Source organism: Bos javanicus, chromosome 15 (assembly GCF_032452875.1).
Source record: "Bos javanicus breed banteng chromosome 15, ARS-OSU_banteng_1.0, whole genome shotgun sequence".
NCBI lineage: Eukaryota > Metazoa > Chordata > Mammalia > Artiodactyla > Bovidae > Bos > Bos javanicus.
The window spans coordinates 60,174,510-60,246,598 of record NC_083882.1 but is presented as its reverse complement, the minus strand read 5'-3'; positions in this window follow the sequence as shown (position 1 = coordinate 60,246,598).

The window sequence follows — 72,089 nt, the reverse complement described above, 5'->3', positions numbered from 1 at the left end:
GTCATATTATGTCCGACTCTTTGTGACCCCACGGAGTCAAAGGAAAGTGGCTGCAAAATCACTTCTGTTGTTTGCCACCTGCCTTTGACTCACTGCTGATGGAGAATCACCTTGCAATGTGACTCAGATGTCACAAAATAAAGTTTGGAAAGTCATTTGTTCAAGACACCAGTGACTGGACAGTAGGCTGAGTGCCATGAACACAGATACCTGCAGAACAAATATGCTTTTTGAATCAGAAGCCAGCCCGCTGAAGCATCTCTAATGTTTACACAGTAATCTAATTCAGAAGCCTCCTTACTTTTCTCTTTTCCACTGATTTAGTCACCTTTTGGCAACTTCACAAGCTCCAGCAGGGGTCAGGAACCCCCCAAAGCAATTTGTGCGGAAGTCACAGAAAATCAAGATGGAAAGATTTCATTGGTACAGCCCATGCACGCCCAGGGAATTGGAAGTACAGACTATTCACCATGATGTACTTTCTGCTCCTCTCTTCAACCTGGGTTCATATGCCTCCTGGGAGGGTGGCTGAATCACCTTCTTGGAAAGAGTCATGATTTTGATAGACTTTCCTGCCAGGAAGTTTTATTTTCAACCAACATTTTGTTTTCTTCATATCTGGTTAAATCTCCTTGGATTATTTTTTGGGACCTGGGGAAAGAGGCTGATCATCATCATGGTTATCCCTCTTAAATATATAGATCTGAAATCAGATTTCACGTGATTTTGGCCCTTCTTCTGCTTCTACTTGCATGCATTTTCTATGTAGAATATTTTTTTTTTAGTTTGTGACTTTAGTGTTGTTCTCTTGGTTATCAATTTCATTAGTCTTTTAAATGAAATACATGCTTTCTTGAGCCTGGCGTCGTCAAAGCTATCTCGGGTTTATTATGGCTATTTCTTTGGTGAGGGTGCCTTTGTAACAACAGACCCTGAGGCTGTTTGCCTTGTCCACGTTGCATGCTTCTTCTCACCTCCTGGACAACTCCATTCTCATTTGTGCTCCAGAAGTGCCCTTCATTTAGACTCTTCTGTTTCTTAGATAGACCAGGGTAATAAATTGATTAGTATTTTCACTACTCACATATACCCAAGATGATGAATCTGAATAAAACTGGAAGAAGACCCATTACTTTTGGACAAAAAAAGAAGTTTAGAGAGAGCAGAGAGAAACAACTAATTTATAGAGAGCTCCTACTATGTGCCAAACCCAGGGAATTGGGGAGGGGGCAATTCCTTGAAAATACCAAGAAATTGGGGATACAATGGTGAATAAGGCAGACAGGGTCCCATGTCATTTAATCCTCATCATAATTCAAGATAGTTATTATGACCACCTTGTCCCCCATTCTTTCCATTTCATAGTTGAGGAAATTGAGCCAAGTGTGCAAAACCATTTAGTCACTGGGGTTAGGCTGGATTCCAGATCTGCCTTGTTTCAAAGACAGTTGATTTCCACTATAGCATATGGGGCTCTGTCTCTTTACTTCTGGGCCAGCAAAGGTGGACGGGGTGTGTCTTCAGCCCTCCATGGATGCCATGTATTTGTCCACACTGAAATCTCCTTCGTTTCCCACTTACTGCCCTATGTTTGCGGAAGCCCCCGGGCAGTCATTCCACCCAGTCACTTCTAGGTTTCTGCCTACTTTGCCCTCTTCTACCTTTCAGACTTAACTACAAAAGTAACACAGAAATTTTTCAGGAGTGACCACACCAGGATTTGTGCATTATATATTAAGGATAAATTGTGGTTTAATCCTCTTTTCTAGGGTTAGTCAGAGCACCCACTTCCACTGGCACAGACATGTGGGGAGATCATGTGGCAGAACCCAATGAGCACCGGTCAGTAAATCAGGATTTCTGGTTTCTACATCCAGAGTGCATGGCCAAGGGAAGTCCCATCAGCTCCCTGGTTCTCAGATGAGGTGTTCTGATTACATTACCAATAACCATAGACCTTCTGAGTAACTATGGTCCTGAACCTGTATTCACAATATAGGAAGTGCAGTCTGGAAGTTTTATTGAGGACAATAGACCCGCCAAGAAACAGGGAAGACTAAAAAGTAAAATAGAAATGGGCATGGAGGGATAGTCTTTAACATTTTGGCACAAAAGGGGAAAGGGTATCTCTTTTCTATTCTCTTGGACTTTTAGAGGTACAGCTCCTTCCACAGCTTCCTCCCCCCACCCCCCCCTCCCCGCACCCCCACCTCAAGGCTCCAGCCACTCTGGGACTGATAACTAATGAGGAAATAGAAGAAAAAAGGTTTTGTTATTCCTCTTTTGTCCAGGGTAAGAATAGCTTTTGAGATAAGAACACATTTTTTTTTCTTTTGCTACTTTTGTCAATTCCATCATTTTGCTATTCAGCTATTGTGTGCTATTTATCACAAAAGACTTTGGGGAGAGTCTTGTGGATTTTGTTATATCATGCAACTAGTTTCCATTTAAATTCAGTCAAATAAAATTTCTCAAAATTGAGATGTGTTTCTGTTAACATGTCTTTCTAACTTAGGCTATTTGAGCTCGTCAGAATAAAAGGAAGATTAGACGAATTTGATAAAATAGTCATGATCACAGGTAAACATTTGAGAGGGATACATTTTATTTTCTCACTTGAAAGCTCAAGTTCTCTTTGACACAAACTGTGAGAGAAAAGACTACACAGACCGAGGGATGGTAAGCAGGAATTTGCAAGTGGGAACACATGCCTTCTTTAAAACTGTTCTGTGTTTGGTTATCCCACATTATGGAAAGCTACGGGAAGGTTTTGTTACAAGTAAATGGAAATATATACAACTACAATTGTATACACATATCTGTCTCCATACAGAGATCTACATTTATTAGTCAAACAGTAAAAGAAAAGATATATTCCTGCAGTGAAGAGTTCAAGGCCAATTTGTCACAAACTCGAGGACTTGTTTTGTTCTTTGAATCATCCCTGAATGACCTGTGTACAAATTACAAAACCCTAAAGAGTTAAAAGTGTTTGTTTCACAGGAAATTGGAAGAAATTTATGTGCGCAAGTGAAGCTGAAAGGTCGAATGTGTGACTCACATCTATTGACAGATGGAATGAGCATCACATAAGCAGACAGTGACTAGAAAACAAGCCGGTTGTGTGAAAGTATTTTTAGAGACTAATTTCTACCCAGCTGTGTCATCTATGAATGAGAGAAGTTTGAGAAAGTTACCTAGGGATGTCTGAGCTCAATCAAGTGAAAGTTAATGATACTGATTTGGCTTAAATATTCCCTTTGAACTTGGATGTGCAAATGGAGTTAGTATTAGAACTAATTTCCAGGGAAGTTAGATTGTTCTTTTATCAAAACGACATACATTCCGTATTAGGACCTCGTTTTAGGATGGAAATCTGAGGTCAAGTGTCCATAAGTCACTGATAATTTCAGAATGCTAACAAATGGTGGCTTTAACGTAAAAACAAGTTTTTTCTGCCAACTGGTATAATGACTAAGTGTGTGATCTCTTGAGACAGACTTCGTGATGTGACTTCCAGCTCAGCTACTTAATAGAGAGATGATTTTGGACACTTTTACATTTCTGTGCTTATTTTCCTTTCCTTATCCATATGAGGTAAATAAAAACATGTTTCTCACGGGGATATTCATTAATAAGCCCATTTTAAATGTCACACTCTTGTCTAGGTCAGAGGATAAAAATCCCTGCTCTCATGCAGCTTACATTCTAGCTGAGCAGGAATAGAGAGTAAACAAATAAATATGTAAAAATAAGCACATCAAGTAGTGGTAGGTACTATGGAAAAAACTAAAGCATAAAAGTGCTTTATTTATGGAGAGGGGGTTATGGCCATTTTAAGCCAGTTTGAGAAACTGACACATTCTAGATAAGTAACAGTCAACTCCATGGGAATTAATATTTGCTTCTTTAGTCGGCCTGGTCAGTTACGGTACTTCATTCCCCAAGTGAGAATGGTTGATTAAAAGGATGACAGCGTAAAGCCAAAATGCTCTAATCTAAGTGAATTCGGGGAACTGTATTGGAGGTACTGGAAAGATTCTGGGGAATCTGGATATGGCATGACTCATGCCTGAAGATTTTGGCAGCCATGTTAACACCTCCTAGAACCTGAAAATAAATGCAAGTAGAGTCAAAAGTCGAGACTATATCCTTAGGACACCTTTTGAGTTTCCACCTCAAGTCTTATCTACCTTTGGCATTTTTGTTTGTATAAGCCAGTAGGTTCCCTTTATTTATTACTTTGGTTTGCCTTGGGCTTTCTGTCATTTGCCTGACAAAAGGCCAGAATCTTGACAAGCAAAAGTGTAATGAGGGATGGGGAGAACTTCCTGACAGATAAAGCATGCATCTCAATCATGCCATGGAGATAAGGACATGGATTGGTTTTTTTTTCCCTCAAATAGGTGAATCTATACAGCTGTGTGCTAAGTCGCTTCAGTCCTGTCCGACTCTGTGCGACCCTGTGGACTGTAGCCTGCCAGGCTCCTGTGTCCAAAGGATCCTCCAAGCAAGAATACTGAAGTGGGTTGCCATGCCCTTCTCCAGGGGACCTTGCCAACACAGGGATCGACCTGGATCTCTTATGTCTCCTGCATTGGCAGGCGGGTTCTTTACCACTAGCGCCACCTGGGAAGCCTGGTCAGTTATGGTACTTCATTCCCCAAGTGAGAACGGTTGATTAAAAGCATGACAGTATAAAGCCAAAATGCTCTAATCTAAGTGAATTCAGGGAATCTAAGTGAATCTATAGTATGGGTAAAACTTCTTAGCTTTTTCCTTCGAGATCTCCCAATGTTCATATCAACTTAAAGGGACGCTAAAATGGGAAAATATTTGTGCTAAAAGGGAATTAAAACTTATTAAGTCCAACATTCTCTGGGTTTGGATAATGGAATTAAGACTTAGATAAATGGAGAGAAATTTTTCCCAAAGTATAAGGCTACTTTGTGGCAAAATGTATCTCTGTCTTCAATGCATTGTTTTTTTTCCCACTTCAGCATTAATTCTGCCTCTGTTTTCTCCTAACAAAGGAGTTTGATAGCATGTCCTTTGCTGAATTCTATTTCCATAGAAGCAGAAATTTTGTGTAACAAACACAATAAGAAACCTCTGCCACTACTGTTCCTTGTTACTTTATCTTTTGTTAAAATTGTCTTAATACTGACTCCCCTGGCAATGTGCTTCTCCATATGACCTCTTTATCTACCAAATTAATAATCAATTACACCTTCTTCCTTATGTTACATTTTCTGCAAGAGAAAATTTTAGAAGTCCCACAAATTTTTTTCTTTGTCACAAATTTTTTGGTTTAGGAAACTCATCCTGTTTCTAAACAAGAAGATATTTAAGTCTACATCTTTAAGGTCTATAAATAATATAATCACATTCATTTTTTGAATCATTTTGAATATGAAATGTGCTGTGTTTGACAGAGAAGCAATATGAACTATATTGATCTCTTAAAAGTTGTCTTTGCACATGTTTCTTACTATCTTTGAGACTCAGTTTCCTTGTTGGTAAAGCAGAAATAACCATGTTTTCCCTGTCAACCATCATGGGTGCTCTGGGCTGCAACAAAGGGATTGCATACTATAAGAAGCAGCTTGCAGTGCTAGATACATGCAATGCCTCATTATTGCTAATCACTGCAGAGTTGTTAATTTCTCACCACTGTTTTGAAAGGATGAGTAGCAATTGAGGTCGCAGTGCTGAAGGAGTCTTTGGGCCTAGAAAAGAAAACAACAGTCTCAAAGGCCCTTGCTGAATCATCTGACTTCAGAGAAAACAAAACAGAATTTTAGGTCCTGCCCTGATGCTCCAGGCCGGTTGCATCTGTCTGGGACTTATCACCCCCTGTCCAGAAACCTTCCACCCCCTACACCTGCCCAGAAGACTTATCACCCTTTGCCCAACTACAAATGCCATCTCAACTAAAGAATACCCCAAACATCCCACCTGATTAACGTTTCCCTTATCACTTCCACAAACCTCCCTATAAATATGGAGCCTCCCTGATCCCTCCCGGCGCGCACCCTGGTCCTTAGGCTGACTGTCGCCCCTCCTTGCCTGAATAAAGGTAACCTACTTCTGTTGACGTCATCTTTCCTTTTTTGCCTCAGCCTGAACTATACCTTACAAGTGCCACCTGAATAACACAGGAAAACACCTTAAAGGTGCCAGCATGGAATGAAATCTCCATGCTTATGAATTTTTGATGAAGAAAACACTGTAGTCATGATCTTTTCTAGTACTTTTTAAAAATACGTGTTCCCAGAGTTTTTACAAGTTACTACAGGAGGTAAGTGGAAGTCCAGTTGCCAGAGCTCCAGGGCCCTCTGCTTCCCTTTCAACCTAAGTAGTTCACTTGCATGGACTTTTTTTTTTAATACTATTTTTTCCCCCTGAGATACAATTAGAGGGGGAAAAAAAAAACAAAAACCTTCTGGATGTTCTAACTGACATCTCTCCCCACCGCCCCTTCCACCATACACAAACTCGTAAACAAAAGAGTTTGAAAACTCCAGATAGAATCCAACGTCGTCAGGTACTGATGGTGAAATTGAAGGCCAAAGGGATGAGTGATTTTCCAGTGTTACCCTCCCCTGCTTCTGGTCATCAGTGATGTAAGGACTAAATCCCAGGCCGTGACTCCTCAACCATCACCATCTCATCATTTTGCCTCATAATGTGATTGTGAAGACTTTCCGATTCAACAGTGTAACTTTTGATTTTGTTTTATTTTGTCTGGGGAGAGGCATGGTATATAAGCTGTGTTATCAGATTGATCCCTGTAGCACTAATAATCCCCACAGTATGCCCTCACATGATTCTCTTCTCAAAGTGACAGGCTTTCACCAAAATAAATGCAGCCCCTTGTTGTATAGATTGGAGTTTCAATCTAAGATTTCTACTTAGGAAATATCTGTCAAGATTAAGATTCAGGTAACTACGATTATTTTGTGACTCATCAGCAATTTCTTCTATTTTCTACAAAAGCTATCAAATACAATTAAAAATTTTTTGCAGCCCCTCTCAAGTAAGGCGACCACTTATTACAAATTCTAGTAAGAATTTATTGCCCAATTGAGGAGAATTTGAGAGCTAAAAGAAATACAATTAATAATTACTCTGGGAATATTAATGTGTAAATTGGAGTTCTTCTAGGCAAACTGAGAAGTGAGATCACTCTGTTCATTAACCATCCTATAGATGTGTTTGATGGAGAAGGCAATGGCAACCCACTCCAGTGTTCTTGCCTGGAGAATCCCAGGGGCAGCAGAGCCTGGTGGGCTGCCATCTATGGGGTCACACACGACTGCAGCGACTTAGCAGCAGCAGCAGCAGCAGCAAATGTGTTTGAGATTAGTGAGGGTGAACTATTGGTTAATTGAACATGACTTTCAGTCATAAGTATTTAAGGATTGGTACTAATTGTCTTGCATCCTCAGAAATAATGGCAATATTAGCAATATCAGCTTCAAAATTAAAACACAAGAAGAATAAGTGAATTCCTCTCTCTCCTCCCCCCTCCTCAGCCCCTCTTCGAGAACGCATGTACACACACACACGCACATGCATATTTTGGATATAAACTCTAAAAGCAATTAATTCTTAATAAGGAACAACAGGACTCCTTTCTCTTTAACAAAATTCTGTCAAAGATTACCCTTGAGACAAATTATATAATCAGTTTAAACATGACTAAGAGACATCTGATCATTTCCCGACACTTCCTTTTTCAAAGAGAAAACAAAACAAAACCAACAATTTGAAAGGTAATAAAAGATACCTGACCTTAGGGAAGAAAGTAAGACTCAGAGACGTCTTAATGTTTGTGTTTTACAATGGTGACTTGTAGTCAAAATTATAGAAACCTGCTTTGATTAAGATTTCTGGTCCATGGGGTTAATAATTATTTTGCTGATAATGGATTGATTTTACATAAAACATGTCATATTTTTAACATGAAAACAAAAGTCTGTTACAATATATCTGCAGTATTTACCCTGGTAACTTTTGGTGACACTTTGATAGAAAATACATGGGGATAGGTACTCATTATTCAGTTCAGTTCAGTTCAGCCGCTCAGTTGTGTCCGAGTCTTTACAACCCCATGGACTGCAGCACGCCAGGCCTCTCTGTCCATCACCAGCTCCGAGTTTACTCAAACTCATGTCCATAGAGTTGGTGATGCCATCTAACGATCTCATCCTCTGTCTTCCCCTTCTCCTCCCACCTTCAATCTTTCCCAGCATCAGGGTCTTTTCCAATGAGTCAGTTCTTCACATCAGGTGGCCAAAGAACTGGCATTTCAGCTTCAGCATTTGTCCTTCCAATGAATATTCAGGACTGATTTCCTTTAGGATGGACTGGTTGGCTCTCCTTGCAGTCCAAGGGACTCTCAAGAGTCTTTTCCAACACCACAGCTCAAAAGCATCAATTCTTCGGTGCTCAGCTTTCTTTATAGTCCAATTCTCACATCCATACATGACTACTGGAAAAACCATAGCTTTGACTGATGGACCTTTGTTGGCAAGGTAATGTCTCTGCTTTTTCAATATGCTGTCTAGGTTGATCATAACTTTTCTTCCAAGGAGCAAGCATCTTTTAACTTCATGGCTGCAGTCACCATCTGCAGTGATTTTGGAGTCCCTGTAAAAAGTCTGCTACTGTTTCCCCATCTATCTGCCATGCAGTGATGGGACCAGATGCCATGATCTTCGTTTTCTGAATGTTGAGTTTTAAGCCAATTTTTTCACTCTCCTCTTTCACTTTCATCAAGAGGCTCTGTAATTCTTCCTTGCTTTCTACCATAATGGTGGTATCATCTTCATATCTGAGGTTGTTTATATTACTCCTGGCAATCTTGATTCCAGCTTGTACTTCATCCAGCCCAGTGTTTCTTATGATGTACTCTGTATATAAGTAAAATAAGCAGGGTGACAATATACAGCCTTGACATACTCCTTTCCCTATTTGGAACCAGTCGGTTGTTCCAGGTCCAGTTTTAACTGTCTCTTCCTGACCTGCATATAGATTTCTCAAGAGGGAGGTCAGGTGGTCTGTTATTCCAATCTCTTGAAGAATTTTCCACAGTTTGTTGTAATCCACACAATGAAAGGCTTTGGCATAGTCAATAAAGCAGAAATAGATGTCTTTCTGGAACTCGTTTGCTTTTTGGATGATCCAACAGATGCTGGCAATTTGATCTGTGGTTCCTCTGCCTTTTCTAAATTCAGCTTGAACATCTGGAAGTTCACAGTTTACACATAGCTGAAGCCTGGCTTAGAGAATTTTGAGCATCACTTTATTAGCATGTGAGATGAGTGCAATTGTGTGACAGTTTGAGCATTCTTTGGCATTGCCTTTCTTTGGGATTGCAATAAAAATCGACCTTTTCCAGTCCTGTGGCCACTGCTGAGTTTTCCAAATTTGCTGGCATATTGAGTGCAGCACTTTCACAGCATCATCTTCCAGGATTTGAAATAGCTCAACTGGAATTCCATTACCTCCACTAGCTTTGTTCATAGTGATGTTTCTTAAGGCCCACTTGACTTTGCATTCCAGAATGTCTGACTCTAGGTGAGTGATCACACCATCATTATCATCTGGGTCGTGAAGATCTTTCTTGTATAATTCTTCTGTGTATTCTTGCCACCTCTTCTTAATATCTTCTGGTTCTGTTAGGTCCATACCATTTCTGTCCTTTATTGTGCCCATCTTTATTGTGCCCATTTTTCCCTTGATATCTCTAATTTTCTTGAAGGGATCTCTAGTCTTTGACATCCTATTGTTTTCCTCTGTTTCTTTGCATTGATCACTGAGGAAGGCTTTCTTATCTCTCCTTTCTATTCTTTGGAACTCTGCATTCAAATGGGTATATCTTTCCTTTTCTCCTTTGCCTTTCACTTCTCTTCTTTTCACAGCTATTTGTAAGGCCTCCTCAGACAACCGTTTTGCCTTTTTGCATTCCTTTTTGTTGGGGATGGTCTTGATCCCTGCCTCCTGTACAATGTCACAAACCTCTGTCCATAGTTCTTTAGGCACTCTAGTTCCCTTGAATCTAATTCTCACTTCCACTGTATAATCATAAGGGATTTGATTTAGGTCATACCTTAATGGTCTAGTGGTTTTCCATAATTTGTTCAATTTAAGTCTGAATTTGGCAATAAGAATTTCATGATCTGAGCCACAGTCAGCTCCTGCCTTGTTTTTGCTGCTCAATAGTTGTGAAAAGAAGAGAAGTGAAAAGCAAAGGAGAAAAGGAAAGATATAAGCATCTGAATACAGAGTTCCAAAGAATAGCAAGGAGAGATAAGAAAGCCTTCTCAGCAATCAATGCAAGAAATAGAGAAAACAATAGAATGGGAAAAACTAGAGATCTCTTCAAGAAAATTAGAGATACAAAGGGAACATTTCATGCAAAGATGGGTTCGATGAAGGACAGAAATGGTATGGACCTAAGAGAAGCAGAAGATATTAAGAAGAGATGGCAAGAATACACAGAAGAACTGTACAAAAAAGATCTTCATGACCAAGATAATCACAATGGTGTGGTCACTGACCTAGAGTCAGACATCCTGGAATGTGAAGTCAAGTGGGCCTTAGAAAACATCACTATGAACAAAGCTAGTGGAGGTGATGGAATTCCAGTTGAGCTATTTCACATCCTGGAAGATGATGGTGTGAAAGTGCTGCACTCAATATGCCAGCAAATTTGAAAAACTCAGCAGTGGCCACAGGACTGGAAAAGATCAGTTTTCATTCCAATCCCAAAGAAAGGCAATGCCAAAGAATACTCAAACTACCACACAATTGCACTCATCTTACATGCTAGCAAAGGAATGCTCAAAATTCTCCAATCCAGGCTTCAGCAATATGTGAACTTCCAGATGTTCAAGCTGGTTTTAGAAAAGGCAAAGGAACCAGAGATCAAATTGCCAACATCTGCTGGATCATGGAAAAAGCAAGAGAGTTCCAGAAAGACATCTATTTCTGCTTTATTGACTATGCCAAAGCCTTTGACTGTGTGGATTACAATAAACTGTGGAAAATTCTTCAAGAAATGGGAATACCAGACCACCTGACCTGCCTCTTGAGAAACCTATATGCATGTCAGAAAGGAACAGTTAGAACTGGACATGAAACAACAGACTGGTTCTAAATAGGAAAAGGAGTACGTCAAGGCTGTATATTCTCACCCTGCTTATTTAACTTCTATGCAAAGTACATCATGAGAAATGCCGGGCTGGAAGAAGCACAAGCTGGAATCAAGATTGCAGGAGAAATATCAATAACCTCAGATATGCAGATGACACCACCCTTATGGCAGAAAGTGAAGAGGAACTAAAAAGTCTCCTATTGAAAGTGAAAGAGGAGAGTGAAAAAGTTGGCTTAAAGCTCAACATTTAGAAAACTAAGATCATGGCATCTGGTCCCATCACTTCATGGGAAATAGATGGGGAAACAGTGGAAACAGTGTCAGATTTTATTTTTCTGGGCTCCAAAATCACTGCAGATGGTGACTGCAGCCATGAAATTAAAAGACGCTTACTCCTTGGAAGGAAAGTTATGACCAACCTAGATAGCATATTAAAAAGCAGAGATATTACTTTGCCAACAAAGGTCCATCTAGTCAAGGCTATGGTTTTTCCAGTGGTCATGTATGGATGTGAGAGTTGGACTGTGAAGAATGCTGAGCGCCGAAGAATTATGCTTTTGAACTGTGGTGTTGGATAGGACTCTTGAGAGTCCATTGGGCTGCAAGGAGATCCAACCAGTCCATTCTGAAGAGATCAGTCCTGGGTGTTCTTTGGAAGGACTGACGCTAAAGCTGAAATTTCAATACTTTGGCTAGCTGATGGGAGGAGTTGACTCATTGGAAAAGACTCTGATGCTGGGAGGGATCGAGGGCAGGAGGAGAAGGGGACGACAGAGGATGAGATGGCTGGATGGCATCACCGACTCGATGGACATGAGTTTGGGTGAACTCCGGGAGTTGGTGATGGACAGGGAGGCCTGGCGTCCTGCAATTCATGGGGTCGCAAAGAGTCTGACACTACTGAGCAACTGAACTGAACTGGACTGATTAGAGAAATGAAAATCAAAACTACAATAAGGTATCTCCTCACACTGGTTAAAATGGCCATCATCAAAAAATCTACAAACAATAAATGCTGGAAGGGGTATGGAGAAAAGGGCCCCTCTTGCATTGTTGGTGAGAATTTAAATTGATATTGCCACTATGGATAACAGTATAGGGATTTCTTAAAAAACTATGAATAAAACTACCATATGCTCCAACAATCCCACCACTGGGCCTATACGCTGAAGATACCATAATTGAAAAACGTATTTGTACCCCCAAGTTCATAGCAGCATTGTTTACAATAACTAGGACATGGAAGCAACTTAGATGTCCATCACAGATGAATGGATAAAGAAACTGTGGTACATATATATAATGGAATGTTCCTCAGGCATAAAAAGGAATGCACGTCTGTCAGTTCTAATGAGGCAGATGAACCTAGACCTTATTAAACACAGTGAAGTAAATCAGAAAAACAAATACCATACATTAATTCATATATATGGAATCTATATATGATCCCCCAAGAGTCAGACAGGACTAAGTGCCTGAACAACAGCCATGGAATCTAATGGTATTGGTGAAGCTATCTGCAGGGCAGCTGGAGACACTGACACAGAGAACAGATTTGTGGACACAGTTGGGGAAGGAGAGGGTGGGGCAAATTGAGAGAATAGTATAGACATATACATTACTGCATGTAAAATAGATACGTAATGGGAATTTGCTGTATGATGCAGGGAGTTCAAACGGTGCTCTGTGACAATCTAGAGGGAGTGGGATGGGATGGGAGGGGGGAGGGTGGTTCAACAGGATTGGGAAAATATATATCGCTATGGCTGATTCATGTTGATGTGTGGCAGAAACTGACACAATACTGTAAAGTAATTATCCTCCAATTAAAAATAAATTTTAAAAAGTAAATATATGTGGATAGGAAAATTTATCTGAATAAAGAGATAAAGTATAAAAGCACATGAAATGCTGTCTGAGAATTGCTTCTCACAATCATTCTCTACAGTTGAAATTTCAATTCAAACTTCATGATAGCAAAGAACTTACCTATTGTATTTATTATTGCAATTCCTGGATCTAGCATGGTGCCTGACATGCATCAATAGTAGGCAGTCAGTATATATTTGATAAACTTCATAAAGGCATGAAGGAATGATCATGATTAGCTAATTCATATTTACTTTTTGCAAGTATCTCTGTGTCAGTTGAATCTTGTGTAGAACTGGTCTCGCATTTGCAAAGACCGACTGTCCATTCTTTTAAAATCATGTTGCTGTTTAGTTGCTAAGTCAAGTCTGACTCTTTATGACCCCATGGACTGTAGCTCACCAGACTACTCTGTCCATGGAATTCTCCAGGCAAGAATACCGAAGTGGGTTGTCATTTCCTTCTCCAGGGGATCTTCCTGACCCAGGGATTGAAGCGGCATCTCCTGCTTCACAGGCAGATTCTTAACCATTGAGCCACCTGGGAAGCCATTGCTTTCCAATTTACTAGACATTTCTTCTAATTGTAGGAAACACCTACTTTTCAACCTAGGATACTCAGGTCATACTTTTAAAACTTTTTCTTAAGTGGAAAAGTCCATTAGGAACATTACCAACTATATGTGTCATTCACCAGTGTTTCCTCCCCTTTAACTCAGCGGGCAAGGTTCATTTATTATTTATGGCCCAAGGATGCCAAAATTTACCATAAGATCCCCATTTATAAATGCTTATATAGAGTATGCACTATATTATTTCAGAAAATGGAAGATCCAGCAGAAATAGCCTTTCAGAAAAATAAGACAGAAGCTATGTTCTTCATCTTTTTAACCTTACTTTTAATGACTTTTAGTCACTTTTGCTTCACAGTTGGCCCTAGTGGTTAAGAACCCACCTGCCAATGCAGGAAAAGTAAGAGACTTGGGTTCGATCCCTGGGTTGGGAAGATCACCTGGAGTAGGAAATGAAAACCCACTATAGTTTTCTTGCCTGGAGAATCCCATGGACAGACACGGCTAGTGGGCTATGGTTCATGGGGTCACAGAGAGTTGAACATGATGGGAGTGACTTCATGCAGAGCTCAGAGTCACTTTCAAGGGCTTCCTAGGTGAAGCAGTATTAAAGAATCTACTTGCCAATGCAAGATACAGAAGAGAAGCAGGTTAGATTTCTGGGTTGGAAAGACACCCTGGAGTGGGAAATGGCAACCCACTCCAGTACTCTTGCCTAGAAAATTCCATGAACAAAGGAGACTGGGGGGGTACTGTCCAAGGGGTTGCAAAGACTCAGACCTGACTGAGCAGCTGAACATGCATTCACACATACAGTCACTTTCAAAGCACTGCATTTATTCTTCCCCCAGTCTCTTTCCTTATACAGAGATGAAGAGAAATGATGGCTTTATATGTAGAAGTTAGGATTTATCGTTTAAACTTAAGGCATCCTGAACCAACAATAGACACATTCAGCTGTTTCTACAGAAGGAAGGATATAACCTATTATAAAAGTAAAATAATTTTCACCAACAAATAATAACCTGATTTAACCAGTTTATAAACAACAATCTAAGCAAGAATCTTGTTTGGTTTTTCTTATTCACAATTTGCAATATTTGCCCAGAAGTTCCTTATTATAGCTCCAGGAAGTGGTTTTCAAACTTTTTTGACTAAAAATCAGAAAGACACACATTTCTTTAAATTCACAGACAAGTACACACACACACACACACACACACACACACACACAATTAAAAGTTTCTTGAAGCAATACTTATCTAGTTATTTGCAATGCATTCTTATATTTACCATTTTATTCTAACATATGGCATTTCAATTGTTTAAAACACTAAACCTTAAATTTCTATCTACTAAATTGGTTTATGATCCACTAGTCAGTCATAGAGGGCTTCCCTGGTGGCTCAGATGGTAAAGAATCCTCCTGAAAAGTTGGAGACCTGGGTTCAATCCCTGGGCTGGGAAGATCCCCAGGAGGAGGGCATGGCAACCAACTCCACTATTATTGCTTGGAGAATTCCCATGGACAGGGGAGCCTGGTAGGCTACTCTTTCTGGGGTCGCAAAGAGTCAGACACAACTGAGCAACTAAGCACAGCACAGCACAGTGAATCACAGAAAGCATATATTTAGAGAAACTTTCAGTCATGATGTTAAAAAACGCTATTTTATTTGTTACATTTATTTATGTGTGGTTCCAAATAGGAAAAGGAGTACGTCAAGGCTGTATATTGTCATCCTGCTTATTTAACTTCTATGCAGAATACATCATGAGAAACGCTGGGCTGGAAGAAGCACAAGCTGGAATCAAGATTGCCGGGAGAAATATCAATAACCTCAGATATGCAGATGACATCACCCTTATGGCAGAAAGCGAAGAGGAACTAAAGAGCCTCTTGATGAAAGTGAAAGAGAGTGAAAAAGTTGGCTTAAAGCTCAACATTCAGAAAACTAAGATTATGGCATCTGGTCCCATCACTTCATGGGAAATAGATGGGGAAACAGTGGCTAATTTTAGTTTTGGGGGCTCCAAAATCACTGCAGATGTGATTGCAACCACGAAATTAAAAGACTCTTACTCCTTGGAAGGAAAGTTATGACCAACCTAGATAGCATATTCAAAAGCAGAGACATTACTTTGCCAACAAAGGTCCGTCTAGCCAAGGCTATGATTTTTACAGTGGTCATATATGGATGTGAGAGTTGGACTGTGAAGAAAGCTGAGCACCAAAGAATTGATGCTTTTGAACTGTGGTGTTGAAGAAGACTCTTGAGAGTCCCTTGGACTGCAAGGAGATCCAACCAGTCCATTCTAAAGGAGATCAGTCCTGGGTGTTCTTTGGAAGGACTGATGCTAAAGCTGAAACTCCAATACTTTGGCCATCTGATGGGAAGAGTTGACTCATTGGAAAAGACCCTGATGCCGGGAGGGATTGTGGGCAGGAGGAGAAGGGGACAACAGAGGATGAGATGGCTGGATGGCATCACCGACTCGATGGACATGAGTTTGAGTAAAGTCCGAGAGTTGGTGATGGACAGGGAGGCCTGGTGTGCTGCAATTCATGGGGTCTCAAAGAGTCAGACACGACTGAGCGACTGAACTGACTGATACTAATATTCATTATGTTTATTATTATTGTTATTAAAGTCCTTCAGTCTTGCAAAGGAATTCAGCACACTATAATTCTCATAAACAAAACATGTGATAAGAAATCAAAGTCTTTAATTTTTAGTTGCCTCTGTGGTGGAGAGAGTTTTCCAACATGGCCATAACAAGATAGCTCCTTCTCCATGTTCTTCTTACACAGTAATACTGACATTTCTCCAATTACGTTATGGGGTTTCTGGTCGCCTGGAATCTGTGTAGGTCTGTGTCTTGGTGAGTGATGCTATGTGACTAGTCATACAAGGTGATACAGTTTCTTCCTGGAAGTGCACTCTTAGCCCCTAGTTGTCAGGTTCTGAAGAAGAAGAGAGATGGCATGAGAAGGTCACATGTAAGTGTTCTGGGTGACAACCCCCGTGAGGTCCATCCATAGCTGACATCCATGTCTGGCCCTGTGAGTAGATGGAATCTCACGATTCTGGTCCTAGCCTTCAAATCACTTCAAGTTTTTGAGACTTCTCAGCTGAAAACTCAGGTATTGTGGAACAGAGATAAGCCATCAATGCTATGCCTTTTCCAAATTCCTGATGCACAGAATATATGAATATAATAAGTTCTGTTTTATTTAATTAAGTTTGGCTTTGTTTGGTATGCCATAATAGCTTACTATAACAACTTCCAATTCTATTCTATCTTCCAAAGATTTCAAATTGACAGTTTTTCTGAACTAATACTATTGGAGTGTGTAAGAAAAGAACTGCTCTTTTGTACCAAACTTTAGGAGTAGATCATAAATAAGCTAAGGCCTACTGTGAACTGCAAACTGTTAACTTATTCCTTTTACCTTGTTGAATTTTCTCATTTGAATTATATAGCTATCTTTGAAAGGATCTTCTAGCTTTCCTGGAAAAATGAGACTATAGAGACATCAGGATATATGTAGTATGTGGTAAAAGAGTTAATATACAGCCAAGTTTACTACTAGAAATAAAATGTTTCTGTACGTGTGTATTCCTAACATGCACATCTAGGAAAAAAATCAGCTATTCAAAATTAAGAAACTGCATCTATATATAATTTCAAGTATGCTTCAAATCATTATCATTAAATCATTATTAATTTAATAATGGCCTGGGTTTGGTTGTATGAGGGCTTAGGCTGTGTCTGTCTTATTCTCAGGCATATGCTTACTAACACACCATGTATTTATTGAAAGAATAAGGAAAATACTGCCAGAAGCAACCCGCAAACTATTTTTCTTTCTCCTTTTCTTCAAGGAAGTGTAACATGGATGAAATGCAAGCTTTATATAAAAATGAAAATGCCTAATCATCTTTATGTGATAAGTGATTCTAAAGAAAGCAGGATCTCTCTAGATGTATAAACAAGGCCTTAATTTTTCAGTGATTACTAGATTTATTTTACTTTATATTACTTTGCTTATAGTTTTTCCACTCTATAATGTATAAGCCTATGCATCATTTTGACATCTACATGTCCTCAAAAAAATAACCATAGCTTAATCCCTGAGACTCCAGATTTAAACAAAACATTGCTCATCGCTACTTTATTTTTTAAAAACATCACAAATTCTATAGTGATTATGTATATAATGACTGTAAGTATAAACAATCACTTTCAGAATATAGAGAAATCAGAAAGTACTGTATTTTACTATTCCAGTTGCTTTATAGGCTCTGGTGTTTTCAGCTCAGTTCCTTCTATGCAAACACATTATATTTTTTCTTTATGTTGAAGAATATTTTTGAATATGGTGGGAAATATGAAAACACAAGATGTTGCATTACAGAAATATTCTATTTAAAGCTTCTTTGTAGATTTAAACACTGTACTCACTGTACAGTTTGTGTGTTAAAAAATTCTGTTTATAGTGACTGTCCAAGGCTATTTTAACAACTAGAGTTCCTTTTCTCTACTGTAAGTCTTTGAGATCCTCAGTATCCATGATCAAACAATCCTTGAAAAAGGATATGTCCACCTGACACCATGCAGTTTGATTTTTTAACTAATTATCTGGACAACTCAATGGCAGAGGCAGTCATTTTAATAACATATAAGGCCAGCTTGTCCACCTCCTGGTTTCTTTGCCCAAGTTGTTGAAAGAAGGAAAAAGATGAAAGGCAAGCCTGAAAGAAACTCAGTTAACTAAACTGTGATTGTTGATTAAATAACTGTTTCAAATGGTTGGAGTCAAATTTATTTGCCTGGTTAAACACAATTTAAGATAAATTTTGGATATTAACTCTTTAAGTGTGTTAGTGGTAGTTGCTCAGTTGTGTCTGACTTTTTGCAACTCCATGGACTGCAGTCCAGGCTCTTCTGTCCATGAGATTTTCCAGGCAGGGATACTGGTGTGGGTTGCCATTTCCTTCTCCAGGGGATCTTCCCAACCCAGGGATCAAACCCAGGTCTCCTGCACTGCAGGCAGATTCTTTACCGACTGAGCTACAAGGGAAGCCCAACTCTTTAAGCACTGCCTATTCAGATACATGCTGACCTAATGCATATTCATAACTAGTATGACATCATAACCAGTTGACATCCTTGAATGGAGTAAATTGCCTCCAAAAGAATAGGGTTAGTGAGAAATAAACCTTAAAATTATACAACATGAAAGTTACATCCGTAACAGAGGAAGTTAATAACAAGAATATTGTTTTGTTTCAAAAGGCCAAGGAGAGGGAAGAAGTAGGGTGATGGAAGCACTTTGAATAGGGAAGGAAGAAGCTTTCATCCTATCAAAAGAGTTTTAACTCCTTCATAGATTGGGGAGAAGACAAATTATGAAGTGGCTGAGACTGGTGTCATGCTGAGACCCCAAATAAGGGAACAGCTGTGGATGCCAAGTTAACAGGGGCATTTCTTTAAGGGTCATATCAGAGCTAGTTTATAGCAGCAGTTTTGAAAAGCCAGATGGCCACTGAGAACAGCATCACTGTGGACCTAGGAGAAATTTTTAAAATGACAGCCTCCATGGATTAAGACTGGAGCTTTCATATTTCAATCCCTGTAGGTAGATAGAGAGCCCCTCAAATTACTGAAATTGAAATTTCTGTATTTCACTAGTGAAAGCTCTGAGGCAACTAAATCTGATTTAGAGTAGAAAGAATCGTGGTAATCTCTTGCATTTCTGATTCTGAACTAAAATTCATGGCTTGTATATATACATTGTATATATGCCATTTTTAAATGGCAACCCAATCCAGTATTCTTACCTGGAAAATCCCATGGATGGAGGAGCCTGGCAGGCTTTGGTCAATGGGTTCACTTAGAGTCAGACATGACTGAGTGAATAACACACACACACACACACATACACACATGTGTATATATGTATATGTATATATATATATATAAAATCCGCCTGCAATGTAGGACACCCTGGTTTGATTCCTGGGTCAGGAAGTTCCCTTGCAGAAGGGATCGGCTACCCAATCCAGTATTCTTGGGTTTCCCTGGTGGCTCAGATGGTAAAGAATCTGCCTGCAATGTAGAAGACCTGGGTTTGATCCCTGGGTTGGGAAGTTATTTAGTTGCTAAGTTGTGTCTGACTTTTTGTGACTCCATGGGCCTGCAAGGCCCCTCTGTCTATGGGATTTCCCAGGCAAGAATACTGGAATGGATTGCCATTTCCTACCCCAGGGGATCTTCCTGAGCCAGGGGTCGAACCCAAGTCTCTTGAATTGCAGGCGGATTCTTTACCACTGAGTCACCAGGAAAGACATATATGTTCAGTTCATTTGCTCAGTTGTGTCTGACTCTTTGCGAATCCATGGACTGCAGAGTGCAAGGCTTTCCTGTCCATCACCAACTCCAGAGCTTGTTCAAATTCATGTCCATCAAGTTGGTGATGCCATCCAACCATATCTCTCTCTGTTGTCCCCTTCTCCTCCTGCCTTCAATCTTTCCCAGCTTCAGGGTCTTTTCCAATGAGTCAGTTCTTCACATCAGGTGGCCAGATTACTGGAGTTTCAGCTTCAGCATCAGTCTTTCCAATGAATATTCAGGACTGATTTACTTTAGGATTCACTGATTTGATCTCCTTGCTGTCCAAGGGACTCTCAAGAGTCTTCTCCAATGCTACAGTTCAAAAGCATCAATTCTTTGTCGCTCAGCTTTCTTTATGGTCCAACTCTCACATCCATTCATGACTACCAGAAAAACCATATCTTTGACTAGATGGACCTTTGTCAGCAAAGTAATGTCTCTGCTTTTTAATATGTTGTCTTGGTTTGTCATAGCTTTTCTTCCAAGGAGCAAGCGTCTTTTAATTTCATGGCTGCAGTCACCATCTACAGTGATTATGGAGCCCAAGAAAATAAATTCTTTTACTGTTTCCATTGTTTCCCCATCTATTTGCCATGAAGTGATGGGGCCAGATGCTATGATCTTCATTTTCTGAATGTTGAGTTTTAAGTCAACGTTTTCCACTCTCCTCTTTCACTTTCATCAAGAGGCTCTTTAGTTCCTCTTCACTTTCTGTCATAAGGGTGATGTCATCTGCATATCTGAGGTTATTGATATTTCTCCCAGAAATCTTGATTCCAGCTTTGGCTTCATCCAGCCTGGCATTTCACATGATGTACTCTGCATATAAGTTAAATAAGCAGGGTGACAATATATAGCCTTGATGTACTCCTTTCCCAATTTGGAATCAGTCCATTGTTCCATGTATGGTTCTAACTGTTGCTTCCTGATCTGCATACAGATTTCTCAAGAAGCAGGTAAGGTAGTCTCGTATTCCCATCTCTTTAAAAATTTTCCAGTTTGTTGTGATCCACACAGTCAAAGGCTTTAGCACGGTCAACGAAGCAGAAATAGATGTTTTTCTGGAATTCTCTTGCTTTTTCTATGATCCGTCAGATGTTGGCAATTTGATCTCTGATTTCTCTGCCATATGTGTACACACATAAAACTATATTGCTCTCGAAACATGACAAAGAGGTAGAGAGGTAAATGGATAGGTATCCCTGACCTTAGGTAATCATTATTAATAATAAATATTCTTCAGTATATAAATGAAAACATATTTTCAGCTCATAAATTTGATCATTTTTCTTATTGTGACTGCTAGTTTATTTTATTTACAACAAAAATAAAGATTTATTTTCTATAGATTTATTTAGATTCATGTCTTTAATATAGGGTATTCTGATTATTTTAACTCAACCATCTCAATGGAACTTGCTCCCAAATTTCATTGTTCTATGAGAGATATAAATCTGCTCTAGGCTACCAACAAATTAGAATTTAAATACTCTATCAAATTTACAATAATATGAAAATTCTGTTGATTGATATACGTATATATAACCTAAATATGTTTTTCAAACTTTGGTTTTAGAGGAGGACTTAAACATTTTTGTTTGTGTTTATGATTATATTTGGAGAAGGCAATGGCACCCCACTCCAGTACTCTTGCCTGGAAAATCCCAGGGATGGGGGCGCCTGGTGGGCTGCCATCTATGGGGTCGCACAGAGTTGGACACGACTGATATGACTTAGCAGCAGCAGCAGCATGATTATATTCTCAACAGAAATGCCTTATATATATGAGTAAATTAATACAAAATTATTATGCTTTCAAAGAAAAAATTATTCTTCACATTTCCAGATCATTAAAAATGCATGGCCCCATTTTATGATATTTAACATTGAAATTCCTATATCTAGAATTCTTTACAACTCCTCCTTTTTCACAGGTGCATTGTTAGACAACCTGAAGCTTCTTTTTGTACCCTGGTATTTGGGGTTTTCACACGTCAGCCTCCAAGTGAACACTTGATACTTTGTTCAATTAACCATCTCTGTCTAGCGTTTATAACTATTCAAATGCTTTATTTATATTTTTCATTTAAATTAAAAATATAAAATAAAAAAAGAAGGATGAAGTTTGAGACTAATGATAAAAGAGTAGCTTTCCTTAACTTAGTAAAAATGAGACAACGTGAAAAATCATTGTTTTGGGGAAAAGGTGAGTCTTTCGCCTCGAACACTCATTGAACTCAATCTGGTTAATATGGACGGTGCTCAGTTTTGGAAACAAGAAAAAATGAAAGCACATGAATGAAGAATTGTTGCTAAAATTTTAAGGGGAGAGATTGTATGTTTTAGTCCTATGTACATTGAAATTCTCTAGTGAAGTGAAAATCTTTTGCCTATTTAAGTTTGTGACATGCTTTGAGACATAGGAAAAGTAGAAGCTCCAGTTTCTCAATGTATCTGCCTTAACAAGTGAAATGTAAATAGCACAAACTTTGAAGTCAGAAAAAATTTAGTTGCAAATCCTGACTCCTTTACTCATGTGAAACCTTGGCGATGCTAGAGAGTGGCTTGGAACCAACTTTTCAAGGAGTTCTGGGGGTTAAAGGAACATTTGAAAGTGCGTTGCATGCCACTTACTTGTGAGTCAAAAGCAGTGTTCTCTGCACTTCAGGCTAAGCTGTGTTCCACGACAAATAGAGTATCTTTCTTCTGCTTTTCTACCTGTCTCAGTATTTTCATATTATCCATTCTGAAGAACTTCAAGATCATCTCATCTGTTTCTAAATCCATCTCAAATTCCACACACACACACAAATACCTTATCCATGTGAGTGTGTGTATATATAAATATACACACACATATGTGTATCTTTTGCTGGTCATTTATTTATCTTTCCAGGTTTATTGAGATATTATTGACATATAACATTACGTGGAAAGTATGTGTGTTGATTTGATACACTTAAATAATGAAAAATGATTACCACCCATAGCATTAGCTAAAACCTGTATCATGTCCATTTCTTTTTGTGGTCAGAACATTTAAGATCTCTCTTAGCAACTTTCAAGTATGTAATAGAGTGTTACTAATTACAATCACTATACTGTACACTAGATTCCCCAAACTTATTCATCTTGTATCTGGAGGTTTGTGCTCTTTGGCCAACAAAACATGATTTTTAAAGTTTATTTCTGAGACTCCTATAACTTTGTCTATCAGTCAGTCACTCAGTTGCTCAGTCACGTCTGACTCTTTGGGACCCCATGGACTGTAGTCCACCAGAATCCTTTGTCCATGGAATTTTCCAGGCAAGAATACTGGAGTGGGTTGCCATTTCCTTCTGCCGGGGGTCATCTCAACTCAGGGATCAAACCCATGTCTCTTGAGTCTGCTGCATTACAGGTGGATTCTTTACCACTGAGTCACTGGGCAAGCCCTAACTTTGTCTATATACTCACCCAAATCTTCTCCAAATTCTTCTATTTTATTGTTGTGTTATCTTTGAAAGTTATATGCCTACATATTTTCTCTTACCTCAAAGATGATTAATCCTTTGAGGGCAGTGATTATGCCATAGCCAGTGACTAGTTTTAGGCCTGCTGGCCTACTACGCCAGTGTTAACCTTGGTGGACAGAGAGCTCTTCAGGAACATAAGGACTTCAGGAAGCAGAGGAAAGGTATTCTGTGTAGAGAAATTGTTATTCACCCAGCAGCAGTGATTTGGCTATATGGGCATGTGGATAATTCCATGGATTAATTATTGGGAAGTCCTCAGAGTGTGTTAGCTATCATCTTGAGTAGAGTTTCTCGCCAGTATAAACACCAGCCTGGATAGCTCTGGAGAAAGAGAAGGAGGCTAAGAGGCTAATGTGGCTAATTCAGTGAGAAAAATCGGTTAAGAACACTTTTTGAAAACCTTAAACTTTATGGCTTATTTATCCACACAGCCCATGTTCATAAGAAACACAGCTGGGAGTCCATTTCACCTGTGCCGTCCTGGGCGGCTGGACACGGAGGCAGGGACGTGAATTTAGATCTGATTCTCAAATGACTCAGCCCCAACCTCAGCCTTGGCTTTTGTGGTGGTGCTTGAGTGACTCATTTTTCTGGCACTCTCTTTGTTAACTCCTGGGATCAGAAGTGTCCTGTTTACATAGCCTCACATATGGCTGCTCACTCAGTTTTTTGTTCTGAAAGAGATGGAAAATGTTTGCTTCCATCTCTGCAACTGTTTGGTGGTGTCCATCGACCAGAAAAATGGCTCATTATGCTCACCTCCCCTCACCAATCAAAAGTTTACTGTTTTCTTTTCAACCAGCCCACCCTTCTTAGAGCTTCCCGCCCCCGCCCCCCACCCAATCTCTCAAGGTTAAAAAATTTTTCCCTTCAGAGAAAGTGCTGAAGGTCTGAATTGTTTACATTAGCTCATGTAGCCTACTTTTTGCTATAGAATCCTTTCCTAATATATAGGAGTGGATTTTTAGCACAATTTCCAATTCTTTAGTCTGAACAGCATCACTTTTTTGAAATAATTTTTAGGCTTCAATTCAGATGTCATATATAAACTTTGTACCTTTACAGAAGTAATAGTTCACTCTGGAAATGAGTAATAGGCTGGCAGCATAGGGGTCTCTAAGGACAGTAGCATCAAACACTCTAGTCAGAAAATAATTAGGATCCCTCCCCCGCCCCACCCCCTACAACCTGTTCTCCCTAAAGCATTTGGAATGTGCATTCCCTTGCCCCCACACACGCCCGCCTTAATGGAAAGAAACTGACAATCAGTAAAAAGCTCAGAGGCCCACCCACCTATAGCTAAGGGCCTCTGATCATCCTAGCTCAGCCTCATACCCGTAGGTCTTTGGGGACTTACTCCCCATTGCAATGTCATTATTTAGGCCCCCTGTCACAGTGTTTCCAAGCTAAAGAATAGCTTTCTCCCTGATGCTTTGGACAGGCTGTCCTGATTCAGCAGGAGAAATCTGAAAATCGTGATGTTTGTGCACTTCCTAATCCATTATTCAAATCCGTAGACACTGCTAGCATTTAGAGAGGAGTCTCTCCTGCAACCTCTGGAGAGAATCACTCATTCAAGGGACTGATGTAAAAATCAATCCCTTCAGTCTTTTTAAAAGATGTCCATTCCCCCCACCCCACCCTGGCTTCTTTTTCATGCTGGCGGTTGCAAACTGCAATGGTTAAAGATACAGCTTAAATAGCATGATGTGTTTGTGGCTATGAGATACTTTGACATCCTAAAATCCACTATCCCCGGACCCCACCCCACCACTGCCACCAGAGACCCTTTATTTAAAATGCTGTTTCTGAATAAGAGCACACAAGTGCTAAGGACAGCCTGGTTTCAGCGTTACAGTCTGAGGAATAAAGCTACACATGTGTGAGCACACAGCAACTCTCACCAACCTCTGCACTGAAAAAAAAAAGATTGTTTGTAAAGATCAGGTTTCTGCTTAATTTGTTTTCTCTGTGACTATAGCTCAGGGAGGATAGTCATGGTGAAGTACAATGTCACTGTCAGGGTTTTTACATGCAGGTAAATGACACATACATTTACATATAAACAGGTTTGGCAATTACTAGGATGCTGGCTGGTGTACTTTAAAGGGTTACCAAATGAAAAAGAAAGGAGGAAAACAGTTACATTCTTACCTAGCCAGGGAAAATACCCCTGCTAATTAATGTGCAACCAGGATTTTTTTTTTTTAATATAAATCTAGAACAAATCATTTCCCCCTGTCTCCCTCCATCTCACCTGCTGCCCACAAAGGAAGGGCCTGTGAAGACTAAGGCACATGTGACAAGATCTCCTGCTTAAGAAACTGAGGCTTTGTCTTGACTCGATTTCTCTTTCCACTAATCCTAGTCCCTTTACCCAGACCATTCATTTCACTAGAAAAGAGAATACTTCTCTAAACAGATGATAGAGAGCTACATGACAGCACCTTTTCAAGCCTGCTGATGCTTCTTGCCTGATTCACTCATTTATATGTTTATTAGGGTGACCAGCTTTTACTGGAGGAGGAGGGCTGCCTTCTCAGCTAATAATAATTATTTCCTTTTTATCCATTGCTGCTACCATCTCCTGTTGAAACAATTAAATGTCTCGATTTCACTCTACTGACAAGCACTACTCTGAGCAGATCAGGCCAGAGAGATGCTCTCTTTGGCTCCGGGCAACTCCCAGGGGGAAAGGAAAAATTATATGTAATATTTCCTGGGTACTGAGAATTCAGCAGTGGGCTCTTCATTTCACATACAAGGTTTTGTTGAAATGAAAGAATCATATTTTCTTGGGAGGAAAATGAAGACAATGATAAGATCTGAATGTCATAATTAGACTGGATTAAAGGGCTTTTGTGCAGTGACCGAGAGAAGACAGAAATGCAAATGTAAGGGACCAGGTAGAATTAGGATGGGTACAGTGAGAATATGAAAAGTGAGCGTGTATAACTGTGAAAACAGACACATGCACAGCTATGTTTCACAATTCTCTGTGCATTAAGATCAGATTTTGCTGCTCTTGTTTCTCCCCTCTCCCAGTGTCAGCTGAATGTCAAAGTCAGCATGCTTAGCTAAATAGGTCTTGCTTACAAGCTTATATGAAGGTATCATTATTTCTGTGACTAACTTTTTACCATAGGATAATTCAGTGTACCTACCCCCTTTTCTTTATTTTTTAAAAGTATTTCATCCATTTGATTATTAGTCCAACCTGAACATAGTGTTGAATTTTCCAGTTTTCCATCCTAATACCTTACCATAGCATTTTTTTCAGTATCTGGTTGTGAACTTAGTTCTCATTTAACAGAGGCAGTTTATGCTAACCAGAATTAAAACATGTGTGCACACACACACACACATATAATTCCCTGATTTTTCCATACTCTCTAACCAGCTAAAAAAAATGAGCAGTAATGGACACTGTAAAATCATTCAGCCAAGTTTACTTTCTTTTTATAGCTATTTTCTTCCTAGAAAATTGTCACGAGCCCCCACCACTCCCATTGCTCCTATCTTCTAGGCTTATGAAGAGGTAAGCTCTTTTTCTTACTAATAAAATTTTCCATATCAGAGCTTCTTTCAATATAAAAAAAAGAAAGAAAGAAAACCAGGATTGCAGAGACAAGGCCTTAGGGAAATAGGCTACCAATAAAAGTTAAAAATTTAAACAATTGTTTCAGGAAAAATCAGCTAATTATAGCAATAGTATAGGCAATGGGAATACTTTGTTAATGGGAATGAAAATTGTTACAGCATTTCTGAAGAAAAGTGTGGCAATACATTATTAGTGTATTTGAACTTGCATAGCCCTTGACTCAGTAATTTTCCCCAAGGAGTCAAAGGGGAAAGAGGTCTTTAAGTGTATAAAGATATCACTATAAGAATTTTACTGTAGCTTAATCTTATAATAATGAAACAATGAAAAGAAATTCAATGTCCAGTCATAGGAAATTAATTACTTATTAATAAATTATGGCAGTTCCAGATCATGTAACATTGTGAGGCCTTTGAAAATTATTCCATGAAAAATATGTGACTTGCAAAGATAAACACAGTATATCTTATTTAAGAAAAACAGTTTATAACAGAATATTGCTGCTTAATCCATTTTTGTTAACTCAAAAGATTTGTTTTGCATAAAAAATGTTACAGAATGACATACACTCAAACAAAATGTTACTAATTGCTATTTTCAATAATATGTGTATAGACAAAATTTAAAATTTTTCTTTAGGTGTGATTATATTTTTAAATTTCTAAATAAGGAATTTACAAAATGCTATTTTTTGTAAAAAAACTGGTTAAGTAGCTAAAAGGCATAGCGTTTTAAGACATAATTATTTGTTAGTATAACACATTTGCCATCTTTCTCATCATAAAGTACACATGTAATTATTTTAATTGCAATAATTGTATACTTTGCCATCTAGCTTCAGAATATATCAACATATGTTTTATTATATAAAATGTAATATTAAAACAATGAAGAAGAAAATGGAGATTCACATAAATTATGAGCATTTGGCTGTAATTAATCAAACATTGCATGTGCTCCTCAAGTATTGCATATATTTACGTATGTTTTTTTCAATATGGGAAATATATTTTTTAGTCTGCTGTCCTCTAAAAGAAGTAAATGCACAGGTTTCTAATTTCCTAGATCTAGTTTCTTTTCACTCAGGTAACTGTGAGTTTGATTTTAAGACATGACCCCTGCTTTGCTTCTCAAAGAATTAGTAGTTAGCATTCCAGGCAATGGTAAAATCATATGCAACATGAAGTCTGATGGGGACAACTGAGTTAGAAATCTGTATGTCACTTTTTAAGCTTGGATTTACAGCTGCTCTGGGGCTGTGGCCAGGAAGAAGATGGAAGGAGGATCGGGATGGGTGATGTCATGTAGTTAGGAGCAAGCCACAATCTTTCTGAGTCTGGATCTTATAAAGGTAATGATTAATTTAAAGTCTCAGAGTAGTAAGACCATATTTGTTTTGGCAAGATCATTCTGGCTATAACAAGGAGGAGGCTTTGATGACTGAACAGAGGGAAACCTATAAGGCTAGTAAATAAATAAATACAGTGCAGAAATTGAGGAATGGACACAGGTTTAAGAGAAATTAGGAAGTATAATGATTTGCTTTTGGATCCTTCTGATGCAAGGTGATGAAAAGTGAAAGTGTCATTCGCTCAGTCGTGACCGACTCTTTGTGATCCCAAGGAGTGTAGCCCACCAGGCTCCTCTACCCATGGAATTTTCCAGGCAAGAATACTGGAGATGAAGGAGAAGTTCAGTAACTATTGCCAGCTTTGCGGCTTAGGTAAGTAGCTTGGGCACATAGGAAATATTCCCACAGTGTAATAGTTTCATAAATATCATTTTAAGGATTACACACCCTGTTGCTTTTCTGCGCACCTTTTTGCTTATAACAAGCAATGGGTAAATTCCACTATCTACTTCATTCATGGAGAATGTAATAAACACTGTGATTGCACAATATTTGTGCCCCATAAAATGCTTGGAATATCAGTGTCTTCTAAAAAGCATTTTCCTCACTTAATTCACTTTCCCACGATCATTGCTTCAAACTTTCCCTGCTTGTCTCCAGTTGCTAACCTCAAATTTCTCAAAACAGTTTCCATATAACACAAGTTTCATAAAATGTTTTGCAACCAAAGGGTTCTATGGTAAAGTAAGTCTCAGAAACACTCTATACACAATGAAATGCAATTACTTTTGGAGATATTCTCTTGTAAATATTGGCTTATCCCAATGTTTTTCAAACATTTGATTTCAGCACTAATATATGTATCTATGTGCATATGTATAAATATACTTAAGTGTGTGTATCAGGCGTAGTTCTCCAGAGAAATAGAACCAACGGGTGTGCTGGGGGTGGGGGTGGGGAGAGAATGTGTGTACATAGAGAAATAGAGATTTTAGAAATTAGCTCACTCAAAGCTGGCAGGTCCAAAATCTGCAATGCAGGATGGCAGAGAGGAAACTCAGGCAGACTTTCTATGTTATAGTCTTGAGGTAGAATTCCTTCTAATTTGGGAAAACTGTTTTTGCTTTTAAGATATTCAACTAACTAAATGAGACCCATGCACAGTACTGAGGGTAATATTTACTTAAAATAAACTAATGGTGAGTCTTAATAACATTAACCAAGTGGATGACAGAGTATGAGATGGTTGGGTGGCATCACTGACTCAATGGACATGATTTGAGCAAGCTCTGGGAGTTGGTGATGGACAGGGAATCCTGGCGTGCTGCAGTCCATGGGGTCGCAAACAGTTGGATACAATTGAGCAACTGAACTTAACTGAATATCTGCACAGCAACATCTAGATAAATACCTAACTATCACAGTACATAGAAATGTATACACCGTTAATGTCTACTTTGTGGGATTCATTATGTTGTAGAGCATAACTTGGAACATAATTAAAACTCAACTACATATTGATTGCAAAATCCGTTTCACCTGTACAGGTAAACACTTGCATTAGAAAGGTTTTCCCTGTTAACTTCAAAACATTTCTCTATATTTATATTTTCATTTGTCTTTTATTCATATTTCTTAGGACTTACCTTCCCATTTTCTCCTACCTCTTTGAACGTTTCTATAGGGAGTGAGTAGGTCTACTTTGGAAAACAGCCTGACATGAACTCTCTTATGACCAAGTAGTTCTCTAAATGGTCAGCCTGAAATCTTTAGCAAGTAGACCATTTCCTAGCAAAGGTCTCTCATATTTAACTAGGTTAAAATTGATGAGACTTTTCTGATGATCCCAGATATTTTCCATTAACTGTTATAGAGCAGGACCTAAAGGGAATGGACCCAGATATATGCAATGTTCCAGTTATCTATTGTTGATAACAAACTACTCAAAAAGTGGGTGACATAAAATGATACACTTTTATTACGCCCACAGTCTCAGACTGTGGTCCAGAATTCAGACTAATCAGAGTACTGAAATTTTGTTTCTGCTCCATAGTGTCTGGGGCAGCAGTTATAAAGTCTAAGGACTGGGGGTGACTGACAAGGCTACGGATTGACATATCATGGAAGATCTATCTATGTCCATGTTGGCTTTTGCACTCAATGTATATATGTCTCGTGTGATAGGATCACCCCAGGCTGCCCTCAGCTGGGTAATCTGTTGATCAGAGCAGCTATACATGACTGCTTCCTGTGGCTTGGGATTCTCAAGACATGGATTTTGTGTTCTCAGATGGAACATCTCGAGAGGGGACATGCAGAAATTAGCATTCCTGGAGACCAAGGCAGAAGCTGCACAGCCTATGACATAGTCATGTGGCATCACTTCTGCCAAATCTATCAGTCAAAACAGTCACAAGCCCACTCAGATTCAAGGGAAAAGGGCATAGACCTGGACTTTGATGGGGGGACAATTAAAGAATTTTGATCCATGATTTAAAACTTCCACATGTCTTTTCATAGGCATTAAGTTCAAGGCCAGAGTACAGGGTGAGCAAATTTGCAGGAAAAGAAGGTTGTTGAGAGGCTCTAAAAACATGAGAATACCGGATGCTTTTGCTGCTGCTGCTAAGTCGCTTCAGTCGTGTCCAACTCTGTGCGACCCCATAGACGGCAGCCCACCAGGCTCCCCCGTCCCTGGGATTCTCCAGGCAAGAACACTGGAGTGGGTTGCCATTTCCTTCTCAATGCATGAAAGTGAAAAGTGAAAGTGAAGTCGCTCAGTCGTGCCCGACTCCTAGCGACCCCATGGACTGCAGCCTACCAGGCTCCTCCGTCCGTGGGATTTTCCAGGCAAGAGTACTGGAGTGGGGTGCCATTGCCTTCTCCGACTGGATGCTTTTAGACTCAACCTAAACAAGTTCCCCAGAGAAGGCAATGGCACCCCACTCCAGTACTCTTGCCTGGAAAATCCCATGGACGGAGGAGCCTGGTAGGCTGCAGTCCATGGGGTCGCTAAGAGTCGACACGACTGAGCGACTTCACTTTCACTTTTCACTTTCATGCATTGGAGAAGGAAATGGCTCCTCCTCCATGGGATTTTCCAGGCAAGAGTGCTGGAGTGGATTGCCATTTCCTTCTCCAGGGGATCTTCCTGACCCAGGAATCGAACCTGGGTCTCCCGCACTGCAGGCAGATGCTTTATCGTCTGAGCCACCAGGGAAGCTGTCATTTATAAAGCATTTATAAAGCCAATTATCAAATTATTTGACAATTAATGACTCACATATCTGTGAAGTAAGTTATAATACAATAGAATACCAGATACTTTTCTCTTTTGCACTTCAAGGATATTTCAGGAATTATGGAATGCTTAAGTAAACAAATAATGAAATGTTGTGAAAGGTATTATATAAGTAGGAATTAATTGGTGGCATCCCCAGCCCTGGCAGGGGGAAACACTTGGGACCCATGAAAAGCTAAATCTTAGGAGAAAAGGTGGGGAAGATGACAACAATAATGCAAACATGTTAAGCAACAGAGCAGGAGATGGGAGTGCAACAGCTGCATTATGATTGCAAGGGACTCAATATCCTCTTGCCTGAACTTGAGGGCAACTGAAATATTTTTTTCTGCATCCATTAGAGCTGATTTTTCATTTCAGATAGTAAATACTCAATAAAATTTTGCAAGTCTTTATGGTGATTTAAGAAAATTGCAGATTATCTGTATTGGGTTAAAAGTTTCTCACGCATGAGTCTTAGCAAGACAGCTTCGTCAGGGGTTTGGGGGCAAGATCTGGCCCTAAATTCTTTATTTATAAAATAAGGATAGTGAGGGTCCTCCCATGAGGATCCTGTAGCATATGGAGAAGATTCTGGCACACAGCATATGTTCATCAAATATTGCCACATATGCGTCTCACTTACTTTCTTAGGCGTTCATTTTCTTATCTGTGAAAAGGGAGAATGTTGTCTCTAAGACTTGTGCTGATTCCAGAGTTCCAGGAGAATAGCACAGAGAGGCAAGTCTTGATGGGGATAGACCTCTTGATGAGGATATCTCAATAGGGGTGATTTCACTCCTCAGGAAGATATTCCCCAGCATCTGAAGACATTTTTCACAAGTGTCACAACAACAAAAGTTGGGGAGAGGTTGGGGGATGCTGCTGACATCTAGTGGGTAGAGGCCAAGGATACTGCTAAACAGCCTACAAGGCAAAGGGCAGTCCTCACACAACAAAGAATTCTCCAGCCCTAAATGTCAATAGTACTAAGGCTGAAAAACCCCCGTTAGAGGGCTCTTGATGGGGAATATTGACTACGTCCAAAGCAAATTTGATTTTACAAATCTGTGACTCATTCTTATTGGCATAGTTTCTAAGTCCCAAAAGATGAACGAATATTGATTCCAGTTTGAGTTCACATGTTTCCAGGTTTTCTCTTTTCACATTGAAGCTTCATTCTCTGCCATCAAGAAAAGTAGTGGTGGTGTCCAAAGAGGTGTTAACTGAGTCCTCTTTATGTTCTTATTAATTTGTGAATGAAGTAGATGAAAACCAACGAGGCAGAAAATGGTTGTAAATGTAAATGCCAATATGCTTAATGATCCGGGGAAACAAGTTCAATTAGAGCTTGTCAGATGAAAATTATTCTGCTAGTTGACCTGTCCATAAACACAAAGAGGCTGGCCAAATACTAACACAAGCTGAGGAATGACTTAATTAAATGGATGAAGGGAAACCCTGAGTAATGAATCTTTAAAGTGATGAAAATCCTCTATTCATTTGCTGGTATAGGAAGCAACCATGGAGTTACGGAGTAGAACTTGCTTGGAGTAGCTATCACAGTATGTATCTTCCAGCAGGATGTCTGAGAACAAAGGACCTGGCTTTGAACTTTGGTTTCGCTACTGACCAACTTCTTTTTTCCATTGTAGAATGAGGTCAGTCATATGTCATAACCACACAAGGTCGCTGTAAATATCAAGGGTGTAATAAACAATAATGCATAGCATTCCCCATGTTCTTCACATATGAAAAAAGATTTTTAAAAATGATACCATCTAACACTTATTAACAATAGTGTTAATGTTGTGGATAACGTTAATTCCACCCCTCTCTTTTAGGAATCTTGTTCCATCATGTCACAAAATATTAATTTAAGATTTGTAGATCTAAGCAAATCCCTAGAAATTATGCTGCAATAAGGGGTGCACTGAAATATTGTCATTCAATAGTCTTTTCTTATCTATTGAGGAGTATGCTCATTTACTATGGATTGAAAATATTCTTAATGAATAATCAAAACTTAGCATGTTTTCTAAATTCTGTTCTGTGGAGACTCAGGAACATGATCTTGCAGTGCTGTATTGGCACAGTGAAAAATGCATATGTGTTGAAATTTAAGAGATGAAATTTCAAATCCAGCTCCACATTTAATTAACTCTGACTGTGGGTCAAATTCCTCATACTCTCTTAACATTGTATTCATAATTTTTGTATAACATCTTCATATTGTAATTTAAGATATTACATTAGATTAAATATTGAGAGTTTTATACAGTAGTAAACACAAATTCTTACATTAACTTGCTTTCTCTCATTGATGGCTGTGGGACACACAAAGAAAACAATGCATATTCAAAACTTCTGAAATAATACTTGATATAAAGTTAGCATTCAACAAGTATCAATTCCTTCCCACCCCATCTCTAGGTGTTATTTTAAATGTGCTCTAGTTACTTTACTTATTGTTAAGTTCTCTACAGGATGAAAATCAGCTCTAGAGCTGGGTTTATGCTGTGCCACTGTGACCTACGTAGAGATTTGGTGAATCCAGAGATAAGACAAAACAAATCCCAAACCAAAAGGCTATCAATTGACTAAACTATTCACCTTGTAGCCAGATGTTTTAGCATTCTATTGACTCAGTTGAGTGTGTTCAGTTTTGTTTAAAATCATTTTTTCTTAGCCTTTTATTCACTCTATAACACCAGAATAAATGTGATTTTCTTTTTCTTTTTGAGACTTGTAAAAACAACAACAACAACAAAAAATCTACACAACCATTGATAAATAAAGCAAAGAAGAAGTAAGTAAAGCCACATATAAACCAGAAGAGGACATGGCAAAAGAGTTCAAAATGCCTCATGTATGAGGAAATGAAAATACAGGGAGATGCTTTTATATGTTTACATTATATTTCCTGAGCATCTTAATAAGCCCAGTTCACTCAGAGATGGAAGAAAGCATGAGATTTGTTTTAGACAATTGCAACCAAATGCTGAAATATTGAACTGTTAGAAAGGCGAGACAGTCTGCAAGGAGTGAGTTGTCTACTCCGGCCAACAGAAGAGGCGTAAAACAGATGATGGACCATTTGCAATTTTTTTTTTTTTTTTGGTGGTGGTAGGTAGGCATCAACTATGCCAGAGGAGACCTGAAATGCCCTGTGTGTAAATGGATTTGGTTTTGTCTCTCTGTCTCTGTCTTCCTTTTTCTGCCTCCCTCCACTTTTCCTCTCTAGTCTGAGGCTGGGGAGAAGGCACACAATCTGTTCCAGCAACTGTCCCTCTGCCTCCCCTTTGTTCATTGTTTTTCTGTTTTCCTCTAACCTTGTGAGATGCAAAGCCATTTTACATCCTTTCTCAATTCTAGAAATTATTTTTATTAACCCACTCCACTTATGTTAAAGAACAGACCCTCAGTAAGATTCCTGATTTCCTACCTCTTTTCTCTTTTTAAGACATATTGGAAATGAGATGAAGTAAGGATGCTGTGCTCAGAACCACTAAATAGAATTACATGCATTTAGTGTCAAATAGATAGGCTTCCCAGGTGGCGTTAGTGGTAAAGAAACTGCCTGCCAAAGCAGGAGACATAAGAGATCCGGGTTCGACCCCTGGGTTGGGAAGGTCCCCTGGAGAAGGGCATGACAACCCATGCCAGTATTTTTGCCTGGAGAATCCCGTGGACAGAGGTGCCTGGAGGGCTATGGTCCATAGGGTCACACAGAGTCGGACATGACTGAAGCAACTTAGCACCAGCACCCAGTGTCAAATAGATTTTGTGGGAAGTCCTGGGTTTATCACTTTAAAAGTTCTGCAATTCAAGTAACATTCTTTACCAACCAAATCTTCAGTTTTCTCATTTGTCATCTGGTGGTAATACTTTCTATCTCTTAGTTTTATTACAGAATAAAAGTGAATGTCAATCCCAAACTCCTAGTCTATCCCTCCCACCCCTTTACATCTGGTAACCATTTTGGATTGACATGTACACTCTTCTATATTTAAAATAGATAACTAACAAGGACCTACTGTATAGCACAGGGAACTCAGCTCAAAATCTTGCAATAACCTAAATGAGAAACCTATATGCAGGTCAAAAAGCAACAGTTAGAACCTTACATGGAACAACTGACTGGTTCAAAATTGGCAAAGGAGAAAAACAAGGCTGTATATTGCTATCTTTTTTATGTAACTTATATGCAGAGTACATCATGAGAAATGTCAGGCTGGATGAATCACAAGCTAGAATCAAGATTGCCAGGAAATATATCAACAACCTCAGATATGCAGATAATATCACTCTAATGGCAGAAAGTGAAGAGAAACTAAAGAGCATCTTGATGAGGGTGAAAATGCTGGCTTAAAACTCAACAATCAGAAAAAATAAGATCATGGCATTTGGTCCCATCACTTCATGGCAAAGGGAAGGGGAAAAAGTAGAGGCAGTGAACGATTTTATTTTCTTGGGCTCCAAAATCACTGTGGACAGTGATCACAACCATGAAATGAGAAGATCCTTGCACCTTGGAAGGAAAGCTATGACAAACCTAGACAGCACATTAAAAAGCAAAGACATCACTGTGTCAGCAAAGGTCCATATAGTCAAAGCTATGGTTTTGTCAGTAGAATTGTACAGATGTGAAAGTTGAACCATGAAACAAAGGCTGAGCATCAAAGAATTGCTGCTGTCAAACTGTGGTGCTAGAGAAGACTCTTGAGAGTCCCTTGGACTGCAAGGAGATCTAATTAGTTGATCCTAAAGGAAAATGACTCTGAATATTTATCAGAAGGACTGACATTGAAGCCGAAGGTCCAATATTTAGGCTACCTGGTGCAAAGAGCCGACTCACTGGAAAACATCCTGATACTGGGAAAGACTGAAGGGAAAAGGAGAGGAGGGCAGTAGAGGATGAGATGGTTAGATAGCATCACTGACCCAATGGACATGAATTTGAGGAAATTCCAGGAGATAATGAAGGACAGGGAAGCCTGGCATGCTGCAGTCCATGGGGTCACAAAGAGTCAGACATGACAGCAACTGCACAACAGCAAATGGGAAAAGAAAAAAAATAGACACATCAGTTCAGTTCAGTTCAGTCACTCAGTGGTATTCGACTCTTTGAGACCCCATGAATCACAGCACACCAGGCTGCCCTGTCCATCACCAACTCCCAGAGTTCACTCAGACTCAGGTCCATTGAGGCAGTGATGCCGTCCAGCCATCTCATCCTCTGTCGTCCCCTTCTCCTCCTGCCCTCAATCCCTCCCAACATCAGAGTCTTTTCCAATGAGTCAACTCTTCGCATGAGGTGGCCAAAGTACTGGAGTTTCAGCTTTAGCATCATTCCTTCCAAAGAAATCCCAGGGCTGGTCTCCTTCAGAATGGACTGGTTGGATCGCCTTGCAGTCCAAGGGACTCTCAAGAGTCTTCTCCAACACCACAGTTCAAAAGCATCAATTCTTCAGCGCTCAGCCTTCTTCACAGTCCAACTCTCACACCTATACATCACCACAGGAAAAACCATAGCCTTGACTAGACGAACCTTTGTTGGCAAAGTAATGTCTCTGCTTTTGAATATGCTATCCAGTGGTCATGTATGGATGTGAGAGTTGGACTGTGAAGAAGGCTGAGTGCTGAAGAATTGATGCTTTTGAACTGTGGTGTTGGATAGGACTCTTGAGAGTCCCTTGGACTGCAAGGAGATCCAACCAGTCCATTCTGAAGGAGATTAGCCCTGGGATTTCTTTGGAAGGAATGCTGCTAAAGCTAAAACTCCAGTACTTTGACCACCTTATGTGAAGAATTGACTCATTGGAAAAGACTCTGATGCTGGGAGGGATTGGGGGCAGGAGGAGAAGGGGACGACAGAGGATGAGATGGCTGGATGGCATCACTGCCTCGATGGACGTGAGTCTGAGTGAACTCCGGGAGTTGGTGATGGACAGGGAGGCCTGATGTGCTGCAATTCATGGGGTCGAGAAGAGTCGGACATAACTGAGTGACTGATCTGATCTGATCTGATCTAGGTTGGACATAACTTTCCTTCCGAGGAGTAAGCGTCTTTTAATTTCATGGCTGCAGTCACCATCTGCAGTGATTTTGGAGCCCCCCAAAATAAAGTCTGACACTGTTTCCACTGTTTCCCCATCTATTTCCCATGAAGTGATGGGACCGGATGCCATGATCTTCGTTTTCTGAATGTTGAGCGTTAAGCCAACTTTTTCACTCTCCATTTTCACTTTCATCAAGAGGCTTTTTAGTTCCTCTTCACTTTCTGCCATAAGGGTGGTGTCATCTGCATATCTGAGGTTATTGATATTTCTCCCGGCAATCTTGATTCCAGCTTGTGTTTCTTCCAGTCCAGCATTCCTTGATATACTCTGCATAGAAGTTAAATAAGCAGGGTGACAATATACAGCCTTGATGTACTCCTTTTCCTATTTGGAACCAGTCTGTTGTTCCATGTCCAGACACATATATATATATGTATAAATTAGTCACTTTGCTGTATAACTGAAACTAATACAACATTGCTAATCAACTTTACTTCAATATAAAATTTTAAAAAAGTGAATGTAAATGGTCTGGTTTTTGTGATTATAGTAAATCAGAGGTTTAATAAAAAATCTTTATGATTTTTATTGGATAATAGCATACTTTCATTTTTATCTGTAAACAAATAAAAAACACTAATTATATTGCAATAAGTAGTGGAGCTATTCTCTAAGTAGTTGGAAAGACAGTGGTACTGGTCATCTAGGTGTGTAAAAGTTAAGGAATTCATGACCCAGATACATTTATTTTTAAGTTATTATCCATACTGGTTTAGTTATTTGCCCAAAGACAAGAAACAAATATTACTCTCTCTTTCAATTTTGTATACTACCGTTCCCCAAAACATTAGAAATTTCCAGGCATATACAGTGGGTTTTTAAAGATTAATTCTTTTATTAATTAGCACAGATTACATTTGGGGTGGGGAAGCATTTTGGTAAGAATTTGCTCAATTGCTAAGTCATGTCCAACTCTGCGACCCCATGAACTGCAGCACACCAGACTTCCCTGTCCTTCACCATCTCCCTGAGTTTGCTCAAACTCATGTCACTGAGTCAGTGATGCCATCCAACCATCTCATCCTCTGTCACCCACTTCTCCTCTTGCTGTCAATCTTTCCCAGAATTGGTAGGAAGAATGTTCAGCTAAGTGAGTTTGGATGTGGAATTGAAGTTCTAGGGCCATAGTTTTAAAATAAGCTTTAAATAGTATACATAAGTTACTCTGCATAAAAAATACACATAAATTTCAGAAAGAGGGTCAAAAAGGAGAAGGACTTGGAGAGAATACAGTAGAAACCACTAATAAAACAGGTGGATGATCTGCACAGCAAGATGGTCCATAAGAAATGGACTCCTGGTGGGCTGAGGGAAGAACTTTTATCAAAAATAATCCAATATTTAATTTTATGTTCTGCTTAAGAAAAAATGTTCAATTATTCTAAAACCTCAGCAAAATCTTCTATACACCACATACCTTCTGTCACAGATTTTGCACAAATACCATAAAGGGGCCAATTTCTACCTCTGAGTTGGCATTAACCAAAAAGAAGTAAGAGATAACTTATAGAAATGAAATAATCTAGTGGAATCAGTTACTGAAATTCAGGAACTAGAATGAGAAATCTTTGTGAGGACATTATACTAATTTAAAACCTTAGGCTAGCAACAAGAATACAGACACAATTCCTTGGAATTGTGTAACCCACGGAGTGTGGAATAATCTGCTCCATAGTCAGATGAAGACTTTTATGATGGAAATACTCTTGTGTATCTTCAACATTAAAAACAGCTAATATAACAGAAATAATTTTTTCCCATAGAGAAGTAATTCAATACTGAGTAGAGACTTTGAACATATACAAGTTCTGTAAATTTACTGAATAGAAAATCTCTTCTTTCAAAAGGGAATTCCGTTCCACATTTTCAAATGGTAACGATTATAGTGCATAAATCTAGAACTACACACAAGGTCATTTGTGAGAAATGCTTAGTACATTACCTGGCCCAGAAAAGTAAAAGTAAAAGTTTAGTAAATTTTCATTTTAGGAGAGATGATTATTTTTAGTTGTATCTTAACAAATGATATTCAGATACATCTTAGGGAAGAACCTGTACATATTTAGGAAAATACCTTGAAAAATTCTGGAAGTAGAAAATAAGATCTTCAGGACATGGGAGTTTCAAATAATAAACACAATTAGCAGCTGTAGTGATGGAGTTGGGTAATTCAACAGCTCTGTAAAGTTACTGGAGGCCCAGATTCTTTGCATTTTTCTTCCTGGCAACCTCAGGATGTTGGCCATATTTTCTAGGTTGCATAATGGCTGTTAATTTTTATCAGATGTTAAAATCCCCTTTAACTTCCCTGCATTCTGAAAAAAAGGTCTATATCAGTTGTGTTTTCTTGTAAGCAATATTTCATTTAATTGAAACAGTCGAAGTATGAAAGTGCAATCACAGAAGAGTTTGTTTTGCTTGTTAAAATGATTGCTCTCGGTACCATTTATCCAAATTTGAAAACATGAGATTAAAATGTTTCTCTGTATCTATGAAACCTCTAAAATGTTACACTTGCTTTCCCAAATTTGAAGGTCAAAATCAAGGGAAAGCATGTGTCTAATACTCTGGAAATTTTTGAGTTTGGTTGTAACCAACGTCAGGAAGATTTTAACTCAAGGTCTTCTGGAGAAAGAAAACAACAAAACAAAAACACAAAACAAAAAGCACCCTGACAGTGCATTGCGGTTCACAGTAATAAGGCCAAAGGAACACCATAGGAAACACCCCTGCAGCTTAATCAATGATCAGCCCTCGCACATAAGTCAAAGATGCACTCAATTGCTCCAAATTAGGAATAACTGACGTCAAGAACTGGCCTGGTTTCTTACTGGTTTCACACTCTGTTGCCTGCAGTGACAAAGGAATAACAAATTCTTTTCCTCCCAAGGCACAAACTTTATTTTGTGTTATCTTCTTTCTACTTGTATGCTTCCCTGATTTATGCCAAAGGCAAACAAATATATCCAGAGAGACTTTAACAGCAGGATTGATCTCTATGTTGTTATTAGCTAGAGATGACAATAGTGTAGTAATTAATCTTGCATCATTCAGTTCCTGTTCTCTACACAACTTGGAGTACATGATGTTATACATAGTACCACAAAGGGAAAACAGTAATTTTACATACAACAGGGCCAAGAACTTTACACTTTAAATTCTTATTTTCTTGATCTGTGGATTCCTTTGTAAGAGTCCTGCCCATATCTTTGGATATATCAACTATAAAAATAAAATAGCAATTTATTTCAACCTGAACTTTTGGAACAGTCTTTTAATGACACTAAATGATGAGAATTGGGGAGGTTGGGTGAGGCTCATTGATTTTACACTAAGAGAGAAAGAAAAAATATTTTATGCTAAATATTTATTCAAAATTGCACGTGAAAATGTACGCTCTCCTCTTCTCCCAAATGTAATACTCATGGAGGAAATGAATTTAGAAACTAATTTGACCCACACAGAAAATGAATAGTTAGCCAGGGAAGTCTTATGTTCAGGAAGAGAGGCAAAATAATATTATACTAATTTTTATAGTTATGTCTTTAATAGTTTCTCAAATTACTGAACAGTGTTGACAGGAGCACAGGGACACACTGTGTACTTTGCTCTTGAGAGTAGCAAGGAAGCATGACTTTAGGAGAGAAGTTGTTGAGAACTGAAAAGGAATGGCGCATTCCCCACATACCACCCAGAGTCATTCCTCTTCAATTTCCCACCCATGGAACCTCATTTACAAGCCCAGACACCTTGGGATGGGATTTTTTTAGTATTTGAAAGGCAGATCCTAGCCATAATTTTTTTCAAGAAATGTCTTAAGAAAAAGTATTTTGAAAAAAAGACAGGATTTATCTAGCACAGAATCTAGCTTGAAAGTCTGATGCAGTGTTTCTGAGAAACTATCAGTATTCAAAGCTGAAGTTCTAAAACAGGACTTCTAGAACATCTCTCAGTTGAGATATGCTCCCAACTTCCATTTTCCATGTTTTCTCTATGTTGATCATTGATACTCTTGAAATTCTAAAGCACAGATCCCCAACCTCTGGGATCTAATGCCTCATAGTGCCTGGTGATGTAATAATAATAGAAATAAAGTGTGCAATAAATATAATGTTCTTGAATCATTTCAAAACCATCCCCAACACAGTCCATGGAAAAACTATCTATCTTTCATGAAACTGGTCCCTGGTGCCAAAGAGGGGACCACTGTATTAAAGGATTCCAAGTTGTCAAATTGATTTGTGTTGATACTCCATGAGGCTTCTGTCTCTGCCTTTATCAATTGTGAATTCCTTGACAGCAGGTCATTCATATTTCTATATTCCCAACTATTATTTAGCTATGCATGAAACATAGCTAAATATGTATTTGTTGACTGAACATAAGCTTGAATCAAAGGGGAAAAGTTGAATAAAGTTAAATAGTGTTTCGTATAGCTGATGTATTCTTGGAAGGTTGAGAAGCCTTATATAACATATGTGGCAACTCAGAATGCTGACTAACCAGAATGCTCCATTACCTTGCCACATAACAGAGTGTGACAGATTTCACAAACTGGTGACCCACATGTTACATTTGGCCTACAGACATGTTTTGTTTGGCCTACAGAGGTTGTTTTTTTTTTTTTTTTTAATTTTCAAAGTAGTTGCCAACATGTGAAAGTTAGTAGTTCTCACATTTTAAAGATCCACATTTTCTACTTCTCTTGAAATAAAAAAAGATAATAGTTGTCCCATATGGACATTTCTGCATAGCAATACTTGTTGAGAGCCCCATGGCTACCACGCATTTAAGACAAGTTATGAAAGCCCAATTCTCCACAGTCTCCTTCAGGGAAGCACTCATTATTTTTCAAGCTTACTTGGCTGTTTCATAGAGGCATCTGAGTTTGTCAGTGTCTTAGGAAAAGGCTGTGTGCATAAATTCTCTCTCCAGGTGAGAATACTGGAGTGGGTTACCATGCTTTCCTCCAGGGGATCTTCCTGACCCAGGGCTTGAAGGCAAGTGTCCTGTTTCCTGGATTGGCAGGTGGGCTCTTTACCATTTGTGCCACCTGGGAAGCCCAGAGGCTATATGTCTTTCATAAAAAGGGGAAGTGCTCATGGAGAAAAGGAGAAAGGAAGGAATTTTTTTATTTTTCAGTATCCATTAAAAATTACAATCCAACATTTATTTGAACTATTTTGTTTAAGAGTTTATTTTGACATATGTGTTCATTCCATCTCCCATTGTTTCTATCCTTGAGAAGTTCTCCTGTACATTTAGCTTGAGTTATGCAGAAATCTCCTAGCTGGTGTTTCTACTTCCTATTTTTTCCTCTCCAACTATTCTATAAGATCTATAGGTCTATAACAGGAAGTAGAAATATCAGCTAGGAGACCCTATTCCCACAGAGCCTGAGAGATTCCCCACTGCTGACTTAAAAAGTTTAGAGTCAATGACTTGCTATTCAAGTTCATTCATCATCTGCCTTACATTTCTAAGACTACACATTCACTATATCTTTCCATATATCAATATTGTAACTACCCATAGTTTATGCATAATTTTTCTCATATTCTTTCATCTTCCCATAAATCTTCTTTACTATCAAACTAACTTGTCTCAATACTATACTACTTCCTTGAGGTCTCTCCTCATCTCCCAGCATAAAATATTCTATAATTTACAAGATCCTATAGTAATGTATCTTTAAAATTTTAATAGAGCTCACCATTTTCTGTGTTGTATTACAGTCATTTATGTTAAGATCATATTAAACAACAATAATGAAAATGACATTATTCACTACACTGTTGTATTTTTTAGATTCCACATGTAAGGGATATCAGATGGTATTTGTCTTTCTCTGGCTGACTTATTTCACTTAGCACAACAATCTCCAAGTCCATCCATGTTGTTGCAAATGACACAATTTCATTCTTTTTTAAGGCTGACTAGTATCTTATTGTGTACATACACCATATCATCTTTATCCACCCATTTGTTGATGGACACTTAGCTTGCTGTCTTTGTGGTTTTGATTTGCATTTCCCTAATGATAAGTGGTGTTGAGTACATTTTCATGTATCTGTTTGGCATTTGCATGTGATTTTTTGAGAAAAGAAAACTGTCTATTCAGATGTCTTGCCCGTTTTTAATTGGGTTATTTGTGTCTTTTTTTCTTTGCTATTGAATTATAGAATTCCTTATATAATTGGCTATTAATGACTTATTGGATATATGGTGTGCAAATATTTTCTTCCATTCTGTAGGTTGGCTTTTCGTTTTGTTTTATTTTGTTTTGTTTTTTCTTTTTCTGTGCATAAACTTTTCAGTTTTATATAGATTCACTTATTGTTACTTTTTTGCTTGAGATTTTGGTGTCACATCCAAACAAATGTCATTGCCTCAACAATATCAAGGAGATTTTCCTCTGCGTTTTTCTTCTAGATGTTTTACAGTTAAAAGTTTTATATTTAAGCATTAAATCCACTTTGAGCTAACTTTTCGAGAGAGAGAAGAAGTATCTCATCCAAGTCAAGAGGTGGAGGGTAGATTCAAGCCCTGGTGATCTGATTCCAGGTTCTCTACTCTTTACCACCAGACCATAATTCTTATTCGAATAGCTTAATATGTGCCTAATTGCACTGATTTATATGGATTACCTAATCTGATCTTCCATGAAGCAATAAAATATCCATTTCAGAAAAGCCATTATTTTCCCAAATGTTCCTAACCTTAAGTGACAGAGTTTGGGTTTCAACTCAAATCTAAAATTGTAGGCCTAAATTCTAAATTCCCTCAGAGAATCTTGTTTATTGCCTTTCTGTATCCAAATATTAAGAGGGGAAAGATTTTAAAGTCAACATATCTAGACTAATTGCCATGGTAGCCCTTTAAAAGAGTCAATAAGAAGGGATACCCTACAAGTTTTTAAGGTATTTATCCATCTGTTTGTTATTTGTTCACTTATTAACTAAAAAGACTTCCCTAGTGACTCAGTAGTAAGGAATCTGCCTGCAGTGCAGGAGATCTGGGTTTGATCCCTGGGTTGGGAAGATCCCCTGGAGAAGGGAAGGGCTATCCAGTATTCTAGTCTGGAGAATTACATAGACAGAGGAGCCTAGTGGGTTACAGTCCATGGGGTAACAAAGAGTTGGACACAACTGAGTGACTAACACACTATTAATTAAAAACAAATAACAAAAAAATGGATAAACACCTTAAAAACTCACAGGGTATCCCTTGCTATTGGATCTTGAGAAGGCTACAATGAAAATTAGTCTAGATATTTTAACTTAAAATTTTTTCCCCACATATTTTACTCTTAATTTCCAAATTTTCAGCAATGTGAGAAGACTGTGACAGGTTTTCAATCTATGGCTTAGATTCAATGTCTTTTTTTTTTTTCTGTGCAGATTCTGAAAGATTGAGTACTACCATCTTAATAATTTACAGATATGAGAGGGACAGAACTTTCTTATATAAGTTTTGAGAAGAAACTCTAGTTAATAGATAAAGGGTGAGTATAACACACATATCAAAATCTGCTGGCAAAAGTTCAGTATTAAAAAAAAAACCCTCACAAGTCATGAATATGTAATATCTTTGTTTATGGATTCCATGATTTAAGAGTGGATTAGCAGAAGAAATATCAGAAGTAGTATTATGGGAAATTCTCTAGTTAGGACTCTGCACTTCCAAGAGTGCAGCTTCGATCCCTAGTTGGGAAACTCAGCCAAAAAAAAAAAAAAGTTGTATTATGGAAAGACATAGTTGTCTGCTGTGTAGATAATACAAAACTATAGGTTGTACTAATAGTAAATTGCATTCTGGCTACTTAGTATGATACCATTAGCAATGTATTCCTTATGAATTTAGGCTTTAGAAGACTTTTATCCAGTGTACCTATACTAAAGGATCTTTGAGCCATTTCAATGATTGGCAGGGTATAAGTTAACAGACTATGAAGGAGGCAGATTAGTTGGGCTCAAAGCACATTGGTTTTGAGTAAAGTAACACTCAAGTTGAGAGGGTGAACACCATGAAGATAGTAAATATTTTAGTTGAGAGGCTCTAGGAAGTGTAGAGAAAATGGTAAAAGGCACCAGAAAGGATGCCTAAGGCAAGCCTGGCTGATTTTCCAATTTTGCATAAGCTTAGAGTTCATAGGAAAGAGAGTGTTATTCAAGTCAAAATCTGTGGTGGTTTGCACGCAAACAAGTTGATTTCTATCTTTCTTACCACCTCTGCCTTCCAGAGTCTTCATTTAGACATACAAAAATACATTTTATTTCAGTGTGTTGTTGAGTCACTAAGTCATGACCAACTCTTTGCAGCCCCATGAACAGCAGCACTCCAGGCTTCTCTATTCTTCACTATTTCCTTGAGTTTCTTCAAACTGATGTCCAGTTGAGTCAGTGATGCCATCCAACCATCTCATCCTCCGTCACCCCCTTCTCCTCTTGCCCTCAATTTTTCCCAGCATCAGGGTCTTTCCAATGAGACAGCTGTTTGCATCAGGTGGTCAAAGTATTGGAGCTTTAGCTTCAGTGCATTGCAAGAGTTAATATTGATACTTTCAAATAGAAATGTATTATTCTTACTTTTTTTCTGGATTCATGTATGCACTCAAGACTCACATACCTTATTCTTTCCCTGATTTTTGATTCATTCTTAATTATCCAGGTGGGGGCCCATTACCATCTGAGTGCCTGTGCTTCACAAACTATGCATATAATTCACTCAGGTTCTCTCTGTTATTTTTGCTGGGAATTTTCCTAAAGACTAACAGAGAGATTGGGGAATTTATCATGTGTGATAATAAACCTGTTGCCTCTTAGTCACAAGTTCAAATGCTGCCCAGCCTCTGGGGGAGGACAAATCAGCAGGAACAGATGCTGTTTTCATCCCACTCATTCCAGTTTTGACACAATGGTTCAGAATAGGTGCCAAATATTAACCATTAGCTCACTTCTCTTCCAAATCAATGGTAAGGACATTAGAACTCTAGATCTTTATTTAGCCATCCTTTATGTAAGGTAGATTCCCATATTGTCCATTGGGAGGAGGGGAAAAGAGAGTTAGTGCATCTTCATTCCTTTTCTACAGTGCAATGTTCCTTCCTTAGATTTCTATCAGCTCTACTCTACATAAACCTGCATCTTTAAGTTTATTTATTTTTTTAATAGGAAATAAACTGGCATATGAAAATATACTTGTACTGCATTAGGTATTAAATATGAGGTGAAAAATCAAACGATATACATATATTTGTGTAAGAGAATCAGACAGTCCTACAATCACAGAGATCCAGTCTGATGTCTTGCTGGACATATTCCATTTTGATCTTTCATGTCTATGCTCCATACTTCATTATTCCCTATGCCCCAGAAAGGGCTGTCCTAGCAGGCTGACCCTTATGAACTGCTTCCATGGAGTCATCTGTCCCCTGGCTCCTGGTTGAGATCAGTCAATGGGAAGGAAGCACAGTCATTATAGAGTTAAACAATATGTTGTTTTGTTGAATATTTCCAAAGAAATTCTCTCTGCTTATTTGCCATGGGATGGCTACATTTCTCTCAAGGCATTTTGTAATCAGTTCAGTTCAGTTCAGTTCAGTCACTCAGCAGTGTCTGACTCTTTGCGACCCCATGAATCGCAGCACGCCAGGCCTCCCTGTCCATCACCAACTCCCGGAGTTCACTCAAACTCACGTCCATCGAGTCGGTGATGCCATCCAGCCATCTCATCCTCTGTCGTCCCCTTCTCCTCCTGCCCCCAATCCCTCCCAGCATCAGAGTCTTTTCCAATGAGTCAACTCTTTGCATGAGGTGGCCAAAGTATTAGAGTTTCAGCTTTAGCATCGGTCCTTCCAATGAACACCCAGGACTGATTTCCTTTAGAATGGACTGGTTGGATCTCCTTGCAGTCCAGGAGACTCTCAAGAGTCCTCTCTAGCTTTATGCAATAAAGTCTCACTTCCCATATCAAGATGTATGCACTCTTCTCTCAAAACCTTGCCTTCATCTAGCTGTTTCATTGGAAAGCTATCTAATAAAGCTATAAATTACTGACTTATAATGTCATAATTATTTCTTTGTCACGATTTATTTTGTGGCCTTAAGAATAAACCATTCGAGTCAGTTCTAGTGAGGTAGATGAACCTAGAGCCTGTTATACGGAGTGAAGTTAGAAGAAGAAAAACAAATATTGTATACTAATTAATATATATATGTAATCTGGAAAAATGGTACTGAATGAACCTATTCGTAGGGCAGGAATGGTGATGCAGACATTGAGATTGGACTTGTGGACGCAACGGGGAAGGAGAGGGTGGGATGAATTGAGAAAGTAGCATTGACATATATATACAATCATGTGTAAAACAGATAAATAATGAGAAGTTAATATATATCACAAGGAGCCCAACCTGGCATCCTGTGATCACCTAGAGGAGTGGGATAGGGGGGTGGGAGAGAGGCTCCAGACGGAGGGAGGCTCAAGAGAGAGGAAGTATATATATATATAGCATATATATATATATAGCATATGTATACTATATATAGATAATATATATAATAAAATGTATATAAGTAATGACTGATCCGGGGTTCCCAGGTGGCGCTAGTGGTAAAGAACCTGCCTGCCAACACAGGAGACATAAGAGATGAGGGTTCGATCCCTGGGTTGGGAAGATCCCCTGGAGGAGGAAATGGCAATCCACTCCAGTATTCTTGCCTGGAGAATCCCATGGACAGAGGAGCCTGGTGGGCTACAGTCTATGGGGTCACAAAGAGTAGGACAGAACTGAAGTGACTTAGCATGCAGCATGCACACACGTGACTGATTCACATTGTTGTATGGCAGAAATCAACACAAACATTGTAAAGCAGTTACCCGCTCCTCACCAAAAAAAAAAAAAAAAGAATAAAGAATGACCAGTTAACTTTTTGGAAGTCTGATCTTAAGAATTTAAGAGTAGGATTGAAATACTCTAGACCATCTAGTATTAAGAGTGTATGACTTTTGATCAGTCCCTACACATCCATTTAATATGAGTCCATTTGCCACACTAAAGCTATCAGAAAAGAACACAAGACTATTACCATAGGACCCACACAAAATATGAGGATGGAGAATTCCTGAGAACATTTACTCTTTTTTTTTTTGTATTATTCAGGGCAAAATGGCTAGTTGATATTTCTTGGCGAGAGTTATATCTTGGCTTACCCTCACAGATACTGTTCAAACATGCCAGATGAAATTTATTTGACTCTATCATAGTCCAACCTGATTATTACACTATAGAGCCAGTAGCAAAACATTAGATAATTTAGAAAAAGCATGAAAAAGGTACTCCAGGTTTTTAAGGCATTCATAGTAATTGGCTGATAAAAGAGATGTTGCATGCATGGGTTACAAAAATTTATTTTATATCAATAAATTTATATATCAAAAAAATATACTCTACAAAAATATATCCTATATTCTATAATCAAGTCTGATACTAAAATATATGTATTTCAGTACTACTATATGCTCTGAAAAGCATTCAAATTGATTTTGGTGGTTTACATAAAGATTTTTGGCAAATAGCTTCCAATTAAGAAAAACAGCATTTGTGACACCAGAACAGAATATAAGTCTTTTACTGAAAGGCCTAATTATCTCTTTAAAAGATTAGTCATCAGCTGATTATGGAAGTAGAGATATTTCTTAATCATAATACACTAGGATTAAAAATGCCTATCATAGTAATATAATGCAATATAATATTTGAGTCTTCTACAGTATCTCTTGTTCAGTGGTTGTATTATACAGGTTTGTATAAGTCAGGTTTGAAGACAGTTCAAAACTGAATGTTCAGTGATGAGTTCTTTTAGATAAAATACAGATTAACTTTTGGAAAAATCTTAGCTAAATGTCGTATGCAATTTAATTAAGTAAGCCAATTGCAGTTTGATATGTGTCAATTTGTTCTTACTTCTTCACTAGGAATAATTCACTGGGAACTATGAATTCATTGAGAAAGTAATACTTGCTGCTATAGAGAAACTCTGTAAATGCTGTTCAAGTGAGCAAATGTCCATGACTAAGAGGAAAGTCATGTATTATTATAAATTAAATAGGCATATATTTGAAATTTCCTCAGCATAATTTTTTTTTTACATTTCAAACTGGACTAATCGTTTATGTTTTAAATCCAAAATGTAAACCCAATGTATTTTCTGAGGGGTGTATCTTATCCAAGTTACCAACATTGAGTCTAGATTTAGACATACTTTTAGACATAATACGTTAATTTTTTTCTTTTTTATTTCACCCAATAACCTTGGTCATTTTTTTTAACCTCACTCAGCTTCATGTTCGTCTTCTGTGAAATACTCATATCAAATAGGACCTACTTGACAGAATATTCTGAAGATTAATTGAGAAATGCACACAAAGCACAAAAGAGCAGGACACTTGACACATAACAGATTTAAAATATTGGCTGCTGTTGCTGTTTTTTTTTTTTTTTTAATTTGACCCTAGTAATATAAGTAGATTTTTAGAAATCGAAAATGGTTCCATATCCTTACTAGTTTAGAAATGCAAGATTATTGAAAATTCTGAGTATATCAACTCACACATTTGATATTGAATAGAGCGTGGTTTTCTTGCTGGCCAGAAAAAATGCAACATATTCTGTAATATATCTTAGTGGGAAATTAGTTCCAAGGGAAAAAATCTGTCTTTTATGCATAAGGAAGGTCTGGCCAAGCATTTGGGCTCTGCGTAAAATGTGTTCATATATCTTTAGCTAGGACAACGACTACACAATATGTTAATAGCAAACTGCAAGGTCATGGAAACTTTAGGACTTGCACATAAATATGCAAAATGTTCTCAAAAAAACAAAGCATTTGGTGAGTTCTGTTGTTTGAAAATAGGACTGAAAAATGTAAATAACTTTATACCTTGCAGATGTGGGTGGATAGAGGAATAACTAGATGATGAGATTCACAAGTGTTTTCTTGTGACCAAAAAAGAAGAGAAAGAAAAAAACACTTAGTTGATTGCCTGTGCTGAGATCTAAGATGGGGAAGTCGATGCTATTTCATTTAAACCTGTAAACAACCATGCAGGGTAGGTACTATTACCACTAAGGACAAGGACATTTCTAAAATAGAAAGATGAAATAACGCACTGGGCCATAACTGGGGAAGGACATAGCTGGGATTAACTTGAGTTTATTTTACTTCATAAACTCCATTAAGAGAAACAAGAAAATACCCTACATTCAGGGACCGTGCAGCCCAATCTCCCTGAGAAAAACCTTGATAAATGCCAATTTGATTTTCCAAAGTTTCATCTGGAAACATGGTGAACCTATATATATTCATACCCATATACACCTATATGCACAAACACACACACATACACATAAAGAATATACATATATATGTATATTACATACACCCGGGCTTCCTTGGTGTCTAAGACGATAAAGAATATGCCCACAATGTGGAAGACCTGGGTTCAGTCCTAGGTTTGGGAAGATCCCCTGGAGAAGGGCATGGCAACCCACTTCAGTATTCTTGCCTGGAAAATCCCATGGACAAAGGAGCCAGGTGGGCTTCAGTCCATGGGCTTGCAAAGAGTGGGACAAGCCTGAGCGACTAACATATACATATGTGTCAGTATTCTGATACAAACAGATTCTGATACAAAATCTGTTCAATTGGCAAATTTATATGACTAGAAAAAAAGTTATTTTTCAAAAACTCCCTTCAGGTATCCTTTTTATCAATCTGGCTAAGATACACGGTGATTGGAAAGAGGTAAACTTTAGGGAACAACCATTGAGAAAGAAAACCAGTGGCCATGAGTGAGCCTGAGAAGATCCAGGTACCTGCCTTGTAAAGAGAGTGCCCTAAGGACATGACTGTCTACTTTGTCAGGAGGTTTTTGGCTACAAGTGACAGAAAATCCAAATCAAACTGACAAAAAATTAGAACCATTTTGACTAATTTAACGGAAAGTTGAAAGGTAGATCTGATGTTACAAGAGACTAAATCAAGTGGTTCTGACTCCATTTCCTGTGAATTTTTTGGCTCTGATCTCCTTGGTGTGTTGACTTCATCCTCAGAAGGGGAGAGATGCCTTTGCAATTCACATCCACTCCTCACCTTAGGCAGAGGAAAGGCTTGCCCTTCTTATGTCTCTCTTACAAATGTTTCCCCAAAATCTCTCAGCGAAATCTAGGTTCTGGTTGACACCAGGTGGGGCATTATTTGAACCAGGAGAGGTAACTGTTACACTCACAAAGTAAATGGGACCAGCCAGGAACAAAATTAGTATTCTTTCAGGAAGACAGACAGAGAAGGCAATGGCACCCCACTCCAGTGCTCTTGCCTGGAAAATCCCATGGACGGAGGAGCTTGGTAGGCTGCAGTCCATGGGGTCGTGAATAGTGGGACACGACTGAGCGACTTCACTTTCACTTTTCACTTTCATGCACTGGAGAAGGAAATAGCAACCCACTCCAGTGTTCTTGCCTGGAGAACTCCAGGGATGGGAGAGGCGGGTGGGCTGCCATCTATGGGGTCACACAGAGTCGGACACGACTGAAGCGACTTAGCAGCAGCAGCAACAGCAGTAGGAAGACAGAAGGGATTAGATGATCCACATTTTCCCACTGCATCAACTATTCTGACAATCAGAACACAGCAGATATTCCAGAAAGGTTTGAAAAGAGACCTTAAGCTCAGTGAATTTAGATGGACTTTCTGATTCAGGTCAGTATGTAAAATTAACATTAGAATACATGAAAGGAAAAAGTGATTTATGGGGGGAGAAAATATAAAAGTATCTCTTCATTTAACAAAATATTTTAAAGCATTACCTTTTTTAATTTAGAAATCATTGGTCAGTTGTTCACATTTAGCTGCTTTAGTAAATGATTGTCATGAAGTCGCTCAGTCGTGTCCGACTCTTCGTGACTCCATGGACTGTAGCCCACCAGGATCCTCCATCCATGGAATTTTCTAGGCAAGAGTACTGGAGTGGCTTGCCATTTCCTTCTCCAGGGGATCTTACCAACCCAGGGATCGAACCAGGGTCTCCCACACTGCGGGGAGACGCTTTATCGTCTGAGCCACCAGGGAATCAAAGTAAATGATTAGCTCTATTATTATTAAATATATGAGAAATTATAAAATTCTACATAGTTTTGAGAGGACAACTCACTTTTTGAAACCTAAATATCTTCTAGTGGCAGTATATCTAAATTTTAGGGGCATAATTTTGAAAATTAACAAAACATATGAAGTGAAGTCGCTCAGTCGTGTCCGACCCTTAGCAACCCCATGGACTGCAGCCTACCAGGCTCCTCCGTCCATGGGATTTTCCAGGCAAGAGTACTGGAGTGGGGTGCCATCGCCTTCTCCAATGCATGAAAGTGAAAAGTGAAAGTGAAGTTGCTCAGTCATGTCTGACTCTTAGCGACCCCATGGACTGTAGCCCACCAGGCTCCTCCGTCCCTGGGATTTGCCAGGCAAGAGTACTGGAGTGGGGTGCCATCGCCTTCTCCGAACATATGAAGGGAAAATTTATAAACTCAAAAGTAAAATCTTTATCACAGAATAATAATCTAGCAAATAAAATATACAATTCTGAAACCTCTCCCAATTTAGAAGTTGTTGGAATTCTTTTTCTAAAACATGATGATCCACTAAATTATATTTGTTGCTAATCTTTAATTTTTAGATTTGTTGCTAATCTTTAGATTTTTAAAATTCAAATTTCGTCATAAACTTTTTTTAAAAAATTAGAAAATCCTCAATACCCAGAAATGTTAAATGAAAACATTATAATGATTTATTATCTTACCATCCCAGCAATAAGCATTGTTAATATTTGAGCACATTTTTAATCTATTACATTTTTTTTTTTAACAAAGAAGCTTCCATAATGCTTTATATTTGCTTATGTTTGTTCTGGTAACTTAAAAACTACATTTTGATCACTTTTCCAAACAAAAAATTGAAAATTATTTTAATTGCTGCAGTTTTCCAATATCTCTCTTTCATAGAGCTATTATTAGATTCTCAACATCACAGAACTTGCCCTGACCTGGTCAAACAACTCTCAAGCAATTTATAAGGGCTACATGACATTATCACTTGTAATACAAAGTGATAATACTATGACACTTGTAGGGAAGGTCTACTTTTCTATTTAAACTTTTTTTTTAAAAATTCTAATTGTCAGATTTTTTCCCTCTTAGCAAGAGCTCTTTCAACTCAGAAATATTAATTTCTATTCACAACTCCCCTGAAATATGGAAACAATTAAATGATGGACAGTAATTTTTGTGTTCATGATGTCTTTGAAATATTTTTTAGTTTGTTACTAAGAAAATAATTTGTGGGCCAAATTGGGTAGTATGAGGTTATTTTCAAGTAAGTACTTGCAGATATTTTTATAATTGCATTCTGTCTAATTTTTATTTGATAATTATTTGATACATCACACTCACTGAGACATCCGGAATGGAGTAACCATTATCTAGACAATTAATGAGTTACATTGCCTCTCCTACCTCACTCGAATATTTTGCTCCATCCTGTGCCCAGACTCTGCTTTTTGCAAGTAAACAATTAGGAATATTTCTGGAATCTCCATAACTTTTCATCTATTATAGGAAATAAATGTTAGATCTTCTAATGGAAATATTTAGCTCTATCTTGATTCTCAGACTGATTGTAGCCATGAGTCATGAAACGTGCTTTCAAACATAGTAAAATAAAATACTGTAATATTTTAGATTTATATTCTATGACACATCCCATTTCACCTCACATTGTCGATAATTTTATTAAATTTCATCCTCTTGCTTGACTGTAAACAATTCTAAGACAGTGGTCAGGTCTTAGTTACATTACTATTCCTGGCAGGGTTCTGCAGTCAATATAGTTTTTATTAAATTAATAGAAATCAGGGACAGGAGAAGAAGATTTATAGTCACAGAAGTATAACAATAGTCGTGTGTCTATATCTCTTACTTTAAGATGTGAGTTTGGGGAGGAATGGATATCTATATCTATATCTATATTTATATATATATATCTCCATGCTGCTGCTGCTGCTGCTAAGTTGCTTCAGTTGTGTCCAACTCTGTGCGACCCTATAGATGGCAGCCCACCAGGCTCCGCCATCCCTGAGATTCTCCAGGCAAGAACATTGGAATGGGTTGCCATTTCCTTCGCCTATGCATGAAAGTGAAAAGTGAAAGTGAAGTCGCTCAGTTGTGTCCGACTCTAGTGACCCCATGGACTGCAGCCTACCAGGCTCCTCTATCCACGGGATTTTCCAGGCAAAAGTATTGGAGTGGGGTGCCATTGCCTTCTCCACCCAAAGACATTACAGGAAAGTAAATCAATGGAACAAAATCTGTTATGAACACAGACACAGAAATACTTAACATAATGAGTCAAGCGATACAAAATTATACTGGCAAAATAAAGGAGAAAAACTATGGTAATTTTTAAAAACTGCAGAAAAAGCACTTGATAAAATTCAATACCCATTCATAAGAACCATAATGAAAAAAAAAACAAACCTCAAACTAGGAATAATACAGAATATTCTCAAACTGGGAAAAGTCATAAAAAAAAAATTACACCTACTGTTATAATGGGATAACTGGAATAATTTTCTATAAGATCACCACCAACAACAACCAAACATGGTTTGGGAGGTCCTGATCAACGCAGTTAATCAAGAAATAGAGATAAACAGACTAGAAACAAGAAATAAGCTTATTTTTATTTGCAGAAGTGATGATCATCTACCTGGAATAAACTAAGGAAACTACAAAAATGTTTCTAGAACTAATAAGTGGGTTTAACAAGGTTATAAGATAAAAGGTTATAATGGGTATAAATATTTGCAAAGCAAATATTTGATAAAGGTACTATATCCAAAATATGTAAAGTATTCTCAAAATTTAGTGATAAGAAAGTAAACACCCAATTTAAAAAAAATGTGCAAAAGATTCTAACAGACTTTTCACCAAAGAGAATGTGAAAATGATAGTTTATTTTAAAAAAAAGCTTAACATTGTTAATTATAAAAATTCAAATGGAAACATGAGAAACCACTACACACAAGAAAGATGAAAAATTTTAAAAATTAGAACAATGGACAAAACCAAGCCCTGGCAAAGATCTGGAACAATTGAAACTTCCACACACTGCTGGTGGACTTCAAGTGTTTACAGTCACTGGGGAAAAACAATATAATAGCTTCTTTCCTATATGATTAAACATATATCTACTACATGATCTAGCAATTCCACTTCTAGGCATTTACCCAAGGGAAGTGAAAATATTTGTCCACATGAAGATATGCACGCAAATGTTTGAAGAAGTTTATTTATATCTGCCAAAACAATTTAAATACCTTTCAACCTGGAACAGGTAAACAAATTGTGATATATACATACAATGAAGTACTACTCAAACTTAGAATTTTATTAACAACCAATACACAAAACAAAATACAAAAATTTCAAAATGATCATACTAAGTGAAGCCAGACACAAAAGATTACATATTGTACAACTGCATCTATCATATCATTTTAGAAAAGCCAAACCAACAAGGACAGAGAACAGATCAGCGGTAGCCAGGAGTTGGATCCAGGGATAAGAACTGATGGCAGGGGTACAGGGAGGGAACTCTTCAGGGTTATAGAAATATTCTGTATTTTGATTATGGTTGTATGTCTATAAATATTTGTTCAAATGTATTGCTTTATTGGAGAAGGAAATGGCAGCCCACTCCAGTATTCTTGCATAGAGAATTCTGGGGAAAGAGAAGTATGGTGGGCTGCTGTCCATGGGTTCGCACCGAGTCGGACATGACTGAAGCGACTTAGCATGCCTGCATGCCATTGGAAAAGGAAATGGCAACCCACTCCAGTGTTCTTGCCTGGAGAATCCCAGGGACAGAGGAGCCTGGTGGTCTGCCGTCTATGAGGTTGCACAGAGTTGGACACGACTGAAGTGACTTAACAATAGCAGAAGCAGCATTGCTTTATATACATGAAATTTGTGAATAGTATTGTATGCAAATCATATTTCTATGAAGTTATCTTAAAAATGTCAAGGAGAATGAAAAAAATTATATTAACCATCTTGTCTAATTTGGGCTGAACGTAATGACTAAACATAAAATTTATCTCTAAGTTTACTATCAGTTAAGGTAAAAAGAAAAGCAAAATATATTGTTAGGCTCCTCTGTCCATGGAATTCTCCAGGCAAGAATACTGGAGTGGGTTGCCATTTCCTTCACCAGAGGATCTTCCCGACTTAGGGATTGAATCTGGGTCTCCCGCATTTCAGGCAAGTTCTCTACCATCTGAGCCACCAAGGAAGACATTGTCCATTATAGAACTGTATCTTACTCATCATAGGTTAAGAAAGGAATGTATCACATAAGTTTTTAAAAACTCTCTTGGTGATTTTACATAAATATTTTTCGTATGTCACATAGCCTTGATAAAAAGCAAAGAGATATCATTAACATATCACCCACTTGCTCCAATTCATTAGAGAGTTTTAAGTTATTCCCAGAAGTGAAGTTTTTCTCAGAATACATAGAGGGATCAACAGGAAATAACTCCTCAGAGTCAATGTTGGGTAAGTATGTAATATGGTTATTTGGGTACTACACCATTTCCAGTAAAGTGACTTAAGTGTTTTCTGCTAAACTCTTGGTCTTCCCTGGTGGCTCCATGGCAAAAGAATCTGCCTGCAATGCAGGAGACACAGAAAATGTGGGTTCTATCCCTGGGTCGGGAAGATCCCCTGGAGAAGGAAATGGCAACCTACTCCACTATTGCCTGGAGAATCCCATGGACAGAGGGGCCTGGTGGACCACAGTCCATGGGTCACAGAGAGTCAGATACGACTGAAGCAACTGAGCACGCATTCACTAAACTCAGAGACAGTGTTTTCTGCTAAAGTCAGAGGTAGTTCTCAAGTTTTCAGCCTCAGGGCCTTCCCTTATCTGTCTTGTGAGTGGCAGAGACTTAGAAAAACCCCACATGTGCATTCACAAAGCACCTGTAATCTATTAAATGGAGTTATTTCTGACATCAATCACATCTAAGTTAGTTCTGCCTGGGTAACATTTTTGAATTTGGACAGAGTTGCTGAATAAATCTCATAAAAATTATTGTCACATTTCCAACACAAAAGAGTAAAATTTGAGCTACATTGGAAAATCGTTTTCACCTATGACCCAGATTTCATTAGTAGAGCTACATAGTCATCTTTTAACAGCTATTTCTCCTGCCTTGGTCCAACCAGCCAACATCTTTGCGGGTAAGAAAAAGCAGGATCCAAATCTGACCAAACTTGCTTTTTCAAATTCCACTAGTTGGTTTTTACTTTAATTTCCTTTTATGATCACTTTATGTAAATAAAATTCACAAGACAGAAACTTTCCATTCTTGCGAAGAAATGTCATTTGTATTCTTTCTTGCATTTCTTGTTTTTTTGACTTTTGTTCCCAGTCAGCATTCCTGGAAAGTCACAGATTGACATACAGAGAATAACTGTTGAATTATTGATTCTTGTATTTGACAAATATGTATTGACATTCTATGTTCTATGCTCCATATTCAAAGATAAATAAGACCCAGTTCTGACCTCTAAGAACATTTTATTACAGTAAAGAAGATAGACAGGGAAATAAATAATCATGAGACAATGTCACAGTATTCTAATAGATAGTCCTCATATCAGAATGTTAATAAACAAAAAGTTATTGGAAAGGAGATGCGGACATAGAGAACAGACTTATGGCCAAAGGTAGGGGGAGGGAAAAGAGGGTGAGAAGAATAGAGAGAGCAGCATGGAAGCATATACACTGCCATACGTAAAATAGATAGCCAGTGAGAATTTGCTATATGACTCAGGGAACTCAAACTATGGCTCTGTAACAACCTAGAGGGCTGAGAAAGGGTGGGAGGTGGGAGGGAGGTTCAAGAGGGAGGGGACATGTGTACACCTGTGGCTAATCCACGTTGATGTATGGCAGAAATCAAACCAATATTGTAAAGGAATTATCATTCAGTTAAAAATAAATTTATTTAATAAATTAATTAAAAATAAATAATAACAACAAAGAAACCTTAGGGGGGAAAAAAGGCAATCAGTTTAGTATAGTCATTCCGCTGTGTCTGACTCTTGTGACCCCATGGACTGCAGTACGCCAGGCTTCCCTGTCCATAAACAACACCTGGAGCTTGCTCAAACTCATGTCCATTGAGTTAGTGATGCCATCCGACCATCTCATCCTCTGCCATCCCCTTCTCCTTCTACCTTCAATCCTCCTGAGCATCAGAATCTTTTCTAGTGAGTCAGTTTTTCCTATCAAGTAGCCAAAAATTGGAGTTTCAGCTTCAGCATCAGTCCTTCCAATAAATATTCAGGACTGATTTCCTTTAGGACTGACTGGTTGGATCTCCTTGCAGTCCAAGGGACTCTCAAGAGTCTTCTCCAATACAACAGTTCAAAAGTATCAATTCTTCAGTGCTCAATTTCTTTATAGTCCAACTCTCACATCCATACATGACTACTGGAAAAACCATAGCTTCGACTAGACGGACCTTTGTTGGCAAAGTAATGTCTTTGCTTTTTAATATGTTGTCTAGGTTGGTCATAGCTTTTCTTCCAAGGAGCAAGTGTCTTTTAATTTCATGGTTGCAGTCACCATCTGCAGTGATTTTGAAGCCCCCCAAAATAAAGTCTCTCACTGTTTCCATTGTTTCCCCATATATTTGCCAAGAAGTGATGGGACCAGATGTCATGAACTTAATTTTCTGAATATTGAGTTTTAAGCCAACTTTTTCACTCTCCTCTTTCATCAAGAGGCTCTTTAGTTCTTCTTCACTTTCTGCCAAAGGGTGGTGTCATCTGCATATCTGAGGTTATTTATATCTCTCCTGGTAATCTTGATTCTAGCTTGTGCTTCATCCAGCCTGGCATTTCACATGATGTATTTTGGCTATAAGTTAAATAAACAGGGTGACAATATACAGCCTTGACATACTCCTTTGCCTTTTTGGAACCAGTTTATTGTTCTATATCCAGTTTTAACTGTTTCTTCTTGACCTGCATACAGATTTCTCAGGAGGCACGTCAGGTGTTCTGATAATCCTATCTCTTTCAGAATTTTCCACAGTTTGTTGTGATCCACCGTCAAAGGCTTTGGCATAGTCAATAAAGCAGAAGTAGATGTTTTTTCTGGAACTCTCTTGCTTTTTCAATGATGCAGTGGATGTTGGCAATTTGATCTCTTGTTCCTCTGCCTTTTCTAAATCCAGTGTGAACATCTGGAAGTTCACGGCTCATGTACTGTTGAAAACTGTACATGAACCTGTACATGTTGAAGCCTGTACCTGTTGAAGCTTTGGAGAATTTTTTACTTTGCTAATATGTGAGATGAGTGCCTCTTGAGAAATCTATATTCAGGTCAGGAAGCAACAGTTAGACCTGGACATGGAACAGCAGACGGGTTCCAAATAGGAAAAGGAGTATGTCAAGGCTGTATATTGTCACCCTGCTTATTTAACTTATATGCAGAGTACATCATGAGAAACGCTGGGCTGGATGAAGCATAAGTTGGAATCAAGATTGCTCGGAGAAATATCAATAACATCAGATATGCAGATGACACCATCCTTAGGGCAGAAAGTGAAGAAGAACTAAAGAGCCTCTGGATGAAAGTGAAAGAGGAGAGTGAAAAAGTTGGCTTAACCTCAACATTCAGAAAACTAAGATCATGGCATCTGGTCCCATCACTTATGACAAATAGATGGGGAAACAGTGGCTGACTTTATTTTGGGGGGCTCCGAAATCACTTTGAAGAAAGCTGAGCACCGAAGAATTGATGCTTTTGAACTGTGGTGTTGGAGAAGACTCTTGAGAGTCCCTTGGACTTCAAGGAGATCCAACCAATCCATCCTAAAGAAGATCAGTCCTGCGTGTTCACTGGAAGGACTGATGTTGAAGCTGAAACACCAATACTTTGGCCACCTGATGTGAAAAGCTGACTCACTTGAAAAGACCCTGATATTAGGAAAGATTGACAGCAGGAGGAGAAGTGGACGACAGATGAGATGGTCGGATGGCATCACCAACTCAATGGACATGAGTTTGAGTAAACTCAAGGAGTTGGTGATGGACAGGGAGGCCTGCTGTGCTGCAGTCCATGGGGTTGTGGAGAGTCTGACACGACTGAGTGAATGAACTGAACTGAACTGGAGTGCCATTGTGCAGTAGTTTGAACATTCTTTGGCATTGCCTTTCTTTGAGATTGGAATGAAAACTGACCTTTTCTAGTCCTGTGGCCACTGCTGAGTTTTCCAAATTTGCTGGCATATTGAGTGCAGCACTTTCACAGCATTGTCTTTTAGGATATGAAACAGCTCAACTGAAATTCCATCACCTCTACTAGCTTAGTTTGTAGTGATGCTTCCTAAGGCCCGCTTGACTTAGTGTTCTGGCTCTAGGTGAGTAATCACACCATTGTGGTTAAATGGATCATGAAGTTCTTTTTTGTATAGTTCTTCTGTGTATTCTTGCCACATCTTCTTAATATCTTATGCTTCTGTTAGCAGAAGAATATTATTATTATTATATAATTATACTGCAAGGAGATCCAACCAGTCCATTCTGAAGGAGATCAGCCCTGGGATTTCTTTGGAAGGAATGATGCTGAAGCTGAAACTCCAGTACTTTGGCCACCTCATGAGAAGAGTTGACTCATCGGAAAAGACTCTGATGTTGGGAGGGATTGGGGGCAGGAGGAGAAGGGGATGACAGAAGATGAGATGACTGGATGGCATCACTGACTCGAAGGACATGAGTCTGAGTGAACTCCGGGAGTTGGTGATGGACAGGGAGGCCTGGCGTGCTGCAACTCATGGGGTCGCAAAGAGTCGGACACGACTGAGCGACTGAACTGAACTGAATAATTATAAGAATATTATTATTGCATAATAATAATAAGCTATTGGAATGTAACAGCTAAAACACAATAGCCAGAGGGAGCTGAAGGTTTCCAAAGTATGTAACAGCAGAGCTATTAGAGTCTGAGGTGATAAGGATGGCCCTCCAATCAGAAGAAACAACTTGTGCACAAATAACTAATTAGAAAAGTACCTGGTGTGTACATTATTACTGATAATAATGAAAACTTATGTACTAGAGTTCAGGGTAGTATACATTCATTTACTGAACTAATATTTATTGAGCAATTACTGTGCATCAGGCATAATTCTAGTCACAGAAGATAAAATAGAACAAAAGTAGAAAAAAAAAAAGGGCCTGTTCCTTTGGAGTTTATATTCTAACTAGAGGAGAAAAATAATTCTTAAGAATTCAGAGTGCATCAAATGGTGGAAAGCTCCATAGAAAACATCTTAAAAAGGAATGAGGATAACTCAAGAATGACTCCAAAAGTTGGGTCTAAGCAATTGTAAGGATGGAATTATCATTCTCTAAGTTGGAAGTCCCTAAGTCATTCCAAAGTTTTTGCAACCCCATGGACTGTAGCCCACCAGGCTCCTCTGTCCCTGAGATTTCTTAGGCAAGAATATTGGAATGAGTTGCTATTTCCTTCTCTAAGGGATCTTCTCAGCCCAGGGACTGAACCCACATCTCCTGCATTGGCAGGTGGATTCTTTACCACTGATACACCTGGAAGCCCAAATTGCCACCCACCTTATTTAACTTATATGTGCAGAGTACATCATGCAAAATGCCAGGCTGGATAAATCACAAGCCAGAAGCAAGACTTCCAGGAGAAATATTAATATCAATAACATCAGGTACACAGACTCTAATAGCAGAATACGAAGAACCAAAGAGTCTCTTAATGAGGGTGAAAAAGGGAAGTGAATAAGCACACTTGAAACTCTTCATGCAGTTTCACTCATAAGATCATGGCATCTGGTCCCTTCATTTCATGGCAAATAAAATGGGAAAAAGTGGAAGCAGTGACAGATAATATTTTTTTTTGGCCCCAAAATCACTGCAGATGGTGGTTATAGCCATGAAACACTTGCTCCTTGAAAAGAAAGCTATGCCAAGCCTAGATAGCATATTGAAAAGCAGAGACATCACTTTGCCAACAAAGGTCATTTTAGTCAAAGTTATGGTTTTTCCAGTAGTCATATATGGATGTGAGAGTTGGACCATAAAGAAGGCTGAACACCAACGAATTGATGGTTTTGAATTGTGGTGTTAGAGAAGACTCTTGAGAGTCCCTTGGACTGCAAGGAAATGAAACCAGTCAATCCTGAAGGAAATCAACTCTAAATATCCATTGGAAGGACCACTGCTGAAGCTCCAATGCTTTGACCACCTGATGTGAAGAGCTGACTCATTAGAAAAGACTCTGATGCTGGGAAAGGTTGAAGACAAAAGGAGAAGAGGGTGGCAGAAAATGAGATGGTTGGATGGTGTCACCAAATCAACAGAGATGAGTTTGAGCATCTCCAGGAGATAATGGAGGACAGAGGAACCTGGTGTGCTATGGTCCATGAGGCTGCAAATAGTCGGATACAATTTAGCGATTGAACAACAACAAAGTTTGGAATACTTTTGTTGCTGTTGTGTTAGTGGATCAGTCATGTCCGACTCTTTGCCACCCCATGGACTCGCGTGACCCCATGTAGCCCACCAGGCTCCTCTGTCCATGGGATTCTCCAGGGAAGAATACTGGAGTACTTAAGAAGAAGCAAATTTGGAATAGATAATTATCAAGAGTTTCATTTTGGATAATAGATTTTCAAAATCTACTAGGGACACAAGTTAAGATCCTGAGCAAAGAGTTGGGTGCAAGTAAACAAGACTTCAGAGAGTATTCTTGGATTGAGATATGCATTTGTGGGTTTCCAACCTTTACATTTTAGTTTTATTTATATTTATGTATTTAATTGGGGTATAACTGCTTTGCAGTGCTGCGTTAGTTTCTGCTATACAACAACGTGAATCTGCTATAATTATACATGTATCACCTCCTTCTTGAGCCTCCCCCTCCACCCCCCCATCCCACTTCTCTAGGTCATCACAGAGCTCGAGCTGAGCTCCCTGTGCTATACAACTATTCCACTTGCTTTCTATTTTACACATGTGTGTGCATGCATGTGTGCTCAGTCGTGTCCAACTTTTTGCAACTCTATAGTCTGGGAACTATCAGGCTCTTTTCTCCATGGAATTTTCCAGGCAAGAATAGTGGAGTGGTTTGCCATTTCCTACTCTAGGGGATCTTCCCGACCCAGGGATGGAACCAATGCCTCTTGCGTCTCCTGCGTCGGCAATCATGTTCTTCATCACTGTGCCCCTTGGGTAGTGTATATATGTCAACGCTACTCTCTCAATTTACCGCACCCTCTTTTCTCCGCTCACATGTCCACAAGTCCATTCCCTACATCTGCGTGTCTGTTCATGCCCTGCAAATAGGTTCATCAGCACCATTTTCCTAGATTCCATGTATATGTTTTGGTATACTATATTTGTTTTTCTCTTTCTGACCTACTTCGCTCTGTATGACAGACTCTAGGTTCATCCACATCATTCCAAATGACCCAGTTTCATACCTTTTTGTGACTAATATTTCATTGTATATATGTACCACATCTTCTTTATCCACTCATCTGTTGATGGACATTTAAGTTGCTTCTCCATGGCATTTTAAATCATAAGGGTTGATGAGACATGTGATGTGAAAGAGTGTCAGTGAGTGAATCTAGAGAATAAGTAGAAAACAGATACAAAGGGTCATTGTACCAAGATTTGAAGTTTGACCATAATCCCATCAAAACTGAAATCAACTAAAGCTTCAAAGAAATAATAATTTGAAATTGCTGACTTCATTTAAAATATGTTAGCAATGGGCCTCAGAGGTTAAAATTTGGATGGAAGGAAGATAATTACATCATGAGGTCCAGATAAAAGATGGGGGGGGGGCAAGTAGAGATGGAGAAGAATTGTGGGCTTCAGGTGTTTGTTCTAAGGTAAAATCACAGGCTTGATGACTGACTGGATGTGCAGAGGATGTTGTGGGAAAGTAATCTGCAAATCATTTAGTGTTCCATGGAGAGAGCCATTGTTATTTATAATTATTAATTTTATGTGTCTACTTGACTGGACTAAGCAATGCCCAGATAACTGGCAAAACATTTCTGGGTGTGTTTGTGAGAGTGTCTCTGGAAGAGATTAGCATTTGAATCAGTAAACTAAGCAAAGAACAAACATTGCCCTCACCAATATTGGTGAATATCATCCAATCCAATTTATTTACAGCCTGAAGAGAGCAAAAAGGCAAAAGAGGGGAGAATTCAGTCTGCTTGAGCTCATTTTCTCCTGCTCTTGGACATTGGAGCTCCTCATTCATGAGCTTTTGGTCTCAGACTTAGACTATCATACACCCAATTTTCAGCCTTTGGACGCTGACTCAATTACACCCAGCTTTTCTTGTTTTCTCTAGCCTGAAGAGGGCAGACTGTGGGACTTCCAACCCTTCAGTTCTACCCAGAACTCTATTCCAAGAAGGTCTATTTCTCTGGAGAACCCTGACTAATACTGATAGTAACTGGAGAGAAAGTAGGAGTCTAAAATAATGAGATTTTGATCCCCAAAGCCCTAAAGAAATGTTTTATTTTTATCTATTTACTGGTTTGGTAAATATTATTTTATTTGATAAAGATTTCCTTTAGAAAATGTTTGAAAAGACTTGCATAGGTGATAAGTTCTTGTTTTGGTGTATAAGGTGACAACATTGACTAGGAGCATACTTGGAGTCAGATGCCAGGGCAGTTAAACTTCATTTTTCACATTATGAGATCCACCAGAGTATTACTGTAGAGCTATGTAAAATGAAGAACCACAATATGGTCCAAGATATTCTTCAAGAAGTTCTCATGCCTTTTGGTGGGTGGGTGGGGGGGCAGTGTGGGGAGGAGGATGAGAAAAATCAAAGCAAGTAATGGAGGATGGTTATACAAAATTCAGTGGTGGAAATGCTGTTTTGTGTGTCTCTCCTCTGTTAATCATTGACACATTGACTCAAAACCTACCAAAGTAATTTAAGCATGTCTCCTCAAATTAGTCTCATTTGCTGGAATCAACCAGGTAACTATTAACACAAATAGGTAGTACAGATAGAAAAAGTGAAAGCAAAGAGATGAAGGAAAAACTTCAAAGTTAATCAATATATGTGTTTCATAATATCAAAGTATGAAAAGTATGAAAACACAACCTTAGAGAATTTTTCAAGGGGTCAGGATTATTTCAGAAGATATTCTCAGAAGAAAGAAATGCTTTTGCTCGCTCTCCCAAAGAAGACAGGGAGTGGATTGGGGAAGGAGAGTGGAGTGATGGATAGGCCAAGGGGTGTTGCAGGTATTTCCAGTGATATTTCTAAATTTAGGACTTACCAAGAATGGCCCTTCAGTGAAACCATTTGGAAATTGGGACTTTAATAGGTTTTGATCTTCAGGCAGGTCTATATGCAGAGTACATCATGAGAAATGCTGGGCTGGAAGAAACACAAGCTGGAATCAAGATTGCCGGGAGAAATATCAATAACCTCAGATATGCAGATGACACCACCCTTATGGCAGAAAGTGAAGAGGAACTAAAAAGCCTCTTGATGAAAGTGAAAGTGGAGAGTGAAAAAGTTCGCTTAAAGCTCAACATTCAGAAAACGAAGATCATGGCATCTGGTCCCATCACTTCATGGGAAATAGATGGGGAAACAGTGGAAACAGTGTCAGACTTTATTTTGGGGGGCTCCAAAATCCCTGAAGATGGTGACTGCAGCCATGAAATTAAAAGACGCTTACTCCTTGGAAGGAAAGTTATGACCGACCTAGATAGCATATTCAAAAGCGGAGAGATTACTTTGCCAAAAAAGGTCCGTCTAGTCAAGGCTCTGGTTTTTCCTGTGGTCGTGTATGGATGTGAGAGTTGGACTGTGAAGAAGGCTGAGCGCCGAAGAATTGATGCTTTTGAACTGTGGTGTTGGAGAAGACTCTTGAGAGTCCCTTGGACTGCAAGGAGATCCAACCAGTCCGTTCTGAAGGAGATCAGCCCTGGGATTTCTTTGGAAGGAATGATGCTGAAGCTGAAACTCCAGTACTTTGGCCACCTCGTGCGAAGAGTTGACTCATTGGAAAAGACTCTGATGCTGGGAGGGATTGGGGGCAGAAGGAGAAGGGGATGACAGAGGATGAGATGGCTGGATGGTATCACTGACTCGAAGGACGTGAGTCTGAGTGAACTGCGGGAGTTGGTGATGGACAGGGAGGCCTGGTGTGCTGTGATTTATGGGGTCGCAAAGACCGGGACACGACTGAGCAACTGAAGTGAACTGAACTGATCTTCAGGCATATTCATTTATTTTCTATAACATTATTTAAGACAAAATAAAATCTGAGTCTTTCTGTATCATCCTGAAGTCGGTGTGGTAGCCACAGTGGTGGTTGTCAACTATGGCTGCACATTAGAATCAGCTAGGGAGCTAAAAAAAAAAAATCATACTAGGCCCTACTCCAGAGCTCTGAGGAAGGCAAATATCCCAGTTGCTTCTAACCTTTACCCATGTTTGAAAGGGCTTCCCTGGTGGCTCAGCTGGTAAAGAATTTGCCTGCAATGTGGGAGACCTGGGTTAGGAAGATCCCCTGTTGAAGGGAATGGCTACCCATTCCAGTATTCTGGCCTGGAGAATTCCATGGACTGTATAATCCATGGGGTCACACAGAGTTGGACACAACTGAGTGACTTTCACTTTTCACTCATGAAAGCAGTTCCTCAAGTGACTTAGAAGAATGTGATGGGTATTTGGCTGGTTGGGTTGCAGTCTGCTCTCTATTTATTAATTTGGATGTTAATGACGATAAAGCAAAGGATTCACACAACTTTTTTAAGGAGTTGGGGAGTAGGGAAATGCACAGGACAATCAAATTAACCTTCAAAATCTTTGGTGAATCCCCTTCATGATTAAAAACATGAACATCTAAGTGCCAGCCCCATTATGAACTCTGCCATTCAGGTCAATGTGTATGTTGGCTTTCTATGTGCACAGATGTGGCATGAAGCAGGCATAGCGAACAGATTCAGACAGAAAGGATGTCTCATAGCCTTCTGAGACCTGAATTTTCATCTCCAAGGTTAGAAGCAATTTCCATCAGCTGGCTAACTTCCCACCAATCTAGATGACAGCTGATGCCCACTAGCTTCTCAGGTGGAGGCTTGTACTTTGGCATTTATGGAATGGTTGTGAAAGAAACGAAGACAATGAAGCTACAAAGAATTATGTTATTAGTGGTATGTTTCTTTGGGCATTTATTTTTTGCAATAGGAAGAACAACGTCTTCTTTTTCCTCTTTCACTGTGATCTGGCACCCAACACCTGTATGACTTCATTTCCTATCACTCCCCCTCACACTCCAGGCATACGGGCTTCTTGCTGATTCTCAAACACACCCAGAATGGTTAAATCTCAAGGCCTTTTCTCATGTCTCCTGTTAGAACTACTAACTCCTGATGCCTTCATAGGCAAGATTTGTTCCCTCATTTTCTGTTGGATGTATGTTCAAAAGTCACCTTATTGGAGACAATTTCCCAGACTACCTGTATAAACCAAGAATTCATTAACCCTCCCCTTTCCTTTTTTCCATTACAGTGTTTTCTATTTCTCCCTTAACACCTACTACCATCTGAGATGACAAATATTTGCTTTTCATCTGATTCCTTGCACTAGAATATCAGCTCAAGGGCTTTGTGTACTTTTTTTTTTTTTTTAACTGCTAATTCCCAGTGCTGGCACATAATATACATTCAATAAATCTGCTATATGAATGAATGGACTGATGTGTCTTTCAAACTGTTTGGAAATGACAACATGTGACTGTGGCAGATTATCTTTTCTAGACATGGCCACGAGAATATCTCCTACATAGCCTCTCACAATGAGGCTAAACACTGCTCCCATCAACAGCTAGGGTCTGTTTTCCCTCCCTTGAGTTTGTGACACTACGTGACCTCCAGAATTAGTGCATGAAAAGCAATACAGTTTCCATCAGGTTCTCTTGAGATGCTTGCCTTTAGAACACAGTCACCAGGCAGTGCGTGCTAAGTCACTTCAGTCCTGTCTGACTCTGTGTGACCCAATGGACAGTAGTCTGCCAGGCTCCTCTGTCCATGGGAATTTCAAGGCAAGGATACTGGGGTGAGTTGCCATGCCCTCCTCCAGGGGATCTTCCCAATTCAGGAACTGAACCCACATCTTACATCTCCTGCAGTGGTAGGCAGGTTCTTTACCACTAGTGCCAGATAGGAAGGCCCCACCATGTGGTAGGGAAGTCCAATGAACTCAGGGAGAGGCCCACATGAAAAAGAACTGAAGCTGATGCCCCTCAACCATGGTGGGTCCTGAGATGACAGTCTTCACCAATTTACCAGCCATGTGAGTGAACCATCATGAAAGCAGATCTTCTAGCCCCAAACAAGTCATCCAGGTCATGCTTCTTGGAACAGGGAACAGCTACTTCTGCCACGTATTGGCAAAGTTTCAGGTTTATGAACAAAATAATTTATTTTTATTATTTTAAGCTCCTATGCTTTGTGGTGGCTTTTTATGTGGCAAATCACTTATGCAAAATTTAATTGTTAATGAGTAACATATAAAAATAAATATGACACTAGAAACCATCACTCCTATACACACACAAACACACATACATCTCATGGTAAATGTTCAGCAGTCTAGCTTAAGTGTTGTATATATACTCATATAGCCAGTTACATTCATATTCTACATCTCTAGTCTTAATAGAAAATAGATGATTATATGTATATGTGTTAACACTTATAAGAAATATATACATGTAATCATCTATTTTCTATTAAGATTTCTTATAAGTGATAACACACACATAAAAATCCTATGTACAAAATGGCACAGCCACTATGGAAAAACAGTAAGGCAGTTTCTCAAAAAATTAAAAATGGAATTATTGTATTATCTAGCAATTCCACTTCTGTAGAAATACCCAAAAAGACCTGAAAGAAAGGGCATGGATATTTGTATATTCATATTTCCCAGTAATTAAAAGGTCAAAGAACCCAAGTGTTCATCAGCAGATAAATGGACAAAATGTGGTATATACACACAATGGAATATTTTTCAGCTTTAAAAAACAAATGACATTCTGACACATGCTACAACATAGATGAACCAGAGTCATAAGCTCCTCACAAGAGAATGACTACTGTTTGTTTCCACCCATTTGAAGTAACATGGTTGATTCCAGGGGCTGAGAGCAGAAGGGCGTGGAGAGTTATTGTTTAATCAGTACAGTGTTTCAGTTTTGTAAGAGACAAATTTCTGGAGATGGATGGAAGTGATGGTCACACAACAATGTCAATGTACTTCATGACACTGAACTTAAAATGATTAAAATGGTATGTTTTATGTTACATATATTTCACACAACTTAAGCAAACACCGTATATCTGCAATGTTCTGCATACTTCCTGTATAGTAAATGTTTAAACATGTATCTCTGGTATAATGAACATGACCACACATACCTTCAGTATTATATATACCATTATATTCTAATGTTGAATATAAATTCACATAGGAAAGATCTTACAAGGTTAACATGTAGGACGTACAAATACAATGTTTTATGTTTTATGCTTTCCGGGTGGCACTAGTGGTAAAGAACCCTCCTACGAAAGCAGGAGACATAAGAGATACAGATTCAACCCCTGCATCAGGAAGATCCCCTGAAGAAGGAAATAGCAACCCACTCCAGTGTTCTTGCCTGGAGATTCCCGTGGACAGAGGAGCCTGGCAGGCTACAGTCCATAGGTTCACCAAGAGTTGGACAGAACTGAAGCAACTTAGCACGCACATGTGTATACCTGTATACCTAATGGTGTATATATATATATAAATTTATTATTTATTATATATAATGTATAGTATTATATATTGACTTATTATATATTGCATATTATTATGGGAGAAGGCAATGGCACCCCACTCCAGTACTCTTGCCTGGAAAATCCAATGGACAGAGAAGCCTGATGGGCTGCCATCTATGGGGTCGCACAGAGTTGGACATGGCTGACGCGACCTAGCAGCAGCAGCAGCAGCAGCATATTATTATATATTGAATATATACATAACATAAAAATATATATACATATAACCTATACACACACTATTTGCATACTTTTTTACCAGAGTTTTTATGCACACAAAATACATAAAAACTTCCCCAGGATTAGCACAGACATGCACCTCAACTGTGGCACTCATAAAATACAGTTTTGTACACACAGAGTTACATATACATATGCATTTCCAACATTACCCACATTTACTTGCATACTTATTCATTGCTGGACATGCACATATGAATCTTCAGCGTTGTTCACACACATATAAACACAGATGCATATAAACAGTCATGTACACATATATCTCTATATGACTTTACATGTACAGAAATTCACAGGGATCTCTCTCTCTCATTATTTGCACACTCACACTAAGGTCTACCATTATATATGTACACACATCTGCAGGGTTTTACACACACTCACACACAGATGACTCATCTCATATACACACAGAGAAGCTGGGTCACAAGACCCAGCTTGTGATTTGTGGGATTGGCCTCACTGTTTTATAATCGTAACTTGTGTATTATTAATTTTTTGTCCTGTGGTAAAGAGTTTTAATTTAATCAAAACCTTGGAGACTAAATAATTAAACCTGTCACATCATCCACAGTTTTATTGCTAATTAGTCATCGTGAGGTGCCATTGTCATAGGAGACAGGGTCCCTAAATTTAGCTAGTGGAACAGCACATTGATCACACACAGAAACAGCCTGGACTCTGGGGATCAGCTGCATGTCAGTGAGTGTGTTGTGGTTGAGTCCACTCTTCACCTATTGAAGGGGGATGCTCCTGGAGTCGTCAGCAACAATCTGTGTGTTCACTGCACGTAGCAACCAAAAGAAACCTGCTGTTCTTAACCCCTTGAGGGCCCCACGATAGCAAGTCAGAGAGCAAGGGTTCTCTTGATCAGCTCTGGGCTGCCTGCCTGCCTGCCTGGCTGAGCTAGAGCTCCTCTCCCCCAGAGAGACAG